This window comes from Salvelinus namaycush, chromosome 10 (genome assembly GCF_016432855.1).
Source record: "Salvelinus namaycush isolate Seneca chromosome 10, SaNama_1.0, whole genome shotgun sequence".
NCBI lineage: Eukaryota > Metazoa > Chordata > Actinopteri > Salmoniformes > Salmonidae > Salvelinus > Salvelinus namaycush.
In genome coordinates this window covers 10,991,791-11,063,879 of record NC_052316.1, presented here as the reverse complement: position 1 = coordinate 11,063,879, position 72,089 = coordinate 10,991,791, and the positions used below count along the sequence as shown (strand labels likewise).

Below are 72,089 nucleotides of genomic sequence, written 5' to 3'. Positions count from 1 at the left end.
ACTATAGCTTCACAGTTGGGGTGTTATGTAGGACTATTGCATTTTCAGATGTGAGCTCAGGTGCATGACAATGACTGTAATGGAGGTGGTTCAGTAAGCTATGCTTGCATGATGAATAACCTTGCCTAGGCTTTAGCTCAGAGGGCTAACACAATCCTGAGGCGACAGATAACCCAGGTTCAATACCCAATCAGTCACATGAGAGCACTTTCAGACATGCAAATAAGAATTGCACTGGTGTGTGTGAGCGAGAGAGAGAGAGAGAGAGATTGTGTGTGTCATCTGCCATCAACACTACAGTCAGATTGCATTAGGGAGTCATTCATCTTGCTGTGGGTATGGAGGTGGTGGAGAAATAAGGTGGAATGAAAGGGGGCTAAGTCTGGGGAGGGCTGACAGATTGCAATTGAGTGGAAAGATGACTGAGTGAGAGACTAAGAGAAAGAACAGTGCGGATCTAGAGTCAAAATGACCAATTCAAGGTTTTGGTTGGGGGACTTGCTCAAACATAGCTGGCAAAATGCTTTTTTGACCATGTCCCTATCTGTCACTTAATCAAGTGATCGGTATCAGTTCTGTGTCGTTAAAAACACTCAAAGAAACACCAACATACAGTGTCTTACTAGGGCGTTGGGCCATCACGAGCTGCCAGAACAGCTTCAATGTGCCTTGGCATAGATTCCACAAGTGTCTGGAGCTCTATTGGAGGTATGCGACACCATTCTTCCACAATAAATTCCATAATTTTGTGTTTTGTTGATGGTTGTGGAATACGCTTTCTCAAGTGCCACTCCAGACTGTCCCATAAGTGCTCAATTGGGTTAAGAGCTGGTGACGGAGGTGGCCATGGCATATGGTTTACATCGTTTTTATGCTCATCAAACCATTCAGTGACCACTAGTGCCCTGTGGATGGGGACATTGTCTTCCTGGAAGAGACCACTCCCATCAGGATAGAAATGCTTCACCATAGGTTGAAGGTTATCGATCAGAATGGCTGTGTATTTATTGGTGTTTACCTTGCCCTCTAGGGGTTGCGTGGACCTAAACCATGCCAGGAAAATGCACCCCACACCATAACTGAGCCACCAGAGTTCTATGCCGTGCTTATCTTGTGAATATTTATCTTCAAAACCTCTACAGGATCGGTGGTCCCCCTCGGGATGGTTGAGCTAACGTAGGCTAATGCGATTAGCATGAGGTTGAACTTGAAAAGTTTTTAATAAACCAATTAGGCACATTTGGGCAGTCTTGATACAAAATTTTGAACAGAAATACAATGGTTCATTGGATCAGTCTAAAACTTTGCACATACACTGCTGCCATCTAGTGGCCAAAATATAAATTGTGCCTGGGCTGGAAGAATACATTATGGCCTTTCTCTTGCATTTCAAAGATGATGATACAAAAAAGATACAAAAAAACACATGTTTTTTTCTTTGTATTATCTTTTACCAGATCTAATGTGTTATATTCTCCTACATTCATTTCACATTTCCACAAACTACAACGTGTTTCCTTTCAAATGGTATCAAGAATATGCATATCCTTGCTTCAGGTCCTGAGCTACAGGCAGTTAGATTTGGGTATGTCATTTTAGGCAAAAATTTAAAAAAAGGGGTGGAAGAGTTAATAAGCCTGGGCAGGTAGAAACAATATTGTGGAACTCATTACTATTTATGTTAAAGGGATAATCCACTCTATCTTGACAAGATTTGAGGTCTGAAAACATCTGAGCAAAATATCACTTGAATGTACTGTACTTCCAGACCCTGCCATGTTGCTCCCACCTATTAAGTGCCTTCAGATCATTGAGCAGCAGGAGACATATTTCCCCCCGTGGGTATCTGAGCCTTGTGTGTTACAGCCAAAGGATTCCCATGGACCAGACAGATGCTAGCTGGAGCTCTGGCATTAATCTCTAGAGTAAGGCTCCTGTGGTACTCCATTCCGAGCATTCTGTTTGAAGTATGTGGGAGCCCTTGGTGTTTCCACAGTAAGAGCAGACACCTCTCTGTGTTCATCTAAAAGAGGTGTTGATTTCTCCATCTCTCCGTCTCTCACGTACACTCACTCTATTTTTATCTTCCTTTCTCTCCCTTCCTCTCTTTCTCTCCTTCTCCCCCCCGCTCTCTCTCTCTCTCTATTGGAAGTTGGGCTTTGATAAGTACACCACACAGCTCTGTGATCACTGTATTGTTCTCTGAGGAGCTGCCAATGCTTCCCACCAACACCTGGTCCTATCCAACATATCAAACAACACTCTGATTCATTCATGTTCGAGTAGAGCGGGAGGCCATCGCGTAGCTACTGAGCTCTCCACTGCTTTACTGGGTCAAATAGACTTGGCTATCATCATAGACGTATGAGTACATTGTTATATCTTTTGGGTTTCATAACCACGTCTTTATAACAATTAAATGATGATGATATGGGAGAGAGGAATTCAGTTCAGCCATTTATACAGAACATGATCGTCTCAACACGTACAACCCAATGATGCTCTGCGGCATAACCCCAAATCACAACGCCATACCTCCTACATAAATTGTTTTATAACAGTCCTGAGAAGGTGACTGAGCCTCCAAGGTCATGGTGTCATCCAGTAATAGTTCTGGACCACTCATGACTGGTGGTTCTGTCAGTGTTGCGTTACTCAACAGTAACTGAGCTGTGTGCCTTTTCCAGACAACGTCCTCTGCAGTGTGGACCGTGTAGGACACAGGACGAGTCTGAGTAATGACTGTGGCAGGAACCCTTTGAGGTAGTTCCTAGCTAAGGCAGTTTCTCCAGGATTGAAAGCTCTGTCCTTTGCTCTCGGTTCACAATGTTTGACTTGACTCCTCTGTTGACGCCTCCTTTGCGTTCATAGGTTTGAGTAGGTCGAAGCTTGTGCATAGCTCTTTCTTCATGAGTAGCGATGCAGGCGAGGCTTTGGTGGTTGCATGAGGAGTGTTCCTGTAGGATAGCAGGAAGATTTTCAAGAGTTGGTGCAGTGTTCCTTGAGCAGCTTTTAAGGCATGTTTCATGATCTGAACAAACATCTCTGCTAGCCTGTTGGTAGATAGATGATACGGTGCGGACCTGATGTGTTGAATGCCATTCATCTGTAGGAACGTAGCCATTTCTTGGGACACTAGCTGCAGTCTGTTGTCGCTAACAAAATGGATTGGTGAACCCGACTAAACACTTCTCCAAGCTCCTCGATCGTCTTCTCTTCAGTAGTAGACCTCTGGCCACTTGCTATGAGCATCCATGACCACGAGAAACCTTCTGTCTTCGAATGGACCTGCGAAGTCGACGTGTATGCGTTGCCACGCTTCCTCCGGCCAATTCCACGGATGAAGAGGTGAAATTTGAGGTACATTGCGAACCTTCTGACATGAGGAACGTGTTTTTGCTTTCTCCTCAAAGCTTCCATTCAGTCCAGGCCACCAGAAGTAGCTTTGTTCGATCTCTTTCATGCGAACCATTCCACAATGACCTGAGTGTAATTGGTGCAACACTGGTTTCCTCAGAGAAGGTGGAATGATAACTCTCCTCCCCCACAGCAGACAACCGGTCTGTACTGACAGCTCAGTTCTCCTGGAAAGGTAGGGTTTTAGTTCCTCAGCATCTCCTGCGGCCCTGCCTTTGATGGCGATGTCCATCACTTCAGGTAACACTGGGTCTTTCTGGTGTTCTCCGCACTTGTGTTGAAGTGACTGGTGCATTTCCATTTGTCTAAAGTAGAAGATGTCAACTTGACGTGACTCCGGCTTAACCACAGGTAGTTGCAACCTGGAAAGTCCATCTGCGTTGCAGCGCAGTTCTGACTTGCGATATTTGATGTCGTAGGTGTGTGTTGACAATAACAAAGTCCACCTTTGCATTCTGCTCGCTGCAAGTGACAGAATCCCAGTATGCTGTCTAAAGATGCTCGTCAGCCGACGATGATCAGTAAGGGTGAACTTCCTCCCATATAGATACTAGTGAATCTTACACACTCCAAAAACTATGTCTAGGGCTTCTCGTTTAATCTGTGCATACTGTAGTTACTTTCTGCTTTGTTCTGTCCTCGATGCAAAAGCGATCAGCTTCCCTTCACTGGAAGGCATGATATGGGACACAACAGCTCCCACACCATTGGGACTAGCATCACAAGCTAGTTGGATGGGCAATGACAGGTCAAAGTGTGTCAATGCCTCAGATTTCATGAGTGTTTCCTTGGTTTTCACGAATATTTTCTCGCATTGTTTTGTTCATTTCCATGTTTTGTCCTGACAAAGCAACTGATACAGCGGCTTCAGCTTCATTGCTATGCTCGGGATAAAACGTCCATAGTAATTCAGTAACCCCAGGAAAGAACGTAGCTGGCTGACGTTCTGAGGAGCTGGGGCGTCCAAGATAGTCTTGACCTTGGACAGAGCCTTGTGGAGGCCCCTAGCGTCAATGACGTGCCTGAGGTATTCAACCGAGGATTGGAAGAATGCACATTTGTCCTTACAAACTCGCAGTCCGTAGTCCTTCAATGACTGTAAGGTTGCATCCAAGTTTCGGAGATGGTCCTCATTGTCCTTCCCAGTAACTAAAATGTCATCCAGGTAGCATTGTACTCCTGGCAATCCACTCAAGATGTGGTCCATCGCCCTCTGAAACAGCGCTGGTGCACTTGTGATTCCGGTAGACGACAGTACCTGAAGAGTCCCTTGCATACCTGAAGAGTCCCTTGTGTGTCACGAGGGTCAGCAGTTCCTTTGACTTTTCATCCATGTGCATCTGCAGGTAGGCTTGGCAGAAGTCGATTTTGCTAAACCTTTGACCCACAGCTAAACCTGCGAGAAGGTTGTCGATGTTTAGTAGCAGATACTGCTCAGCAGACAACACAAGGTTTACCGTGACTTTAAAGTCTCCACATATCCTGATTCCACCATCCTTCCTAAAGGAAAACTCTAATCAAAACTATCTTTTGGTATTTGTTTCATTAGTCCATTGTTGACATCGTCCCAAAATGTTTTGATTGTCAGCAATCACATTTTCAAGATATGTACCTTTCAAAATACAGATATCATCCCTGTATGATGTATTTTGCATCATATGATGCAACACGCAGCATCGTATGATGCACAATGCATCATACAGGAATGATTTCTGTATTTTGAGCCACATATGTTGCAAACTTTCTGACAAGCAAAACATTTTGGGACTATATCAACAATGGATATTTGTTGGGTGGATATAGTTGTTGTGTGGAGTTTTCCTTTAGGGACTGGTAAGATGGGTGTCGCCCATTCACTCACGCTGACCGGCTCCAGTACTTTGTTCATGACTAAAGTGTCCAAGTCAGCCTAAACCTTTGGTCTGATAGCATAAGGTACAGGTCGTGCTTTCAGAAACTTTGGTTTGCTGTCTGGCTTAATGCTAAGCTTCACTATTATGTATTTCATGCTCCCCAGCTCTCCATTAAAGACTCCTCCATGTTTCTTTAAGATGGCGGGTAGGCCTGTGTCTCGATATGTCATTGTATGCGCCGATGGCCAGTCCAGTGTGATTTTCTCCAGCCACGAGCGTCCCAGTAGTGATGGATAGTCTCTTTTTATTACGTAGAGTGGCAACTTCAGTTTGTCCATTCAACTGAACTGTGACCTCAGGGATGCCTCTTCGCCTGTGTAATCCTAAACACGATGTGTACTGGCTGAAGTGGAAGGTGTTTCAGTGTCTTTTCGGAGACTGTGTCTGACACAGAGATACAGCCCCCCCACAGTCACTATTTTCAATGTGACTTCCTCATTTGAGTCACTCACCTCTGTGTTCTCTTGCTCAACAGCATGAACATGTCTCTTTTGCTTTCGTAGGAACATCTCTTTCTTTAATCTCCTTTTGTTTCTGCAGGCTTATGCATAGTGGCCCTTTTTACCACAGGCTCAGCAATCCATGTCCTTCCACCATGTACTGTAGATGTCCCGCTTTGCCACAGTGGAAGCATATGCCTTGATTTCCCTGTCTCTGATTTTCAGTTCCACTCGTGTGCACTCGTCCTGATTTCCCTGTCTGCTGAGCCTCTTTAGCAGCTAGTTCCACACTGACTTCAATAGTCTCTTTTGTGTAGCTTCACTCCATAGCCCACATACTAGTCTGTCTCTAATGGTGTCATTTAAAACATCATTAAACTCACAGTGCTCTGATAGTTTCTTTAGCAAACATTTTCACTGATTCTCCCTCTTCCTGATTTCTTCTGTCAAACCTAAACCTTTCAGCAACAGTGGCGACCCGTCATTCAGGGCAGGTGAGTCAGAGTCCCACCTGTTTTGAGCCCCACACTTTTTAGCTACATTTTGTGGCTTGCCTGTTTTTTGCATGTTATTTTGGCATTAATACGTGTCACATATCAGTTTGCAAACTATGTAAAAAAGTAAATAAATAATTGAGTTAATAAAGCTGCTTACAAACATGGTCTCTTTTTGCTTTATTGAGTAAGGCAGCTCCAAAATACAGGTGTTTCTGCCTAGCTCAGTGCTTTCTGTGGTGGGGCAGCCAGCGGAAAATACCGAGCGTAGGTCATGTTCTCTAGTTGCGCCGTGATTGGCTCAGTGTTCTGTCACTCATGGGGACACTACGTCACCTCTGAGTCTAAGGACAGAGTGCAAAAATTCAAGCCCCTTGGGTGCTGCCATAGAATTACATTAGAAGTGCCCATCCAAGAAGGCTCAAGATCATTGGCCACAGATAAAATGACGTCAAATCACGTTATATCTTCAGTAGCTTTGATTGGACTGATCATGTCAACATCATACTTTCTAAATCTTAGCTAGCTGTCATCATCATGAATCAAGTCGACAATCTACTGGCAAATCCTTTTTAATCCTTGTCATATGAAGAGAAATAATGAATAAAAATTATAGATAAAACGTATCGGTGCTCATCGTTCATTGGACATAAACATTACACAACAAGTTGGAAGTAATCAGTGGCTAACTGCAAGCATTGCAAAGCGATTATTATTCTGCTATTCATTGGAGTGGCTGTGTGGTCCCAAGTCTGGATTAAGGGTCTCTTTTCCAAGCTTAAAATTATAAACATTCAATATTGGCCATGCTGTCAATGAAGCATGATTTGTGCCCCACTCAAAACAACTGTTAACTCGGAACTGCGTTTTGAACGGTCATCCAACTAGGAATTGGAGGTTGGAAACTTGGGCCTCTTTCTAAAGCTACGACTTGAAGATCACAGACGTCATCATGATTCAACCTTGTTTTTTCAGAGTTCCCAGTTGTCTTGAAAGCACCATAAATCCAGAGAATGACAGACTTTGATGACAAAGTTTGATGACAAAATTTGCCCATGAAGGACCGCCGCACCACCTTCCTGTTCAAGTGAGCACAACATACTAATTGTATGTTGTGTAGTAAGCTGTTAGTAGCCCATGTGCCTCACCCTAATAGTTTGGTCTATTTTCCCCTCTTAATTTCGCCTACTGTTCTGACTTGGTGGTGCACATGTAGCCTATAATCTGTTTTAGAGAAATATAATCATTGAATATTGTAAGAGTTTTCATTGTCTGCTTAAATGCCCCCTTTATTTATCCTACAGTTCTGACTTGGTGTATAGGGAGAACACTGTAAGAACAGCACATGTTCTGAATTCTGTCGCTGTACATTTCAAAAGTGCTGAACAAATAGTTTGTGGCAGACGGCAGGGAGAGGTGAGGGGAGTGGTTATTGAGGGGAGATATCTTGCAGCCCCTGGCTCCACCCTGAGTGTGAGGATTACCCCTGGAAAATGGAACGGACAACAAGAACGGCTTGTGGACTGAGGTGATTGGTGAATTCCCCCTTCTTCCCCAGTGTACCAAAATCCCTAATAACTCCCCATTTGCATTCTATATATGCTACTGGTGCATGTTTTGTTATTAAACCTGGTGACGTGGAAACCATTTTACATTTCTCAATAGGCTCCTGATTGTCACTCACTTCAATATTGTCTTCAAGCACAGCAATATTTTCCTCAGTCACGATCTTTATTCACTTCACTCACTGACGTTTCATCCTCAAGTTTGCCCATTTAGCAATTTTTTTATTCTAAAGTTTGTCTTCACAGTTGAATATATGCCCGTTCCATACTGTATTTTCCTGCCTTAATATTTTTTTCCCACTACGACGTCCGGCTCGACTCCTTTTCTGCAGTCCATGATGCTATCTCTCTCTTAGCTAACTCGACTATGCACTTGTCTCTGCTAGCAATACACTGTGCTAACATTAGCCTAGACTGTACCATGAAAAATTACTTTTAATTAAACTTGTAAAACCCGACTTTTTACAGACAGAATAGTCTCCAATCTTTTGTAATGCCTTGAGACAGTAATTCAGTTGAACCATTTGTCCAGAATGTGATCATCTCAACACATACAACCCCCATGATGCTATGCGGCACAACCCCACTACACAACATACATATAACACAAATATTTAGTCTTTACAGTATCTTGTGATCTGCTGCCCAATTACTATCCATACATACAGATGTAGGATCTTAATTTGAACCAGTTTGATAAAGAAGGAAAATAATCCTGCAGCAAGAGGAAATGTGGATTATAATTAATGGATATTTTTGTAGGGATTGATACATTTTTTGGCAAATCAAGTCTGACATTTTAAAGTGGAAATTATAAAGGTTAGAAGCCTTTTTAAACGTTGAATATACTACAAGTTTTCATTTCCTGCTGTGCAGGAAAATTCTCAGCAATAAGAGTGATCAAATTAAGATCCTACATCTAACTGTTCTTATAAAGATAACGGCTAATTTCAGTTTTGGTTGACGCAAAGAAAGGTTGACCTCATGCTTCTGTGGCAAACAGTGAAAAGCGTTGGTTCTTGCTTACAGCACTATGTTAATGTCCTGTATGAACATCAAAAACAACTCCAAATGTTTTGTCAGGTTTGCTATATAATGAAATGGTGCTGGGTCACTCCTAAGGTTTGAGTTATTGCTCTGTCTCTGTCAGTTTCCCCCAGTGCCTGCTGTACAGCTGTGTCCAGACGCTACTGGGTTGGTTATGATGGCCATGTGGAGCAGTAGAGCGATTGGGTCCCTCATCAGAGACATTTCCGTACTTCCACCCCCATCTATCTGCCTGTGATATCATGCATAGTGACAGCCTGGACACTGCTGCATGTCTGGTGGCCATTTCAAGTGGCGGGGTGATTGTCAGATCATATAGCCCAGGAGGCCACTGTTCAACATTTGGACGGGAACTATAATCCGGTTATAATTCAATAGATTTTTTAATTATATGTGTCGTTATTGCTTGAGTTCAGGCTTGATTGAAACTGCTTTCAATGGGGAAAGATTGGAAACCCCTCTTCTGGCGTGTGAATCTATGGCTACATTGTCCTTTGTGACATGATTTATATGAGGAAACTAACCACGTAGCTTGTTGTTCCCAGTTAGACAAAAAATAATAGACATCTAATATTGTTTCCCTGACACGTGTTTCGTGTTTAAAAATAAATCAAATAAATCCCTCTGGTCTTAAAGGGAGAGTGTTTGTGATTCTAGTTATATTGATTTACTGTATGAACAGAGCGTTAAAGCAATTTCACACAAAGTAGCATTTCCAGAAGGAGCTTTTGTTGCTCATGTTTGACATCAGTCCTTTTCCCCCGGTGAGAGACAGATTTAGAAGAGTGACTAATTGAAGGTCTGGTAATCGATCTAGTCCCCGGATTTGGTCCATGTATGCTCTCCCTCGGTGACAACTGCAAACCACTTGACGACAGCAGACGAACTGGGTGGGCAGGTGTTCTTGCTGTGTTGGTGTATCTTGCTATTATGTATAGGTGTGTGCGTGCATGTTCCCTCCCTCTGCAGCTCTGGGATTTCTCCGTTGTGTTTTTTTCCCGACATATCTCTGGGAGTTCTCTGGTTACTGTGGCAACAGGGCCCAGAGGAAAATCTATGACAGGGGAAGACGCACCCACGCGCGCGTGTTGCGCGCGTGGGTGCGCACACATAAGGGAGATAGACAAAGGGAGGGGGTAATGACTTTTGTATTTGGGGACGAGGGCATAAACATGTCATCACCCCTGTCAGCATTCAGTTGCCATGGTTACCTGCCCAGACCCTTCTATGTCATATCCTTTTTCAGAGAGGTCAACAACCCAACGGGAACATTTTAAGGATTTACGCCAAACTCTTCCTCACTAACAGCTTTCTGACATTGACAGTTTGGTAATTCCTATGTTTGGACCACTACCGAGATTTGACAACTTGCTAGCCACATTCAGTCTCATCTCTGATTGAAGGCATCTGTAGGCCTGAATAAAGGAGGACTTTGAATTAGTATGCACTACTGTATGTTGGTTACTCCCACAAGACCATTCAAACATTTGGAGATGGGCCATCTGCACAGACACACACACACAAACACCCACTCAGATCTACAAGAGACATTAAGTGCCGTACATACCAATATTGCCAGAATGGTGTGGGGGAGGTAGTAGACAGACCAAAATGTCTGATAAACAACATTATGTCAAGAGAGGGGGATTTCGAATGTCATGAGAATAGCAAAAATAATTCCAACCTCAAATCTCTTGATTCCTGTGCATTTTAGTAAGGAATAACTGCCAAACCATGGCAACGCACACACACACACACACACAGTGATATAGGGGGTAGTTACTCTTTGATGGAAATGAATATGAACAATATCTCTAGATCTATGAATTACAGTTGAATTTCCCAAAGAATAAAGACAATGCTGACATGACATACTGTACTATATTGTATGCTATTATTACTACAGATCTCGGGTGTAGGTTGAGCCAAATGTTGCCATACAACACTTAGGTGGTGGCCTTGAGAAAAGTGGGCAGAGGACATGAGAGAAGAGAGCTGGACTCCTGGCTAGATGTATCCACTGTCTTTTCTCAGTTTGTGTGTGTGTGTTTCTCCTTTTTCAATTGTTGGACAGATTGCTCCACTGGGACTAAGTTTCAATGCTTTTGAAAGCTCCCATATGATACCCTACTACAGGTTTATAGTGGCAACCACTCCCTGCCCCACAACCCCATGACACGATAGACCCATCTAGAAACATGAACAACCCCTAGTTCCTCCATACCTCTCAATGTTTAGATCTGAAAGGATTGGATATGGTAAAAAAAAAAGTCACACATCAACCAAAAGTTAACAGGGGACAAGTAATTGTAATATGATGGAGGCCGTCATTGTAAATAAGAATTTGTTTTTAACTGACTTGCCTAGTTAAATAAAGTTTCAATTAAAAACATGAAATCAGTAAATGGTTAAAACATTCATAGATTCTTAACAGCTGGTGACGTCTGAGGAAATGTTTATCTAGTAGATATGATTGTATTTTAGATTGATAATAAAATGTGTTATGGCCCTTGAGAGGCATTCCATGCAGGGGTCATTGATGTGAAGCTGGTTCCCTATTGGCTGGTGGTGATAAAAATGGTTGATAATTCCCTGGACGCTAGTGATCAAGCTGTGACGATTGCCCCACTACTTTCCTAACACATGCTAATGCATGCAGTTATAGAGTCAGGCTCTTTATCGTTCACTTCAAGAGGGTCTCACCCCCTACAGTACATAATTTATGCATCTCACATGCTACCATTGCTTCTGGCAATGTGGAAATGTTTGCCTTGAAAATCCCTTTCTGTTTCTCACAATAATTACATTGATTTCCAATGTAAAATGTCCAAGTGTAGTATACAAGTTGAAATGATTGATTGTAGTTCTAGCAGTAAGGCTACATCTTTGGAGTGGTCTATAATGTTGTAGCCTATATCCACTACCTAGAACCATAAAGGGTTATTCGGCTATACATGCAGAACGGGCCTTGTTTCCAGGTAAGAACCTTTTCACTCAACAAAGAACCCTTTGAGAACCCTGTCTTTCTAACGTTCTCAGATGAAAAGGTTCCCCTGCTGAACCCTTGAAGAAATTGAGAACCTTTTCATATTCTAAGAGTGTACTGTGCAAACACTGTATTAACATGTAATTATACCAGTGCTTCAAAGCTATAAGCAAAGAAAATGACCTACCTGTATTTGGCTACTTTCTTTGAGTAAGAATAAGAAATTATACCATTACTTCAAAGAAACAGTTTAATTTGCTAGAATGAGTTCTGTCCCAATGCAATACAGGTGAACATTGCAGAAAAACTGTTAAATTCCTCAGCCTCAGCGTTGTATTCTTTTGCGTTATGTTATCTGCATGGATTTGCTCAGGTAACCTTGAATGCCTTCAGAAAGTATTCACATCACTTGACTTTTTCCACATTTTGTTGTGTTACAAAGTGGGATTAAAATGTATTTATTTGCCATTTTTTGTCAACGACCTACACAAAATACTCTAACGTCAAAGTGGAAGAAAAATTCTAACATTTGTGAAAAATGTATGAACAATAAAACACTAATATCTTGATTAGATAAGTATTAAACCCCTTGAGTCAACTTTGGCAGCGATTACAGATGTGAGCCTTTCTGGGTAAGTCTCTAAGAGCTTTCCACACCTGGATTGAGCAACATTTGCCCATTATTATTTTCAAAATTCTTCAAGCTCTGTCAAATTGGTTGTTGATCATTGCTAATCAACCATGTCCAGGTCTTGCCATATATTTTCAAGCAGATATAAGTCAAAACTGTAACTTGGCCACTCAGGAACATTCACTGGCTTCTACATTCACTGTCTTCTTAGTAAGCAACTTCAGTGTAGATTTGGACTTGTGTTTTAGGTTATTGTACTGCTGAAAGGTGAATTAATCTCCCAGTGTCTGGTGGAAAGCAGACTGAACCATGTTTTCCTCCGGGATTTTGCCGGTGCTTTGCTCCATTCTGTTTCTTTTTATCCTAAAAACTCCCCAGTACTTAATAATGATTACAAGCATACTCATAACATGATGCAGCCACCACTATGCTTGAAAATATGGAGAGTGGTACTGTCACGTTCCTGACCTGTTTTCTGTTATTTTTGTATGTGTTTAGTTGGTCAGGGCGTGAGTTGGGGTGGGCATTCTATGTTTTGTGTTTCTATGTTTAGGTCATTTGTAATTAGCCTTATATGGTTCTCAATCAGGGACAGGTGTTTGACGTTTCCTCTGATTGAGAACCATATAAAGGTAGGCTGTTCACACTGTTTGTTTGTGGGTGATTGTCTTCTGTGTCTGTGTATGTTGCACCACACGGGACTGTTTCGGTTTGTTCGTTCGTTTGTTGTAGTCTGTACCTGTTCGTGCGTTCTTCGTGTTATATGTAAGTTCTCATAGTTCAGGTCTGTCTACGTTCGTTTGTTATTTTGTAGTTTGTTGAAGTGTTTTCGGTTTTCGTCTTTTCTTTAATAAACTTCATTATGTCCACTTTCCACGCTGCGCTTTGGTCCAATCCCTACTCCTCCTCTTCTTCCGAAGAGGAGGAGGACAGCCGTTACAGGTACTCAGTAACGTATTGTATCGGATTTGCCCCAAACATAACACTTTGTATTCAGGACAAAAAGTTATATTGCTTTGCCACATTTTTTTGCAGTATTACTTTAGTGCCTTGTTGCAAACAGGACCCATGTTTTGGAATATTTTTTATTCAGTACAGTCTTCCTTCTTTTCACTCTATCAATTAGCTTAGTCGGTTATTGTGGAGTAACTACAATGTTGTTGATCCATCCTCAGTTTTCTCCTATCCCAGCCAATAAACTTTGTAACTGTTTTAAAGTCAACATCCCTGAGCGGCTTGCTTCCTCTCTGTCAGCTGAGTTAGGAAGTACGCCTGTACCATAGTAGTGACTGGGTGTATTGATACACCATCCAAAGTGTAATTAGTAACTTCACCATGCTCAAAGGGATATTCAATGTCTGAATTTTGTATTTTTACCCATCTACCAATAGCTGCCCTTTGAGAGACATTGGAAAACATTTCTGGTCTTTGTGGTTGAATCTGTGTTTGAAGTAGTCATTCAAAAATCATGTTAAACAGTATTACTGCACACAGAGTGAGTCCATGCAACTTATTATGTGACTTGTTAAGCCCATTTTTTCTCCTGAACTTATTTAGGCTTGCCATAACAAACGGGTTGAATACTTATCGACTCAAAACATTTCAGCTTTTCATTTTTAATTAATTTGTAAATATATAATTCCACTTTGACATTATGGGGTATTGTGTGTAGGCCAGTGACTAAAAAATCGCGATCTAATACATTTTAAATACAGGCTGTAACGCAACAACATTTTTAAAAAGTAAATAGGTGTGAATACTCTCTGAAAGCACTGTAAACCTCATCGAATATATGCAGACATTATAGCCCACAAACATACACGTATTATGTACGTCACAACATTCTTATACAACAAAGACGTGGGTATACTACAGAGTAGCTTACGTCAAAGCAGCATTGCTCAGGCTTGCCCCCTTCTATGCCATGCCCACGCAAATAACGAAGTGTCAGTCTCCCACGGATTTTTAGAAGACTGACATAATTGCTACCGCGCATCTTGGATAATCGCACAGGAATTTGACTTAACGGGCCCGCGATACCGACCTAACGGCATTAAATCAAAGCATCAATCACTCATTCCCTGGCATAATGCTTGGCGGCGACATCCACACTGTTGAATGAATGAACGAAACATTGATAGCCCTTCCTCCCGAGTCCCACACACGCTTTTAGGCTACACAAACACACACTCCACATTGTAGCACATCCCATATGGATGACCATATCATACTATAGCAGCGATATGCCTATATAACAGCACAATGGTAAACTATGGGAAGTCAGAAATGAAATATCATTCCAAACCCTATTGAGAAAATAAGATTATCTGTGCAAAGTGTATTGTGGGGTTAACTTTGAGAAAGAAATGCAGGGTTTCGAGTCCTGTATACCACAAACACACATTTGAAAGCAAAGGTGGTTGTCGGTCAGTACCTAATCAGACGCATCTGAGTACTTTTTTTATTCATAAAGAGGTTATGTTAACCCACACTTGTCTTGAAAGCGTCGCTACAGTGTCTCGTCCTATGGCCAGGTTGGATATTATCACACAGTAAAGGACTGGCCTCACTATTATTGTTGTAAAATGTAACCTAAGGCAAATATACATTTCCACCAGATACTGAACAATGGAGGGAATGTTGAATGAGTCAGTAGGCTGGATGAGTGAGGGAATGAAGAGTGAATGAATGAATGAATGGATGAACGTGTTGAGTTGAAATGAATCGAACTTACCTCAAGTTTACTTTCCCAGATCCGTTGTGATGCTGCGGATTTAAATATGCCCGCATGTAACGCATGCAAGTAAATACATTGACGCTAGAGTTCTTCTATAGCAATAACATTTTACAATATACGTGATGTGTTGATGTAGCCAGGTCCTCCCCTTTTCACTGCAGCTCGCTCGCTCTCTCTGTTTTTCTGATTTAAACCCCTTGATGCCAAAGATAGGAGGTGCTTTCCTTTCTATTCAGTCGCTCATCGAATACTGACGCAAGCGAATGGGCAGTTATAGAAAAATCGTGCGCTTTTGACACTCCTTATCCTGCTTTGCTGAAGATGTGTGAGCTCCCTCCATCATTCAGCTACGCCTCTGAGACACGCCTCTCATTCGGCTCCGTCTTTATCTTGATCATTTTTTTCAATTGTTATTTTCAATACCTAATATGATTGCCGAATTTAATCACGTGGGTTATTTTTGATAGTTTTTTTTCTCTCACTAATCGATTATTAGATTATAGCCTGTTTGTGAAACCAATCCGTTTATTTTGGAGAGAAGCTGGAATAGTATCATGTCAATCAAAAATATATATGATTGCTTTTGATTAGATCGGGTTCTTCCAGTCAGTCAATGTAATATACTGTTACATGCGGTGCTTTAGGCTTACATAATTTGTGTCATTGAGTAGACGCTATTTTCTGATGTTAAATAGCATAGGGGCTCCCCGGCGTGCTAGTCCATATAGCTTCTTGAATCTGTGTAGACCTACTGTAGGCTATATGTGGCATGTCATGTATGCTAGGGCTAGGCTACACCTCACTTTCAGTTTTTACAAGTTTACAAGTTTACAAGTTTTTACAAATGAAATGTCAAAAGAATATTACTTTTTTTTAACTTGTCAATACTTCCAAAACTTTGTTAGCAAGATGCAAGAGCCACCATAAACTGTATTGTGAAGTACGTCGTGGTCTTCACACAAATTTGTCACATTGGTGTCAGGAGAGTAATGGCGCCACTGTCTGGCCATTAAAAATGTTCCCACAAACGCATTGCCACTTCCCAGCCAGCATTTCTTTGGTGCAGCTGACACAATAGATGAGCTTTTGTCTCGCTCCAGTGGTAAACTGAGAAACTCCAAGAGAGAGACAACACCCACCTCCATAACAATGGGGTCATGCGCACTTATTTAATGTTTATCTTCACTGTGTTCGGCCAGGTGAATTAATAATAATAAATAATACCTGGTAGGCAAAGTACACTGGGGATCTGTCCGTTCAGCACCTCGCCACCTAGGCCAGCAACCTCTGAAAAGGCAGCAGCGCCACCCACCTGTTCAGCACCATGGACAACAGCCCATGGCAAGCCTGTAGCAGAACACGTCAAAACGACCAAACCTTGATTCAATAAAAGTGTGCACAGTATTATAATTCACAGATGCACAAATTATAGGTGGGTACAAAATCTGACGTCTGTTTGCTTGTCCCGCACTTCCACGTACACGTTTTAAGTTTAAGTTAAAGTTCAGGCTTTGCTGACCATTCTTTACGCTGAACGTCTGAACTAAATCCTTTTAACCCATATGCCTATGTTTACTGCATTCATCCTTTGGCGCTTTGTAGAGTTTCTAAAGTTTCCATTGAATGCAGCTGATGCAATACTTTAAGAAATATACATTGGCTATACATTTTTTAAACGTATTTCAAAAATAGTTATAATACCTTCTATATTCAACATTTGCCTGCCAAGAGAAATAAGGAGCTTTTTTATGTGGAATTCAGAGAGAGAGAGAGAGAGAGAGAGAGAGAGAGAGAGAGGGGGGCTGTGGTATGTGACATCAGACTATAGCGTCACAGCACGCAGCTAGTGGTGAATTCAGCATCCATCCCACAGAGTCCGCTCTCTCATTCCACGCCCTACTGAAATCAACACGGCTCGGGGAATGAGGTAAGAATCCAACACAATTGTAACGCTTAGAATTGTCTTACATGACAACATTTTAAATCTACGATTATTTTTTATATTATTTCTATCTACGATGCTGCATATTAGATTGGTTGTGTCGCGAGCTGCGCGGAGGGAGAGTGGTCCTGATGTGAATAGAATGTTAAACAGGCAAATGCATGAAAGTGGGTTTGTTCAAGATATACATGACGCTTTTATAATTGAATACATTTTATGTTCAATCTTTTGGAGCCCCAATTGTCCAATGTATTTGGATAGTGTAGGCTATATGTTAGTAGCCTAATACCTGAAAATGTATGAGGTTGTAGTAGGCAAGGTCGATTGAAATAGGTAGGCTTATCCAGGTAACTTAATTTGATGGTTTATCCTAAAGGGTAAGTGGCAGGCTATTTATCAAACAAATAACCAACCCTCCATTTGAAGTCAATAAATCGTGGGCATATTTTGCATTGAAATTGATTCGTGCATGTTGGTGCATTTTGTTCGACGGTGGCCTATTTGGAAGGTGAATCATTGACGTCGTCAATGGAAGAAAACGAGACCATCGCTGTTGTGTGATGTCCTCCTTCATAGATGCAGTTTATTTTCCGTATATCTAGTTGGAGCCTTTTTTATAAAGTTGTCGGGCTAAGCAATAGTGGATTGACATTCATAACCTACGCTGGTTGATGAGAAGGAGGCTTCATTGTCTGTCATTGTTTTTAGCCTATGGATTACAAAATGTATCGCATTTAAATTAGAATGCTTGCACATACATTTTCATGAAGTATCATTTTTGTCATTTGTTTGAATCAATCACCTGAACCTCATCAGGGTAAAATATAATTGATTGTGACATTTCTGGGGGAAATATCCCACCGCATAAGAAAAATAGATATGGTATGTGAAGAAGGAAAGCAATAGACACATAGAGCTAAATACTACAGGCTTCATATAACACATGAAACATGGGGATTAAACCCAGCAGCAGAAAAGAACATAGCATCATTGATCTTATTCACACACACACACCACACACCACACACACACACACACACACACACACACACACACACACACAGAGAGAGAGAGAGAGAGAGAGCAATGGTAACCAGTGCAGATCCTACTCTAATGAGTCTCTTAGGGACTGGCCACTCACTGTGCCCATGGCTTTGATTATACTTTGAGTGGCTTCAATCATACAACTACCGGGTGTGGCTGTGCCCTATTAGGGCTTTTACCATCTGTGTAGGCCTATGTCTCCTATCAGGTCTTCACACCAACATCCAGGAATCCAATATTACTATTTCCCTCACAGTTTTCACTTCCTCACTGCAGTTGTCTAAACTGTCCAGGGGAACTGAACTGGACCACAGAGAGAACTGCCAGGTCTGGAATCTTGGGCCTGGAATCTTCCAAGAGCTTTGGGCCAGTAACCGAAATGTCGCTGATTCAAATCCCAGAGCCGACTAGGTGAAAAATATGCCAATGTGCCCTTGAGCAAGGCACTTAACTCGAATTGCTCCTGTAAGTTGCACTGAATAACATCGTCTGCTAAATGACTAAAATGTAAATGTAATCCCCAGGCCTGAAAATCCCAACAAAATGGAAAGCGCTTATGTAATATTACATAACGTGATGATTTTTTTAGGGAAGGGATGAGCTACTAACTGACACGCCAGATTTTGTGGAGGAAAACAGCTGAGCCCTGATGTCGTTGGCATCACTATTTATTCTGTGTATGGATGTCTATGGACAACGACAAGCCTTGAATTGAGATTCAATAAGGTTGACAAGTCAATTTGCTTTAACCAAGAGAGCGTTAATTGACCTGCCTCCCATAATTTCACATCCCTTCTCTAGTCCTGAGAAGAAGGGAGAAGGGCTTTACTGACAGGTCCAAAACATTTGACATCATATTTGAAGGGAGATTAGGATATAGACCTATCTTGAACCTTTCAGGAGCCTTGAACCTTTCATGAGCGGTCTATGTGAATTGACATGGGCAACCACGCCCAGAGAAGAAGTACGAAGAATTGTCAGCATTTTTCTTTGTATGACTTTGTTATTTAGGGAAGCATTTGCCAGTCTAGTGTAGCTGTGATATATTTGTTTTTCAAATGGTGTGTGTTTATCTTGACGCGCTCAAGGGAATATCCAAGTTTAGCAATGTCGGCAGATTACAAATGTATAACACCTAATCAGAGATATTTCTATTTTCAGACTATTTTGACAGCCGGTTACAGAACCTCAGATCAAATGCATGTCTATGGTTCTCTCTTCAATGTCACTGATAGGGAAGAATCCATGTCATCTACATTGAGGAAACAACCATATAGACATGCGTTTGACATGTGTTTGCCAGTTTCCCTTTAAAATGAATAGCCGATTGCAATAGACATTTCCAATGATTGGGAGGCAGGAACGATCATGTGTTTGTTTTCCTCCTCTGCTTCGTCTCTCCTACAGTTAAGGGCCTTATTTCCATTATCACTGAAAGCCTTCTTTCCTCTAATGGATGCTGAAATGCTCCTCCTGTTGCTGCTTCAGATACAATCTCTGAGGCAGTGCCTTTCAGCTCTGACCCAAAGTTATTGACAGAATTAGCTAAAGTGAACTAAAGCCTGCCCTGCTCACCATTTGAATGCTCGTCACTCAGAATGCAAATGGAAGATCTCTTATCCACAGAGGATATAGTGGGATGATGTTAACCTCTGTCACTAGAACAATGGGAAATGTCCTCCGTTCTACCTATGGAAGCCTACCACCTCTTTACATTGTACGTTGCTCCTCTCTCTCCTCTCTCTTAACCTCCTCTCTTGACTCATCGTTACTGTATTAGTTGCTATGGGAGACCCACTTAGGTTAAAGATCATAGCGTTAGTCCATCATTTGTCTGACATTGGGACCCATGAATGGTTTAGAACCTGTAGACAGCTGTAGCTAGCGAAAGCCTTTCCCTTCATGATGTAAGCTTGTATAAACAAAGGGCCAATGGCAGGTCACTAATTATGCAGTCTTCTTGAGTTGTTTTTACCACACGCATATCACCCTTTACATCGAGCATCCACGTAATTGATGAAAACAAAATGTTGCGGTCACTTTTGAAGGACGTGTCCCCAGAGAGACGGATCATTTTGTGTCTGGGTCATTTGAGAACTTCGGCACAGAGTTGAAAAATGTCGATGAGAGGCTTTTTGGCAAGTGAATTCTAGTCAACTCCAATGCTAACACCGTATTGATTCCTCACTTAATGAACATGTACAGAATAGTCAGTCCCAGCTGTGACAAGCTGATGGAAACACTCTAGCTCTCACAGTCCAGTCCCTAGGCTGGGATGGCCATTCAGTTCCAGGCTAGCAATGATCTGTGCTGTTAGCATTAGCTGTAACGTTAGCAATGAGCTAGCTAGGTAGGTCTACTGACGAAATGTATGTTGTGTTAGCTATGTGTTAGAAACCGAAAACTCGATATACATCTACAAATCTACAAATAACGCTGCTCTGTCTTATTTTCCCATGCAAGGACAATACCTATGTAAGCTTCGGATTTGTCCAATTGCCAAGAAAGACGCTATTTTGAAAGAAGAAAAAATATCTGTGTCTGGAAACCTCACAAAACTTCAAAATTACATTTTGATCAGATTGCAGGACTTCCTCGCCCGTTCGCAATATCTGAATAATTGATGTTCTGGATTTCATTTTGGATGAGCGTCTACAGTAGATGCTCCTCCTACCTGGCTCACTCTAAGAATATTGGTATGACAGTATATTACCTGGCCTTTTGACCCCGTCACTGTCAGTATGGGCTGGTCTGACCTCATGCTCAATCCATGGAAGTGGGTTTCTCCATTAATGAAAAATGGCGGTGAGGTGACGCATTTCTCATGAGATGGGAAATGTCCTTTAATACTGTGTCATACATTTAGGAACTCACTTTCATTCAACACCTCTGTGTTTGACTGTATATTTCTGACCAAAGTGACCATAATAATAGCTAGGATTAAACAACCACAGCACTGCTGCATTGTTGATCCGTAGACTATATTATTTCATTGCACTTTATACTAGAAAAAGACTTAGCAACGGTTTAGGCATTTATCAACACCTTGAACGCACCTGAGCTACTGCCCTACTGTGAGAGCATTGTACGTCTTTCACCGACACCTACTACAGCATAATACGATTGATTCCACCTAATAGTGCACAAAGAACGAGACAGTCTGGTTGAGGAGAGAGAGATCCTCAGGCTCACCATCTTCACTGGTAGGTGCCGTTGCCATGGTAACCAGACTTCTTGGAGGGAAAGGGTGGTGGAGGAAGAAATAATGCAGCAGTGTTGGTTGGGGAGAGAATCCTAGCTGTATGCTACGCGTGTTCTTTGTTCTGGCCTCACACTCTGCGCAGCCATTCATGGCCTACTTTCACTGTACAGAATGAGCTGCGGACCGTTGGACTGTATCGAAATGACTCACCCTGTAAACAATGTAATGACAACATAATGATAGGGTAAAAATAAACATATATGATGATCATGATAATGAAAATCTATTACTTACCTACAGTTTTTTGGACTGAAATACATTTATAAACTCAGTAATGTTAGAAAATTAGGAGCCTATTATTATTTGATATTATAATATGGTTATTGTTAAAGAATATGCATTAGAATTATTATTATTATATTATAATTTTTTATTAGTAGTAGAATTAGTATTATTACTACAGTATCCTTGCTATTAGTGGCTAATTATTTAAACATATGACCATAATTAGGACAAACAAGATGGGAGAGGCAACAAAAAGCTTATTTGGCTCCTGCAAACCCTCATGGACCTCTGAACTTGAGCCCTTGACTGTTTCCACACAACAAGACAACACTCAGAAACCATGATGTCTGCTTGTTTCTTGTCAAACCCGGAACCCCCTTTTCCCTTTTATGCCCACGCAACCTTTGAGTCATCGTCCGTCGTCAGGGGACAGTGCTCTTGATTAGCCTTTTTGTTTCGCCTGACTTAGTTCGCTGACTTCACAAGCGCCAGTTGCAGCCAGTGGATGTGGCTCAGACCTTTGGCTCCTATTGTGTTTGCATGACTGGAGAGCGAGAGAGCCTGCATTACAGAGCTGACTAGCTAATCACAGCACGGCTCGTCCCCAGCCCACTGCTGCTGAAGGGCATTTATGCTCTAGCATGGCTAATGTTCAGCCTGACCTTATAGGCGTGGAACAAGGCTTTGTTTGCGTTTTGTTTGTTTACATTGTCTAAACATGGGTATTACTTAATCCTAAACATAGTTATTATGAAATCCGAAAATGGCCATATATCAGTTCGGGATCATCTTGCCACATTTCTCTATAAAGTGTAGGTGTGTAATGTGTTACTCACAGTAGAGAAGTCGAAGATAGCCTCCCGGGCCAAGGGTTGTGTAAGCTCTGGTTACTGCATATACACTAGATATATAAAAGTATATGGAAAACCCATCAAATTTGTGGATTCGGCTATTTCAGCCACACCCATTGCTGACAGGTGTATAAAATCAAGCACACAGCCATAAAATCTCCATAGACAAACATTGGCAGTAGAATGGCCTTACTGAAGAGCTCAGTGACTTTTAACGTGGCACCGTCATAGGATGCCACCTTTCCAACAAGTCAGTTCGCCAAATTTCTGCGCTGCTAATGCTGCCCCGGTCTACTGTAAATGCTGTGAAGTGGAAACGTTTAGGAGCAACAACGACTCAGCCGCAAAGTGGTAGGCCACACAACCTCACAGAACGGGACTGCCTTGGTTGCAACACTCACTACCGAGTTCCAAACTGCCTCTGAAAGCAACGTCAGCACAATAACTGTTGGTCGGGAGCTTCATGAAATGAGTTTCCATGGCTGAGCTGCCGCACCCAAGCTTAAGATCACCATGCGCAATACCAAGCATCGGCTGGAGTGGTGTAAAGCTCGCTGCCATTGGACTCTGGTGCAGTGGAAACACGTTCTCTGGAGTGATGAATCACACTTCACCATCTGGCAGTCCAATGGATGAATCTGGGTTTGGCAGATGCCAGGAAAACACTACCAGCCCCAATGCATAGTGCCAAATGTAAAGTTTGGTGGAGGAGGAATAATGGTCTGGGGCTGTTTTTCATAGTTTGGGCTTGGCCTCTTAGTTCCAGTGAAGGGAAATCTTAACGCTACAGCATACAATGACATTCTAGACGATTCTGTGCTTCCAACTTTGTGTCAACAGTTCGGGGAAGGCCCTTTGCTGTTTCAGCATGACAATGCCCCCATGCACAAAGCGAGGTCCATACAGAAATGGTTTGTCGAGATGGTTGTGGAAGAATTTGACTGTCCTGCACAGAACCCTGACCTCAACCCCATTGAACGCCTTTGCCGACTGCAAGCCAGGCCTAATCGCCCAACATCAGTACCCGACCTCACTAATGTTCTTGCAGCTAGCTGAATGGAAACATGTCCCTGCAGCAATGTTCCAATATCTAGTGGAAAGCCTTCCCAGAAGAGCGGAGGCTGTTATAGCAGCAAAATGGGGACCAACTCCATATTAATGCCCATGATTTTGGAATCAGATGTTTTGATAATGTAGTGTTTTAGTCACTCACTGATAGAAATAAACAGTAATTCAACATCAGATTGTGGTTCTGAATGGAAACTGCACAAGCCAGTTGTGAAGTACGCAGCACATCATGTCAATGGCATTCCATTTGGCTGGTATCAATAGACTTGCACTATATGAGTTGCTTACTTAACCACACACAACAGGGATGTGCTGTCCAACATAGCTGCAGGATAGAGAATATAATATAGAGTTGTTTGGCTCTGCTACATCGATTACCCCTACCCCCTATTACCCCTTCTGATTGGTTCGCCTTTATTCATCTCATCCTCACTTTTACCACCTTTTCCAGAGCGTGAAAGGGGATTGGCTGTTTCCATAGAAACAGTCTCGAACTGTAGCACTCCGTTGGCAGGCTCGCTAACACTCACACGGCTTCGTCTGAATTATATTCCTCTGGGGGACAATTTCCTCACAGATTACCCAGCATGCATTGCGGCCCCACCAGCAGCAAATAGGACACAACAGAAAGAGAGAGGTTGGGGATAAAAAGAGAGGGAAAAATGCAAGAGAAATAGCCATCACCTGACATAAATATGTCACTGCAATTAATGCTTTTGCCACAGGGGCAATTAAGATGGAAGGACGTTGCGATAACGTTGAACCGTGAGCCAGCTCATGAATATATTCCTTTGGTGGAAGAAACCTAATTGGAAAAATCAACCAGCTGTATTGAATTCCCTTAGGACCACAATCCAACACGCCCCCTCAGTACCTACTCCCTATCCAGCATTGCTCAAGCATCAGTGGCTGGCCTTCAACAACAGACTGCCACACTGCCTTCAATGCTGTCCGGCAGAATAATGAATGTGTTTCATGTCCCCCACTTTGAAATGATAAAGAGCTGTGTGTTCAAGGCATGGGCATTGATGTGTCCCCATATGTCCACAGCCATTAGATAGACACGCTAAGGCTGCTTTGTGTAGGCTGGATGCATATCATCACCCGCCTAATTTCAGTAACATACTGCGTTGCTTATCAGTACATGTGGACACAGATAACAATGTGTGAGAGAATGTGACTCACTGATGGAAACATTTGGAAAAATACCACCACTCTCATTGCTCCAACCCATTGGATTTTCAGTATTGATTTGCGAGGCTGTATTTGAGTTACATTGATTTTTCCAAGCTTGTGGATGTCCTTTGCATAACAAACTCTGGCCTGACATTCCCTTTAAATGAACAGCCATCTGTTCATTACGTAATTGCGCAGTTTGCTTGTTGAGAGAGAAATTATGTGATTTGACTTTAGAGGAATAAGGCAACAGAGTACACAGACAGGACAACAAAAGAATGGACCGAATTCAATCAAACCCACACTTTGGAAAAATAATTGTTGCAATCAAAATGAGCTTTTTTCTGTTTCACCAATAAATATTGTACAATTAATCACATACAAATGTGCATTGACGTTGCGTAATAACAAGTCTGTTTTTCTCAATGCAAATCAGATTGAGCTTGAGTATAAGCTAGTCCTCTATTTTCTACTATAAAACATTTCAACACGTTCAATCCAATACTACATCAGCCCTATCCCCTCCATTTTGTTCCACTGTGAATTCCCTAAGGGGTGAAAGACAGACACAAGGTAATGAAATGCAGCAGTATTCCAGCGGAGGGTTTGCCGCACTGACATTGCCTGTCTGCCCCCAGAGCACTGTGGTCCATAGCCTGACCTTTGTGACGTGCCCGAGTCGCAGACGTCCTCCACCGGTAATATCGAAGTGGGCTGGATTGCACCTCCCCCTTATCCACGCTACTGCTGCGGGAAGGGAATCTCATCACTAGGGCTAACAAAGACTGGCCGAGGTCCTTTAGCAATTCAGATGGCTCCACTGTGCAGGAATGAACGTTTGTTCAAGTGAAACGAAGAGTCATCAAAACCCATTGAAATTCATTGAATAAGACTTATCTTTTCTGTATGTCTCGATTTGTATTCATATGGGGATTTGATGACGAGTAATTCTTCAACAAGTAATATTTCTAACTGTTAATTACCCAAAAAATGTATGCATTTCAATTCTGCGTTATCTTTCATTGCTTTGTTAAAAATAGCAACCATTGTAATTCCATAATAGAGCAAACGATTGCTCTTGCTCTCTCTGAAAAGCAAACATCCTCAAATAGTCAAAATGTAACACCACTTGCCATGCAAGTCTTACACATAAAAATGATGTGTCAAATTACAGACCCAGGAGAATCACTGTTGCAGTTATTGTCATCACCAGTCATGAAGAGCAGGAAGGCTTTAATAATGTACATCTGTCACTGCCGTCGGAGTCTCCATAAAAAGCAGAGCGAATGACTGCTTCAGGCATTATGCACAAATGCTTACTGGCTTCATTTGGTTTCATTGATGTCAAGGTGACTAGGGATGAAATTGTGAATTTGATTTGCTTCTATATAATTGCATCAAAGCCACCAGTAGTGAGATTGGAGTCAAATTCGATTTATTGTACCACATATTTATGAAACACTTCCACTCCTTCAAACCTCAGAAAATGGCTCCCTGCAGCCCATTTATCAAAACCCGCTGCATTGTTTTTCCTCGCTGACAACATTTCTTATCTAGTAAAAAGAGTAACAAATTATCAAATAACATGTGTATGATCTTAATCTGATCACTCTTTTGTTGCAGAACATTTCCTGCACCACAGGAAATGCAGATAAGCTTTATGATTTACATAAATTCACTGAAAACCCACACTAACACACGGTTATATTAACATTATTGCACCTTTCATGTACCCTAATTTTAATAAACTAATAGCTTAACCACTGCTCAAGTAACATTATGGGAGAAACATTCAAATCCCGTTGCTGCAGGATTACTTTACTGTGAAAATACTGGTCAAATTAAGATCCTACATCTGTAGCACAGACAAAACTTATGAGTTACAATGTGATGTATACACAAATGATGCACAAAAGCTTCAAATGATCAGCAACTATAATAAATATTGTATGCTGCAATGTCATTTTGATATGGTTTTATATTCAACTGCTGTAACCAGCGGTATCAAATACCATAATATTATCCAATATCCGTAACAATCATAGACTCTAAAACCAGATTAATGCGTTGCTTAAACAAACCGTAGAGCACATTGCCAATATTGAATGGCCACACAGAGAGTGAATTCAGGCTCGGCCAAGCACAAAGATTGATCAAAACAGAGCTAAACTTGATTTGACAGATGATTAGGTTCTCTGTGTACCATCTGCTGCCAACCTTACACTGCAGAGAGGAGAAAGGATGTAGCCGGAGGAGCCCGTCGCATGTTCTACGTTGTTTATATCGACACTACCGCTCAAAAGTTTGGGATCACTTAGAAATGTCCTTGTTTTTGAAAGAACAGCACATTTTTTGTCCATTAAAATAACATTGAATTGATCAGAAATACAGTGTAGACATTGTTAATGTTGTAAATGACTATTGTAGCTAGAAACAGCAGATTTTTAATGGAATATCTACATAGGCGTACAGAGGCCCATTATCAGCAACCATCACTCCTGTGTTCCAATGGCACGTTGTGTTAGCTAATCCAAGTTTATCATTTTAAAAGGCTAATTGATCATTAGAAAACCATTTTGCAATTATGTTAGCTTAGCTGAAAACTGTTGTTCTGATTAAAGAAGCAATAAAACGGGCCTTCTTTAGACTAGTTGAGTATCTGGAGCATCAGCATTTGTGGGTTCAATTACAGGCTCAAAATGGCTAGAAACAAATAACTTTCTTCTGAAACTCGTCAGTCTATTCTTGTTCTGAGAAATCCGGGATGCTGCAGTGTCCTCTGTCCAGTGTCTGTATTCTTGTGCCCATCTTAATCTTTTCTTTTTATTGGCCAGTCTGAGATATGGCTTTTTCTTTGCAACTCTGCCTAGAAGGCCAGCATCCCGGAGTCGCCTCTTCACTGTTGACGTTGAGACTGGTGTTTTGTGGGTACTATTTAATGAAGCTGCCAAGTTGAGGACTTGTGAGGCGTCTGTTTCTCAAACTAGACACTCTAATGTACTTGTCCTCTTGCTCAGTTGTGCACCGGGCCCTCCTACTCCTCTTTCTATTCTGGTTAGAGCCAGTTTGCGCTGTTCTGTGAAGGGAGTAGTACACAGCGTTGTACGAGATCTTCATTTTCTTGGCAATTTCTCACATGGAATAGCCTTCATTTCTCAGAACAAGAATAGACTGACGAGTTTCAAAAGAAAGGTCTTTATTTCTAGCCTTTTTGAGCCTGGAATCGAACCCACAAATGCTGATGCTCCAGATACTCAACTAAAGAAGGCCAGTTTTATTGCTTCTTTAATCAGAACAACAGTTTTCAGCTAAGCTAACATAATTGCAAAAGGGTTTTCTAATGATCAATTAGCCTTTTAAAATGACAAACTTGGATTAGCTAACACAATGTGCCATTGGAACACAGGAGTGATGGTTGCTGATAATGGGCCTCTGTACGCCTATGTAGATATTCCATTACAAATCAGCCGTTTCCAGCTACAATAGTCATTTACAACATTAACAATGCCTGCACTGTATTTCTGATCAATTCAATGTTATTTTAATGGACAAAAAATGTGCTGTTCTTTCAAAAACAAGGACATTTCTAAGTGACCCAAACTTTTGAGCGGTAGTATGGAGGAGCCCTGAGCATCTCTTTTTTATCTATGTTGTTTTTATCTATGTGCTGTATGAGTATCAATTGGGAAATAAAATGGGCAGTTTTCCTATAAATGATTCTGCAAAGACACAATGGAATAACCTTATAATAAGAAATGCATGATATGCCAGAGTTTGCCAAGAAGCTAACCTCCACACCACACTAACCTTCAATCTCACTTGTTTCTCCTTCCTTGCAGGGACCACAACACTGCCTGAAGATGGCCAACTCCACAGCTTCCTATGACCAGCTGGTCTACCAGGTGGAAGCTCTCCGCCAGGAGAACTCCCATCTGCGTAGAGAGCTGGAGGACAACTCCAACCACCTGTCTAAGCTCGAGAACGAGACCACCGACATGAAGGTGAGAGCGGGCAAAGGGATGACCCCAGGGCTAACGGGGAAATAGTAATAGGATAGGATTCGAGTGTTGATTTGATGTCGCAAAGGTGGAAGGTCAACCATTGCATTGACCTTATAGTTTGTTGTTTCGTTGCATATAGACCAAAGATTTTAAAACGTTTAAGACACAGATGATTAAGTGTTGCTAAGATAAAGTGTTGCTTTAGTTTCTAAAAGACAATGTTTTCATTTTGGATGTAGGATCTTACTTTGATCACCATGTTGCAGGAGCTTACCTGTAGTGTATTTGAGGTTTTAAAAAGGCTTCTGATGTTTGTAATTTCCACATTGAAATTTCAGACGGTTCTCCCTTACCAAAAATGTATCAACCACTACAAGAATGTCCATGAATTATAATCCACATAATTCACATTTCCTGTTGCCGCAGGATTATTCTCCTGCAGTAGCAAACAGGCTCAAATGAAGATGTAGGATCCTTCCCTCTATTTTGTCAAGTCGTGGCTAATAGCATGATTGAGATACAGATAGGACGTATTCCAATTCAAAATCCACTCAGATCTGCCTGAGATGGATAGGGTTCAGCCCCGATCCTGGAGGATGCTGTAGACTTCATGTAACTCCTTCACTAGTGACCCAGTTTCTCTCCTGAGTGACTGGAGACGCTAATGCTTCATGGCTAGCATCCCTAGGCTAGATAGATGAGGCACTGGGCCACACTTGAATCATTCCCCTTTCTGCACGGATCCATCCAGTTGTCTTTGTTACAGTAATGATGCCAGCAGGGATTGAGACAAGCTGCTGGAGAAGAAGGAAATCATTAGACCATTCAGCCCATAAGATGTTTTCTCATTATAGATTTTTTTGCTGTTTGAAATCCCTGCGTGTCTGACAGGATAGTCTTTTTTCCCCCTCTGTGACCAATCCTCTCCCTGGATTCCAGGAAAGAATCCGCTTCAAGTTTCTGTCACACCATGTGTCATTGCAAGGATGGTTTACTGTTTGGTATTCGTCTGTCTATCGACGAAACGGTTGGCCTTTATAGACATTCATCATAATATGATATCTGTGTGGATGAATATGATCGGGATCAGATGAAGATGAAATGGCACACCCCGACTCTCAGTGTGTACCACTTCATCTCCTGCAGAACGTTGCAGAGTCCTTGCGTTACCTCAGGAATACATCAGCTCTATCCTGCATAATCACCCAGCTCTTGTCACTTTTACTTAAAATCAAACTGTGTTATTTGGGAAATGATTTCCTTCTTCAAAAGACAGAGGAAAGCTGATGGAAGACATAGTAAGGACTTCTGCCTTGGCATATTTTATTCACAGGGTGGAATAGACCTATTGGTTCTCTACTGGCTCTGAACAGAGATTTGTATTCCCAACGATGTGCCATCATTTGAAAATGGAGAGAAGAAACCATAGACCCATTTGATTGCTTTGTCGTGCTACTTCTGACCCAATAGACACTCTCAATGTCAGGGGAGTTTGGATTACTGGTAGAATTAGGGACCATCCCAAGAGGGGTGGAATCAGGCTTTCCATTGTGCTTTAGAGTGGCTTTAGCCTAAATTCTGTGTACTGTGGACTACCACTAAAATACTGTGCACCTGATTCTGAGAGGCATGAGCAGAAAGGTCAAAACACGTAACATAATCTGGTTATTAAAAAAGCCCCACTCATCCTTCTTCCATAATGAATTATTTAAAATCAGAACTTACGAAATGAACAACAAAATGTACCGAAATACGATTTCTCCGTTCCATAGCTGCAGCCAGCAACATCAATCATAATCTTGATAGTTCTCAATCTGAAACTGTAATCGTAGGTGCTAACCCCAATGCATGTGGGTTTGTCCTATTACTCCTCTGGCACATGTGCCCAGATGCTGAGCACAGCTGGATAATCCCCAGCTAAAGCCTTTATATTCCTGAGGTCGGCTTTAGCTATCAGCAGAAAACCAAGATTCTCTGTAGAGAGAGCTCACACTGCCGGATACTGGTGGCAAACAGACCAAACCGTCCATCTGAAAAAAAAGAAAATGTATCTTTTCCAGTGAGAGGACATTCATTCGAAGAAAGGCTGTGATTTCAGGCAAGCTACTATGATATGACATCTTACGAGAGGATAAAAAGGAGAGGAATAGGAGGCATATACAGTGTTTTCATTGCTTGGTTTATTTCACCTCTAGGTCATCAGAGACCCAACAGGTTGTGACTCTTTTTTGGTTTTACTGTGGCCACAACAGCAACTTCAAGTTGACACAGTAATTATGAATTGCTTTCTCCACTCTAGGGGGTATTGAAGGGCCTGCAGAATAAACTGGAGCTGGAGGCTGGCACTTTGGCCTCCTCAGGGAGGACTGATGTGCTGGATCAGCTCAAAGGTACATCTGATGTAGTTTTCCATCTATTTTCTCACATTTTAATGTCTGTCTTGCATTAAACTGATATTGTACATAGCTCATTCAATAATAGGCCATTTCAATGGTTCATAAAAAAAAAAGAATTAATCTCTCTCTCTTTCTCAGAGTTGCACATGGACCTGACCAACTACTATGAGCTGAAGTACCAGCCGCACAATCTGCGCGTCCTCCCAGACAGTCTAGCCAGTCTGGCAGCTCAGTCGAGTGACATGGACGATCGTCTGGCCTGCTTGCCTCCCTCCTCCTCCAGAGCCAGGAGCCCCCTACGGCCTTCATCCCGCCAGAGCTCCTCTCTGTCAGGGGAGGGCACGGCCGTGCATCCTGGACACCCCCACCTCATGGATGGAGCCCTGGCCAAAGCCATGCTGGGAGACGGACGTATCACGGCCCAGCATCTGGAAGACCTCTACAAAGAGAGGTAAGCGCTTTGCCATTGTTCAATCAGATGCATGCATTACTTGTAATACTACCTTAAACATCACCATTCACAGTAAATCTGTAGTCCCCCCCCACCCAAAAAAAGTGAGGCACCTTGAATCCCCAGTGATGTTGCAGATGGTAGTCTGTGTGTTAAAGGTTTGTGTGGCTGTGTGTGTTCCAGGGCTATGCTGGTGAGTGAGATAGACAAGGAGGAGAGGGAGCGTCACTGGTACTACAGCCAGCTCCAGGGCCTGTCTCAGCGGCTGAACCAACTGCCACGCATCGACACAGTGAGAGCAAACTCAATATACTTTAAAATGCCTAAAACCAAATTGAAACTGTGTAGAAATTATAATGGACCTACATTCATACAGTTTCTTGACTGTGTCCAGCTCGTTAATAATCAGTGAAATGAAAGCTAAACAGTCAGGGAGCATTTGAATTCCAAAACCGATGGATAGAGGACTACTTTTTGACAATTTTGACAGCGAGGAAATATAACCAATTTTCAGTGCGGTGCTCTGGACCTTGTTGAAGACCGAATGCGGCCCCTGGGGAAGAATGAGTTTGACACCTCTGGTTTACATAGATATACAAAAAAAATTGTTTTGTTGGTGTGCTCATTGTCATGAAATCAACTCATTATTGTTTAAACAGGTGCGCAGATGAGATTCAAACTCTTCAGCAGAGAAACTAGCAACCATTTTGTTTCAAAATTGATTCTTGTGTTGCGTGGGAACTAACCTCCTCTTCCTTATCGTCATAGTTCTCCATACAGATGGACCTCATTCGCCAGCAGCTGGAGTTCGAGGCGCAGCAGTTGCGTTCTGTCATGGAGGAACGCTTCGGAACCAGCGATGAAATGGTCCAGCGGACTCAGGTAAGGAGAAGGACTCTGCCAAGTCTGTCTCTGGAATGGCAACACAGACAGTGACATTTGGCAGCTGTTGTCAAAGCATTCACTTACATTATTGAGTGTGGTACTTCTTCCTGAAACTTGTTTGGGATGCAACAGATGGCCCAGTTTGCCCTGCATATCCACACACAGTTGACATGTAAAAACCGCAGAAATTAAAACTGTGCTGTTATGGAGGGTGTTGCACAATGTTTGTCACCTCACAAAATGTCTGTGGCGACTAAAGACTCTCGCTCTCTCACTTGCTCATCCCTCTCTCTGTCTCCCCTCGCAGATCCGTGTGGCTCGTCTGGAACAGCTAGAGAAAGAGCTACAGGAGGCCCAGGAGTCCAGAGGCTCCCAGGAGAAGAACCTGTGTGAGGTGAAATAAACAACACACCTACACACACACACACACTTGAGATACAGGTAACACAAAGGGGCCTTGTGTTGACTGTCCAACAGAGGCAGCACAGACGAATTGGTTTTCTGAAGTATATACATAAGACTTCAACTGCAAAGGCCATTATGAACAATGAATACACACAAAGATTGAGACGAGGTAGATAATCCTGTGTTCTTGTTTTCACAAAATGATTTTGTACTGTAAAACATGAAAGATGACAAGGATTAGTTTCCCTCCAATGTGATTTATTTCACATTGTCCCTCGCCTCAGCATCTGTCGGTGAATTTAAATCATATTGTTAGTTTTCCTCGTCCTGTGGCTGGTTTAATATTTCCCTCTCTAATTCCTCTCCTGTGTCTTGTCAGTACTGCGCTGAATGTTTTATAGGTGCTTTGAGGCTATGCGATCACTAGGGGGCCTGTACACAAACAGGCGCAGTGCCACACCGCTGCCTTCAACATCGACACATGCTGAGACTGAGTGATGTTTGATGTGTCTTCTAGAAACATCTTTATTGATGATTTGGGAGAGTACACAGGCAGACCACCATATTGGATTTAAAATGTTGAATGCTATGCAGTGGCGCAGGCAGAAATCTGTTGATGGCAGGGCCAGAAAAAAATGTAGGTTGGGCAAGATTTGGGCACTCAAATCATCATTAAATGATCATAAAAGTATAGCTGACCTTATACCCTACTGTAATCGACCACACACAACAAACCATAGAACATGTGATTTCGCATTACAGATCAAATAGTCTCGTAGGCCAACGTAAATCCATGACTTGCATTTAACATGCGACTCACATAGACCTACACGCAGACATATAAATAACCATAGACATATAATTAATAGACAATGAGACTATAATATAATGCCCTTATGTAACAGTAATGATTGCAATAGGCTTGGCAACCTCTCACTGGCTCAGATACTAGGAGATAGTAGGCTAGGCTAGGCTAGGCTAGGCTAGGCTAGGCAGCCACAAATGTAAGCATTTAACACTAGGAGAGCCGAGAGCGTCATATTGACTAAAAACAAATGTACTTTTTTTAATTGCTTTGCCATTTTTAAACGTATGTCCCCCCATGCTTGACTTTTCCTAAATAAGTCTATCTAACACACTATCGTTGTTAAAATCTTAATATCACAAACAGAATTTGTGTTAGCAGTTTATAGAGGGCAAGTCTTTTTTTTCATGCCCATCAAACCTGTGAAGCTGATGATGACCCGTCGAAACTACACCTAACTATATCGAAACTAATTTCACACGTAACAATAGAGTTAGCCTAAAGGCCAGATTAAATTGACAATAGTCTGATGGGTAAGAATATTATCAATTGTTAAAATGTATATGAAGAATTGAATGAACAGTGCAGCTTGGAATTGACACAGAGGCAGGGAAATGAAACGGAGTGCCAGAAAGGGTCTTTTGCAACTTCCCCTACAGTCGCAAGCAGGTAAGATGTTTTGATGTTTATATAGTAACAGAAAGAGAAGACTGTTAGAATGTTGATTTTCAAAAGACACGTCATTGGCCCGAAGAGGGTGTCCAACGAGGCCTGTTTAGTGTTATTCACTGGCACGGAGGCCAATCAAAGTAGATCCGGTTTGCATCAGACATCATCAAAGGAAACTTAAATTATAGCCTAGCAGTATGCTCATACACATAATACTAGGCCATAGCCTATGTAGACTAAAACAGCGATCACCAACCTTTTCTTAACCGAGGTCACTTTATGAGTCAAAATGCAAGCAGAGTGCAATTCTCTGCTGGGTGAAGAAGATGGAGTGTGCCGACAATGTATTGTTTGATATCAATGAAATGATCAATAGCCAATAGGGCCTAACTACAGAGCAGTTTTATCCCCCCCCCATTTTTTTATTTTTATAAATGTTGACTGGAAATAAATATTGTTTCATACATTTGCCTATTTTCATATACAGTATAATAAGAGATGTAGAGTCCCTTATATTTCAAAACTCAATTCTCAAGCTAGACTATATGATAACACTGGTAATAGGTCAGTTGTTGTAGCTAGGCTGTATGATAACACTTGTAATAGGTCAGTTGTTATAGCTAGGCTATATGATAACACTGGTAATAGGTCAGTTGTTGTAGCTAGGCTATATGATAACACTGGTAATAGGTCAGTTGTTATAGCTAGGCTATATGATAACACTGGTTAAAGGTCCGTTGTTATAGCTAGGCTATATGATAACACTGGTAATAGGACAGTTGTTGTAGCTAGGCTATATGATAACACTGGTAAAAGGTCAGTTGTTATAGCTAGGCTATATGATAACACTGGTAATAGGTCAGTTGTTATAGCTAGGCTATATGATAACACTGGTAATAGGTCAGTTGTTATAGCTAGGCTATATGATAACACTGGTAATAGGTCAGTTGTTATAGCTAGGCTATATGATAACACTGGTAATAGGACAGTTGTTGTAGCTAGGCTATATGATAACACTGGTAATAGGTCAGTTGTTATAGCTAGGCTATATGATAACACTGGTAATAGGTCAGTTGTTATAGCTAGGCTATATGATAACACTGGTAATAGGTCAGTTGTTATAGCTAGGCTATATGATAACACTGGTAATAGGACAGTTGTTGTAGCTAGGCTATATGATAACACTGGTAATAGGTCAGTTGTTATAGCTAGACTATATGATAACACTGGTAATAGGTCAGTTGTTGTAGCTAGGCTAAATGATAACACTGGTAATAGGACAGTTGTTGTAGCTAGGCTATATGATAACACTGGTAATAGGTCAGTTGTTGTAGCTAGGCTATATGATAACACTGGTAATAGGACAGTTGTTGTAGCTAGGCTATATGATAACACTGGTAATAGGTCAGTTGTTATAGCTAGGCTATATGATAACACTGGTAATAGGACAGTTGTTGTAGCTAGGCTATATGATAACACTGGTAAAAGGTCCGTTGTTATAGCTAGGCTATATGATAACACTGGTAATAGGTCAGTTGTTATAGCTAGGCTATATGATAACACTGGTAATAGGTCAGTTGTTATAGCTAGGCTATATGATAACACTGGTAATAGGACAGTTGTTGTAGCTAGGCTGTATGATAACACTGGTAATAGGTCAGTTGTTATAGCTAGGCTGTATGATAACACTGGTAATAGGTCAGTTGTTATAGCTAGGCTATATGATAACACTGGTAATAGGTCAGTTGTTGTAGCTAGGCTGTATGATAACACTGGTAATAGGTCAGTTGTTATAGCTAGGCTGTATGATAACACTGGTAAAAGGTCAGTTGTTATAGCTAGGCTATATGATAACACTGGTAATAGGTCAGTTGTTATAGCCTATTACTTGTGAGGCACATCGGAGCATAAGTTGAAATAACTTGTTGATTTTTTCTATATGTTTTTTTATTTCACTGGACTGATGGTCATGTTTCAGCAGAGGGAGCTTTCATGATTTCTGATATGTGTTGAATAAAAACAGTGTTGTAGTGCTGATCATTGTCTCTGAATGTACCGGAACTGTCTTTAAGGCCCTCCATTAGATCAATGCAATCAGTGATTGATCTAGAGGGTGGAGGCCCTTCATGGCGAAATCACTGATATCAAATAACTTGGCAAATGCTCCAACATTCTCGTCTATACACGGCCTCTTGAAAAAAATCTCATAGTGAGCGTCGTTTGGCCATTTTACTTGTTTACTTTACAAGTTGGCTATAAGTCTGAGCTAGCTAACGGTGAGTAGCCTACAAAGTGTAGCATAGCCTACACAGCGATTGCTACTATTTACTGCACTTGGTATCTATCTGTGCAAAGTGGCACGTGCCAGAACCCGCCCATTATTTTGAAATTGATACGCTTTACATATTCAAATTCATTACCTAAGCCTAAATCAAATGAATTGTATGTACAGCACTCTTCTATCTGACGGTGAATGCATGTTTAGGCCAGTGCTTGAGTTGGGTACCGGTACCGTTTATATTTAGGTGCAGGAACTCCTCAGTTCTTTTGAGATAATATTCTATAGGAGGTGCCGGTACTCAGTTCCGGTGAGCTCCTGCCCAAGTCAAGTAAAGACACATCATGTCCCGTTTAGAACACTGACAGGTAAAGAATAAAAATTAAATAAAAATGATTTATGTATATTACCCAATCTTATTGGGTGGGCCTGGATCCCCGTGTCTACGCCTGGAGAACCACAAGCTGCTCCAGTTCATTTAATATTGATGAGAAACACCGATGAGATCATTCTGTTTTTGGTTGAAAAGCAACACTTGATAGTTGTGAATTTGAAAACGGTAATTAACTGGTTACACCAAGTTTGGACATTTTCAGGTTTTAAATGAGTTATCTTCATATATTGATTCACATAATCAGTTATTTGTAATTTTACTTGAGGGGGTTCCACTTTGGGTTAATGAATTATGAACTAGTTTAAATAAATCATTGTAGACAATTCGATTGAGGCAATTTCATAATTTATCAGATTCAACCTGGGCGAACCTTTGCCCTAGAAAAACAAGGATAAACAAAAAAAGATCAGTTGGTTAAACCCAAACAATATATTGTACATTTTATGAAGTGACAGTTTGATTGGGCCTTAGTACTATTCTGTTATCAGTTCAAACTAAAATTCTAATACAGAATCACCTGTTTTACATAAGTATAATATTTTATTAGTATTTACTGTATATGCCAATGATGTTTATTCCATCCTATAATGGTTTTTATGAGGGGTTGATGCTTGAACATATGATTCTAATAAGGACAGCTCACTGTGACTGTATACAGAATACCTATTATACAGTAGGATCTAATCTAATCCTGTAGAGTGTGGAATGCTGTATCCTGTAATATACTGTAAATCCACTTTTATATTAACCTTGAGCTGACTGAGCTTAGCTGCTGCACTGCGCAGCAGACCCAGCCACATCTCTCTCTCTCTCTATCTATCCCCCTCACCTTGTGTCGCTCCCTGGCTGTGCTCTCCAGTGCTGCCGTGCTGCTATGCAGAACGCAGGCTTTACCCCTCTTTAGCTCGGTTCCAATTGGTCGTTCCTCCCAAAAAGTATAGAGTTGCTTAGGGACTGCAAACTTGGCAAAGAAGGGAGGTGTGTTTCGGTTGCCTAAAACAACTTTACATGGGTCCCAGACTGGCCTGTCTATGTGTCTGTGTTTCTGTCTGTGGGTGCTCTATAGGAGAATAGCAACGAGCTCTATAGTACCAGGATGCAGGGAGAATGAGAAATAAAAGGGGCTACAACAAAGATTTCTTAATGTCCAACAAGCTTTCTCTGCCCTTAACCTTGTTCTGAATACCTCCAAAACAAAGGTCATGTGGTTTGGTAAGAAGAATGCCCCTCTCCCCACCGGTGTGATTACTACCTCTGAGGGTTTAGAGTACTTAGGAGTATGGCTAGACAGTATACTGTTCTTCTCTCAGCACATATCAAAGCTGCAGGCTAAGGTAAAATCTAGAGTTGGTTTCCTCTATCGTAATTGCTCCTCTTTCAAATTTACCCTGATTCAGATGACCATCCTACCCATGCTAGATTACGGCGATGTAATTCATAGATCGGCAGGTAATGGTGCTCTCGAGCGGCCATCAGATGTGCCACCAATGCTCCTTATAGGACACATCACTGCACTCTATACTCCTCTGTAAACGGTCATTTCTGTATACCCATCGGAAGACCCACTGGTTGATGCTTATTTATAAAACTCTCTTCGGCCTCACTCCCTCCATCTGAGATACCTACTGCAGCCCTCATCCTCCACATACAACACTCATTCTGATAGTCACATTCCGTTAAAGGTCCCCAAAGCACACACATCCCTGAGTCACTCCTCTTTTCAGTTCGCTGCAGCTAGCGACTGGAACGAGCTGAAAAAAAACACTCAAACTGGACAGTTTTTTCTTAATCTCTTCATTCAAAGACTCAATCATGGACACTCTTACTGACAGTTATGGCTGCTTCTTGTGATGTATTGTCTCCACCTTGCCCTTTGTGCTGTTGTCTGTGCCCAATAATGTTGGTACCAAGTTTTGTGCTGCTACCATGTTGTGCTGCTGCCATGTTGTGTTGCTACCATGTTGTTGTCATGTTGTGTTGTCGCCATGCTATGTTGTCGTCTTAGGTCTCTCTTTATGTAGTGTTGTGTTGTCTCTCTTGTCGTGATGTGTGTTTTGTCCTATATTTTTATTTTAATCCCAGCCCTCGTCCTCGCAAGAGGCCTTTTGCCTTTTGTTAGGCCTTCATTGTAACTGACTTGCCTAGTTTTTTTTTATACAATAGACACATTGTTCCATGTTTTTCAGGGCTATTGTCATCCATCTTGTAGCACACAGTAGGTTCCTGGTCAATACATTGTAAGCTATTGATTATGTATTTGAACTGCGACAATTAATGGGGTAAAAGCTACTGCAGATTCAATCCATCAAAACAGACACATTTAGCATGGTTGTCTTGTTATTGGCGAGAAAACACTTTATTGCTTCCAACATGGAGCTATTCAGACAAGCATATGTCTATAGCCCTCCCCCTTTGTATGAGAGTGAGTCTTTGGTGTGATCAGGCTCACACACACACACACACCCTGCAGCACCATGGGTTACCATGGTGATGGGTTGGGAGGATAAAAGAGTGGATAGATATTCTCTGATGATTTGTGATGTAGCCAATTGGTATGTCGAATGTAAATGGAGTGTGTCTGTATGCTTGGAGTGTGCAGCTGGTACCTGATGAAGAGTATGTCTGTCTGCAGGGCCCAGATATTATAGAGTTGAAATTAAATTAGCTGAAATTAAATGTATTTATACAGTGCCGTCAGAAAGTATTCACACCCCTTTGTCCACATTTTGTTGTTTTACAGCCTGAATATAAAATTGATTACATTGATATTTTTTGTCACTGGCCTACACACAATTTTTGGACATTTTTACAAATTAAAAATTAAAAGCTGAAATTGAGTCAATAAGTATTTAACCCCTTAATTATGGCAAGCCTTAAGTTCAGGAGTAAAAATATGCTTAACAAGTCCCAATAAGTTGCATGGACTGTGTGCAATAAGTGTTTGACATGATTTTTTAAATCATTACTTCATCTTTGTCACCCCACGCATACAATTCTCTGTAAGGTTCATTAGTCGAGCAGTGAATTTTAAACACAGATTCAACCACAAAGGCCAGGTTTTCCAATGGTCGCAAAGAAGGGCACCTAGAAAAAGCAGACATTGAATATCCATTTGAGCAAGGTAAAGTTATTAACTACACTTTGGATGGTGTATCAATACTTCCCGTCACTACAAAGATACAGGCGTCCTTCCTAACTCAGTTACCGGAGAGGAAGGACACAGATCGGGGATTTTAAAACAGTTATAGAGTTTAATATTGTAGTTTTATTTTTTTTGCCTTTACCTCCCTTATCTCACCTCATTTGCTCACATTGTATATAGACTTATTTTTCTACTGTATTATTGACTGTATGTTTGTTTTACTCCATGTGTAACTCTGTGTTGTTGTATGTGTCGAACTGCTTTGCTTTATCTTGGCCAGGTCGCAATTGTAAATGAGAACTTGTTCTCAACTTGCCTACCTGGTTAAATAAAGGTGAAGAAAAAAAATTACTCCACAATAAAAACCTAATTGACAAGAATGACGCCTGTACAGAATAAAAAATATTCCACAACATACATTCTGTTTGTAACAAGGCATTAAAGCAGCATTTCACAGACTTTAAAAAGAAAACCTGGTGCAGTCTGCTTTCCACCAGACACTGGGAGATTAATTCACCTTTCAGTAGGACAATAACCAAAAACACAAGGCCAAATCTACACTGGAGTGTCTTACCCAGAAGACAGTGACTGTTCCTGAGTGGCCGAGTTACAGTTTTGACCTAAATCTACTTGAAAATCTATGGCAAGACCTGAAAATGGTTGTCTAGCAATGATCAACAACCAATTTGACAGAGTTTGAAGAAATTTAGCGACTTACCCAGAATTAATTACAGCTGTAATCCCTGCCAAATGTACTTCTACAAAGTATTAACTCAGTGTGTGAATTGTGATGTAAATAAGACATTTTTATTTTTACATTTTAAATAAATGTTTCATTATGGGGTAGATGGGTGAGAATTTAATCCATTTTAAATTCAGGTTGTAACACAACAAAATGTGGAATAAGTCAAGGGGTGTGAATACTTTCTGAAGGCACTGTAGCTGTTAGTGGTCTATTGACAATAACATCTCATTCTGGTGTTCACTTTAGGGGGTTTTGATGCCGACTACTAAATACTTAGGATTGAACAGAAAATGTTGAACATTTGTTTTTTAACTTGTATGAAATTCCAATGATCTACCAATGCCAGCAGCTGCATACATTTCTTATTTATTTAGGCCTACCTATCAGGTATAATTATATTTGTACAATAATTCATGAGATACTAGCTAACATACTGTGAATAAATAATGTATCAATCTTTCCATTCAAATGGCATTATTTCAAAATGAAGTCTCTTAGACCAAAGAAACATATACAAATGGAAATTATAGAATAATATATATACAAAGATTTTGTTCTAATTTCCATAACCTTTAGGATTGATCCATACATCTCTTCGTAATTTAGAGATTTAGTCTGCAATTAATAACCGAATACATTTTCTCGAGGGCACTTGGGGACCGTCTTGATCGTGACAACTGTTTTGAAAGTTCAAAGCAAACAGCCTTCTATTGACTTTCATGCTGCAAAACAAGAAATAATCCACGTTACTTGACCCTCATTGACATGAAGCATCTTAAAACCATGCCATTTCCTATCCCTTTCTGTATTTGCAGATCTCAAGCTGTGAAACAGAAAATGCATTGTCTTCTTCTGCGATTGATGCACAAGGAGATGGAAGCAAAGTAAGGGCATCGTTACATATTTAGTATGATGAATGTCGGTTCAGATGTACAATGCAGTTTGCATTACTGGCTTTGCATTATCTAGATTAATATTTGTTTAGGTGGACAATAATGGTCCCATTGCCCTGTCATGTGTAGCAAAAGTAGAGCTTACATGCATATGATACTATCCAACCACCATTTTCCGATTCGTTGGTCATGCATGTCAGTGTTATAATATCAAACATTCTTCTCAAGTCGTTGTTGTAAAATATTGTAGTAAAATACAAGTATTTCAAATATAAAAGTCAAAATAAAGGTGAATTAAATACGTACTCACCGCGGCCATTTTGTATTTTATCTGGATTAGGTGGAGATGGTGTTCTGGCTGCTCTCCATGTTGGCCAACCGGGACAGGGAGGAGATGTCCCGCACTCTGCTGACCATGTCCAGCTCCCAAGACAGCTGCATCGCCATGCGCAAGTCAGGCTGTGTCCCCCTGCTGGTTCAGATCCTTCACGACGGCCCAGGGGGCGCCGGAGAGGCTGACGGAAGTACAGGGTGCAGCCGGGAGGCCCGATCCAGAGCCAGCGCTGCCCTGCACAACATAGTGTACTCCCAGCCAGACGAGGGCCAAGCCCGGCGGGAGATGAGGGTGCTGCACGTGCTGGAGCAGATCCGCTCGCACTGTGACAGCGGCTGGGACTGGATCGAGAGCCACGTGGGGAGGCCCTCCCCCGGAGGTACTACAACCACAGGTTAGTAGTGGAGGGAAGCAGGATTATTTTAGGCGATTAATGCCATCTCTATAGCACACTGTGGATTATACTGTGAATATGGAAGTAATTTCAGCTGTACTTGTCTGTGTTGTATTCAGACATCCCTGAGACATTGGAGCCCCAGACCTGCCAGGCCATGTGTGCTGTCATGAAGCTCTCCTTTGAGGAGGAGTACCGACAAGCCATGAATGAACTAGGTTAGTGAACAACATGTCAATGGGAAATATACTTCCAGCTAAGATGATAAAGCATAACCTTACTGACAAATATTATATGTGAATGAACTGATTGTTCAGTTTGTGATGTGCATGGCTGGTGTGTCTCTGTTTAGGGGGGTTGCAGGTAGTTGCAGAGCTAATGCACTTGGACCAGGAGCTGTACGGAATGAAGAACGATCCCATCAATATGGCGCTTCGACGCTACGCAGGGATGGCGCTGACAAACCTCACTTTCGGAGATGTAGTCAACAAGGTAATGTATCATGAGAAAAGCATTGAAAAAACAGAGGGATACATATTTATCCCAATTGTAAGAATATTTTTTTATTCAAGATAAATGACCCCTGTCTGACCTCTCTTTTACACAGGCCACTCTCTGCACAAAGAAAAGCTGCCTGCAGGCCATTGTTGCCCAACTTGCATCTGATAGTGAGGAACTACATCAGGTACAACATGGTTACTACTATCCTAACTACTTGAGAGTGTTGTATTTTTTGTCAACCTTTCAGAACCACGAGACATTACTCTTTTCAGTTTCAGTGGTTTAAGTCAATGTTTCCAGTACCACATGGCTAAAGAGATATCTATTTTTCCCATCACAGGTAGTGTCTAGTATTCTGAGAAATCTGTCATGGCGTGCAGACATCAACAGCAAGAGGGTCCTTAGAGACATAGGGAGTGTAACAGGATTGATAACCTGTGCTCTTCAAGCCACAAAAGTAAGATCACACCGAGATGATGTAATCGATGCATGGTGGCAATTGTAACTAAAGCAATAACCAAAGGAAACAATGGCAAAATATCTGCACAATTCTAATCTCTAATGCAATGTAAATGTAAAATCCCATTTTAGGAATCCACGTTGAAGAGCCTCCTCAGCGCTCTGTGGAACCTGTCAGCACACAGTCCTGAGAACAAGGTGGCCATTTGCTCAGTAGATGGGGCTCTGGGCTTCTTGGTCAGCACCCTCACCTACAGATGTCAGACCAACTCACTGGCAATCATCGAGAGTGGAGGTGGCATCCTGCGCAATGTTTCCAGTCTTGTGGCCACACGGGATGATTACAGGTATTTACTTGAATTGAATCCTACTGTATATCAGTGCAACAGTTCAATAATTATTGCCATACAGTTGAAGTCGGAAGTTTACATACACCTTAGCCAAATAAATTTCAACTCAGTTTTTCACAATTCCTGACATTTAATCCTAGTAAAAATTCCATGTCTTAGGTCAGTTAGGATCACCACTTTATTTTAAGAATGTGAAATGTCAGAATAATAGTAGAGAGAATTATTTATTTTAGCTTTTATATCTTTCATCACATTCCCAGTGGGTCAGAAGTTCACATATACTCAATTAGTATTTGGTAGCATTGCCTTTAAAAAAATGTAATCTTGGGTCAAACGTTTCGGGTAGCCTTCCAAGAGCTTCCCACAATAAGTTGGGTGAATTTTGGCCCATTCCTCCTGACAGAGCTGGTGTAACTGAGTCAGGTTTGTAGGCCTCCCTTGCTTGCACACGCTTTTTCAGTTCTGCCCACAACTTTTCTATGGGATTGAGGTCAGGGCTTTGTGATGGCCACTCCAATACCTTGACTTTGTTGTCCTTAAGCCATAACTTTGGAAGTATGCTTGGGGTCATTGTCCATTTGGAAGACCCATTTGCGACCAAGCTTTAACTTCTTGACTGATGTCTTGAGATGTTGCTTCAATATACCCACATAACTTTCCTGCTTCATGATGCCATCTATTTTGTGAAGTGCATCAGTTCCTCCTGCAGCAAAGCACCCCCACAACATGATGCTGCCACCCCCGTGCTTCACGGTTGGGATGGTGTTCTTCGGCTTGCAAGCTTCCCCCTTTTTCCTCCAAACATAACGATGGTCATTATGGCCAAACAGTTCTATTTTTGTTTCATCAGACCAGAGGGCATTTCTCCAAAAGGTACGATCTTTGTCCCCACGTGCAGTTGCAAACCGTAGTCTGGCTTTTTTATGGCGGTTTTGGATCAGAGGCTTCTGCCTTGCTGAGCGGCTTTTCAGGTTACGTCGATATAGGACTCGTTTTACTGTGGATGTAGATACTTTTGTACCCGTTTCCTCCAGCATCTTCACAAGGTCCTTTGCTGTTTTTCTGGGATTGATTTGCACTTTTCGCACCAAAGTACGTTCATCTCTAGGACACAGAACACGTCTCCTTCCTGAGCGGTATGACGGCTGCATGGTCCCATGGTGTTTATACTTGCGTACTGTTGTTTGTACAGATGAACGTGGTACCTTCAGGCGTTTGGAAATTTCTCCCAAGGATGAACCAGACTTGTGGAGGTCTCCAATTTTTTTTCTGAGGTCTTGGCTGATTTCTTTTGATTTTCCCATGATGTCAAGCAAAGAGGCACTGAGTTTGAAGGTAGGCCTTGAAATACATCCACAAGTACACCTCCAATTGACTCAAATGATGTCAATTAACCTATCAGAAGCTTCTAAAGCCATGACATCTTTTTCGGGAATTTTCCAAGCTGTTTAAAGGCACATTCTACTTAGTGTATGTAAACTTCTGACCCACTGGAATTGTGATACAGTGAATTATAAGTGAAATAATCTGTCTGTAAACAATTGTTGGAAAAATTACTTGTGTCATGCACAAAGTAGATGTCCTAACCGACTTGCCAAAACTATAGTTTGTTAACAAGAAATTTGTGGAGTGGTTGAAAAACGAGTTTTAATGACTCCAACCTGAGTGTATGTAAACTTCCGACTTCAACTGTAAATATCCACAAAATTCATTCTAACATGTTTGAATAAGTATTTTTTCTCTTTCAATTCAGGCAAATCCTCAGGGACCACAACTGTCTCCAAACACTGCTTCAGCACCTGCGCTCTCACAGCCTGACGATTGTGAGCAACGCTTGTGGGACCCTCTGGAACCTCTCTGCCCGCAGTCCCAAGGACCAGGAGCTGCTGTGGGACCTGGGAGCAGTCAGCATGCTGCGCAACCTCATCCACTCCAAGCACAAAATGATAGCCATGGGAAGTGCCGCAGCTTTACGGAACCTGCTCACGAATCGGCCCCTCAAGTATAAGGATGCTGCGGTCATATCCCCTGGTTCCTGCATGCCCTCGCTCTACATGAGGAAGCAGAAAGCACTGGAGGCTGAGCTAGATGCAAAGCACCTTGCTGAAACATTTGATTCCATTGAAAAACAAAGCAGCCCCAAGCATCCAAGCATTAACAAGCCGCTGCGGCATATCGAGAGCCTGGCAAAGGATTATGCATCTGACTCAGGCTGCTTTGACGATGATGAGGCCCCTAATGTCTCCAGTAGTCTGGATACAGGGAGTTTCTCCATGCTCTCCATGTTCCTGACGAATTCCAACTTTCTTCAAAACCAGCCTCGCAAGAAGGACAGTGAACCGGAGAGAGACGTGGAGCCACCACAGACAGTGGATAAGAGGCCAGCGCCTCCAGAAGACGAGGTGTCTGTTGCAGCAGGAAAATTAGCAAAAAAGATCACCAACACTGTGGCCAAGATTGATAAGCTTGTGGAGGACATTACCATGCATACATCTTCGGAGGACAGCTTCAGCCTTAGCTCAGAGGACCATTTTGCAGACTGGCCTTATGGATCAGATGAACTCCATGAGGCCCGGGCCAAGTCATGCTCCCCCTGCCGCCTCTCTGATACCAGCAACTTTGCACACAGAGAACGTCTAAACAGAGCCTATGCTCTCTTACGTCTCAAAACCACCCATGCAAGTTTGTCCACTGACAGTCTCAACAGTGGCAGTACCAGTGATGGCTATTGTGGTAGCAAGGACCAGATTAGGCCCTCAGCGAGATCAGCAATAGCGCAAAGACGACCTAACAAGCTTGATCTTAAGGTGGCGCATCAAGAATATCTTAACATCAGAGCTCATGTTCTCAATGCGACAAGTCCGATCGATGTGCCAGAGAGAGATTCTGTGGACAACAAAGAGGTCCAATTGCTTGAACTAAATAGCACAGAAACAGAGAAGAGCCAAGAGCTGCCCCCGCAAACACCAGCTAGTGCATCAACTAAAATGTCTTCTGATGTCAGCATGACTTCCATAAAGCTGTCCCCTTCCTACCAACATGTCCCTCTAATTCAAAGTGTCTCCAAGTTTGGTGTTGCAAAAAGTGCCATCAATGTGCAGGCAGCTCAAGCAATGAGGAGACAAGCCTGGGTCCCAACTGTGATGACTGGAGGGAGTTTAGGCAAGTTTTCTCCAATGAGCTCTGCTAGAAGTCCAACCATTGGCCCAATGGAGACACTGCAGAAGTATTCGGTGGAGAACACCCCAATCTGTTTCTCCCGTTGCAGTTCCCTGTCCTCCCTCTCCTCTGGTGATGGAGCTCTTGACGGACAGAGTCAAAGTGAAAATGAGTTGGAGAGTGACTCATCACTTGAGATCATTGAAATGGAAGATGGGGATCTGGTCAATAGGGAGGAGGAGAATGAGACCCTGGAGGATTTAAGTGATAGCCAACTGCTAGTCACTGATTCAAAAACCTGTCTGAGCATTGGGTCTGATCCTATTGAAATTCCCTGCCCCACCAAACGTGAAAAGGTGTTCCTCAGGGGTGTATCACCAGGCATACTTGAGGACAGATCACCTTCAAGTTCATCAGAGAACTACATCCATGAGACCCCACTTGTGATGAGCCGTTGTAGCTCGGTCAGCTCACTGGGTAGCTTTGAGTCTCATTCAATTGCCAGCTCCATACTTAGTGATCCATGCAGCGGAATGATCAGTGGAACCATAAGTCCAAGTGATCTTCCTGACAGTCCAGGGCAAACCATGCCCCCCAGTCGAAGCAAAACCCCATGCTTTGCTGAATCAAATGGACCAGAAACCCAAAATGCCGGGACAGCAGGGCAGTGGGAAAGCAGCTTGCGCAAGTTCATGGAAATTGCAGACTTTAAGGAAAGGATCAACTTACCTCCAGATTTGGACACCATGATCTACTTTACAGTAGAAAAACCCACAGAGAACTTTTCATGTGCCTCCAGCTTGAGTGCTCTACCTCTTCATGAGCACTACATTCAGAAGGATGTGGAACTGAAATTGACTCCCTTACTCCAGCAAAAGGACAACAATCCATCATTCCCAAGGGCTCATGGAGATAGAGGTGACAATGAGCATCCTTCTTTTATGGACCAAGGGGAGAGATATAGTGAGGGCAATTCAGATGATGATATAGAAATTCTCAAAGAATGCATCAATTCAGCAATGCCCTCCAAGTTCAGGAAAGTAATGCCCTCCTTGATCTCCACCTTACCCACCCATGTTCTAAACTCCCAAACCAGAAAACCTATACCTGTTTATATGATGGTTCCTAACAATGCCAATCAAATGTGCTCAGGGAGAAGGATTGTGATGCAACAAAAGGACTTATATCTTGATGATTCATCATACACTGATTCTGCTGAGGGCACCCCTGTCAACTTTTCCAGCACGACATCGTTAAGTGACGAAACACTTCAGTACCCAGTGAGGGACAAGGGGGCAAAAGATTGGAGGGTTAGAAGTATGAACAAACAGGAATTGTTGGATCAAGAGGCAAAGAGAATTGAAGACCTTCGGGTTTTCTCGCACTTCCACAAGTCCACTAAAATGACCAGTCAGCCTGACATACTTGTCAATCAAATGAGCAGGTCAATCAAACATGTCATTCCCACTCAAAGAGTACTGATGCAGAGCAAAGAAGTTGCTGATAGAGTGGCTAATCAGAGAAACCGTGATCAATCACCCAATCAACAAAGACAAAAGCAGGGACAGGTCCTGACAAGGAAACTGGATCTACCTATCATAAAGCCAAACACAGAAGGGAACCAAAATCAGAGAGCAATAGAGAGAAATAAGGCTTTTCAGTCCATGCCCCATCCAACATCTACAGGGGAAGCCATTTACTGCTTGAATGATGACCAGACAGACAAAGAGGAGGGAGTGATGAAAAGGACAGGGAGAAAACAGATGAGAGAGTCCAGCAGAAACACTCTCTCCCGAAGTATGACTAATATTGGTCGGATTGACAATTCCCAGACAAGACCCAAAGGCTTTAATAGGATCAAACACAAACTAATCATGGAGGAAACACCCACATGTTACTCTCTTAGTTCATCTCTTAGCTCTTTGAGTGATGCAGAATTTGAGGAACACCAATCAAAATCTCAGCAAGTATGGGTGAAAAACAAACACAACAAGATATCTAACCAGGTCCAACAAACAAGACCAATGCACATCCACAATCAGTATGAGGAACAAAGCTCACCAAGCTCAGTCAGTATGGATTCAGAGGATGATCTTCTGCAAAAATGCATAACATCTGCAATGCCCAAGCAGAGGAAGAAGCTCTCTGCAAGAAAGAAAGCAGAGAAGAAGCAGAAACAAAGAAACGACATGCAGAAAGTGTCCGGTGGATGGAACAATGAACAAGACTTTGACAGTGACGATATAGCATCTGATAAAGACTCAGACCTCAACAGTGTTGAATGGAGAGTAATACAAGAAGGAGCTAATTCTGTTGTCACAAGGTTACAAGCATCAAAGTCTCAAGAACATTCCTCTGAAGAGACTGAATCTGTCCTCTCATTTATGTCTGGATCTAGCTTTACGCCTAAAGAAAAGAAGATCTTTAAAGACAAAAAAGCAAACAAACCACTGGACTTTAACCAACGTAAACCAGTTCCAAATCTGCCAGTGGTCTTCAGAGGTAGAACAGTGACATACACGCCTAAAAAAGAGACAAATCTTTCGCAAAGGCCGCCTCCTAATAAAGAATCCTCCAAAACAGATGCTCCAAAGAATCCAAACCTTGCTCAACAGAGGTCAAAGAGTCTCCACCGTTTGGGACAACCCCTGGACTCCACACAGTGGTGTTTGCCGAAAAGAAGCTCAACCCCACCTCCGAGGATACCAAAGAGCTCATCCTCTGGATCATCTCAAAGCTCTACTCCATCGAGACAGTCACAGAAGAAAATAATCTCCCCCTCACAAACAAGTAAATCTGTTCCCCAAAAAGATAACACACCAGCAAGTAGTCCACCTGAAAGAAAGGGACGTTCCACTGTTCCTTCAAATCAGAGCCCAATATCTCCAGGACACAAAACACAGAAGTCACCCGTCCGAATACCCTTCATGCAGAATGCAGCAAGACAGTCCAGAACTCTATCGCCATTGGTAACCAACCAAGCCACAAGTATCAACAGACAAAACAGTCAGGTGGCTGGAAAAATAATCCCTCCAGCCAATCGTTTTGACTTAGTCAGCATGACATCTACCCATTCAAGCAGCAGCGAGTCTGACCGCAATGGGTTCCTGAGGCAATTGACCTTTATCAAGGAATCGAAGACAAGGATGAGACGTGACATTTCGTCCTCACGCTCTGTGCCTACCTCGCAGCACGCATCGCCCAGAAAAGCAATTCCAGGTGCTCCTGCAGTCTTCCTATGCTCATCTCGATGCCAAGAGCTAAAGGTAGTTGCTCAGGGGCCAAGAAGAATGCAAGGAAAGGGCCCCGGGCAAAGGCAAGAGCCAAGGCAGGAGCAGGGGCTTCAAAGGCAGACTGTGACTCTGTCCAGAGCCTGCTCTAGTGACCGAGACCTCTCAACGAGGCGTCCAGCCAGGAGAACCAGCTCAGAGAGTCCCTGCAGGGTGCCTCCGAGAAACATCTCTGCAACCAAGCAGCAGGCAAGAGACAACATCAAGCGCCATTCCTCATCGCCCAGCATAAACATACTAAGCAGAGTAACCAGCCGCTCCTCCCTCCGCTCCTCGTCCTCCGACTCAAGTGGGCGAGCCAAGAGTGAGGACGATACAAAGAAGAAGCAGCAGAGAACTGGATCACACCTCAATGACAGAGTCACCTGGAGGAGGATTCGGGATGAGGATGTGCCTCAAATCTTGAAGAGCACTCTGCCATCTACTGCATTGCCTCTGTTGCCTGTTCCTGAAGGGCCAAAACCAAAACCACCAGCACTGCCAAGGAAACTGCCGACCATTTTACTTAAGTCAAGAAAGACGAGCGACGCTACAGTCCAAACAGAGGATTTCTCGTCCAACAAGACCAACTCAAGCACCTCTCCAACTGTTGAGACAGCTCCAATCATCTCAGAGGAGGCAGCGAGACTAGCCCTCCTTAGAAAGATCAGCATTGGCTCCGGCCAAGATGGAGACTCTGATGGATCCCTAAAGAGTTACAGCACAGCATCCTCTGGAAACGCTCACTCTGTGGAAACTCACACAGGCGGTGTCGGCCATTTCCGTCAGAGCTCCCCCAGCAAGGCAGTTCGGGTCACCCCATTCAACTACATACCCAGCCCCATGGCCTGCTGCCTGCAAGACGCACAGAGCCAAGCAACAACAATCAATGAGAAGTCATGTGAAAAATCTGAAGCCTAGTACCTACTACGTAGTACCGTATGTAATTCTGTACAATTGAGATGAGAAAAATCCTACTGTGTTCCTGATTGAAACTAACACAAATACTTGTGTATATCAATCCTTTTACCTCGGGTATTGAACCTTCTTTTTCCTCACTGCATCAGAAACATGTCTTCAAAAAAGAACACTTGTCATTTCAAATCATCTGATCCCACATGTCATTCATACAAGTTGGATGTATGCATTAAGACAGGACTTCATTGGATAGAATAACACTATCCTATATTTAGAGAGGAGTTACGGGGAGTAGCCTAATCTCATACAAAATGCACATTTTTGTACTTTTTGTATTTGTATATAAACCATTGCTTGTTAGAAGATTAGTGTAGACATGACAACATAGAAAAAATACAATTGTCTGTGGATTTCAAGACATACAGCACCATCATCAAAATGAAGGAACAACCATTATTGAAAAACAATATGCAAATCATTGAGTGAAAACCCAGCTGGAAGACTTGTGTGTTTTTGAAAAGGTACTACTGTGGCTCCAAACTAATTTGAAAAAGACTGTGAAATACATCAAAATATGGACATAATATTATGTAAAGTATTTACTATGTACCCACATGTTACTGCTTCGCCTTCGCCACACTATTTACTACTGAGGATACCACACTGTTAGCCTTCACTTTAGAACCACTGCAGGAATTGTTATTGCCAATAGTTAAAGTTAAATAATCAGCACTGCTGGAACACTATGTTATCTGTATTCTGTTTCAAAAGCGGTATTGTAAATGCATGCAGACCAATGTTCCCTCTAAACTGAGCGCATGCGCAGCCGTGCACCTCCTCCAGGACTGCCACGCAGAAAAAAAGCCAGGTGGCTCAGAGATTCAAGAGTTCACTTCACTGAGTTCACATTATATAGAGCAACATTTTCTGTGCTCGAATCAACATTATATCAAACCCTTTTTAATGCAACAAACCAAAACAAATCCAACTTTGCAAGATTTAGTCTGTTATTTGGTTGTAGGCAGAGCCAGAGCGCAACGGAGTAGAATTCTATTGGCGGGTGTAGCCCACGAGCGGTCTTTCAATCACCCGCGAGTGAATGGCTTTTCAGATCAGAGCCGCGCGTGTGGACATTTGTTGATATTCTTTGCTAGATAGCGAGTTATTAGCCCAGTTATAGATAAGTATAGGTCACCAATGGAGAGTTACTGCTTCATACAAGAGCACAAAACGTGTAGGCTACATTTCAAGCTTTCTTTGAAAAGCTAGTCAGGTAAAAAGCTTATGTCTTAATTAAAGGGGCAGTGTTGTATTTTGAGACAGGCGTGAATATGCACATAAGCCAATAGGAAGAGGGGTAGCCTACATTATCTAATTCGCTGTATGGTAATAATAATTAATTGAATTTTGTAAAGTGGTTTCTTGCATCATATAACACTATACAATGCAATTTACAGTCACCTATTTTACCCATGGTGTTAGAGAATAAGTAAAAAATAATGAATTAATGTCAAGCCCTTCATAATGTAAAAACGTTTTAAAAAGTATCATGCAATGTAGGCCTGCATTGAACACCACATATAGGCTACTGTAGGCTATTTCATAGAAATCAAAATCTATTTCCATGTGAATGTTATGGGATTTGCTCCATTCGTTTTGTTGGTAGGCCTACATTATGCTCAAATAGCCACAATAGCCTATTGGTTACTGTCTAAAACTGTAAACACACGCCGGAAGTTGGACAAAATTCTCACAACATTCAAGTTTCCGCTCACAAGATCTAAAATTTGATTTGCGCAGCGCACCAAAAAAATTTAGGGAACATTGGTGCAGACATGCAGTAGAACTCTATAAGCTTCCCAGTGAGCAAAAACAACTCTTGTTCCTTACAGCATGCTAAATACACCTGTATTACACCTGTTAATATTGTAGATGTTGGACTAAAATTAACTTCTCCTCGGTGGCATTCTTCCTTATTTAAAAAGACCTACAAAAAATAACCAGCCGTGGGAACAAACATGCATTTCTTGTCCATCTCCATTCTGGATCAAGTGGCAGTGAGAATATGCCATGCTCATTGAGTCTAATTGTAGATGAACCGTTTGAATGACTGTATTTCAACTTAATAGCTGTAAATGCCTTTGTCTATTGAATGCTATGACATATGTGTTTGCCTCTAGAATCACGTAAAGTAATCAGAGAGCAGGTACTGTACAATATGGTGTGAAGGTGGATGATGGTCGTTAAGAAACCACGTTTGGGTTCTACACAAGAGTACACATACAGAAATTATTCTGTAGAAATATTTACAGAAAGGTGTTAATACCCGCTTAAACGTCTTGCTGTCAGTAGTGATAGGTCAAAGAACTCAAGCATAAAGACCTTAGAAATAAAAATGCATATTCTCTGTAGTTGTAACATCATCTGTTCATATGTTCTCGTAAGAGATGTAACCAAGACAACTCGATTGAGAGAAGTGCTTGACAGAAATTAAACTAATCTGGCGTGATTTCCATGGAATTTAAGAGCTGTTTATTCTCATTTAATGTACAATGTTAAATTGAGTCAGGTAACATTTCCAAAGCATTTGAGTAATGCAATTAACCAAGCCCCTTTGTCACAATGGCCATTGATAATGTATAAACAGCCCTTAAAGACTAGTAGTGACAATGGAGTACATAGGAAAGTTGTCAAAGATCAAGACAGTATTCTTGAACTCTTTTGTAAAGGTTCTTACAACGGAAATGTTGTATAATGTATGTTACAAATCAGATTAAAAGATCCAAGGTTGTACACCATGAATGTCATAGACCTTGTTTATACCTGGCATTAAATTATGTAAAGTTAGATTCAATGCTTGAAAGCACCGGAAAGATTTGTGAACGAGTCTAGTGAAATCCCCTCCCAAGGTGGAATAGAAAGCCGATTTGGATCGGCCATGACTCGGAACTGGAATACTGTATTAGCAATTAGGTATCCTGTGAGACCAGTGTCATTTTGATATTACTCACTTTGCTACAACTAGGATAGGCGAAATTAAGTTGGACCATGGGGTGAAAGGAAAAAAGGATTATAGCAGATCAGATATGGGGTAGAAGAAATCTCATGCCATGTATAAACAGGGCCATAGACAAATGGTACCATGTGATATAGGCCAAGGAATGAAAGTCATCATAATACATTTTCTCATCAAATAAATTGTGGACGTGTATCATTTACCTGGCTGACTTAAAGCTTCATTTGACTTTTTCTTGAATATATCAAAGCAATATAATATGAGCTTTCAATTATATCGACTAAACATGCATTCATGCCAATGAAATGTGGACATAGACTGACAGTTTTCTGAGCTAATTAAGATAAACAAATATATACTCTACACTGACATGTACTTAATCATTGCATTAACTACATAATGACCTTTAAGTTAAAATATAACATTCATATGAGCGGTAGCCTGACTCCTGCACATGTCAGTGTGATTGAACATCAAAAACCAAGTTATATTTGTTCACAAATAATTATTTTATTAATTGTCATTATAGAACATGTAGACAATACACATAACTAATTTGCTTTAACATTTCGTGAAAAGTCACACCAATTTATGGAGACAATTTTAAACTCCAACAATGATTCGGAACAACAATCTGTTGTGTCCAATTTCTATTTTCTGCTATGAGACACTCCTCTGCGAGATTGAGGTGGCATGACTCAAGGAAGCCAAGTTAATTCCTGATTAATCTGTTTAAGCTGAGGTAATGTGCTCCCCCAGCCCTGCGTTGTGAGGGAAGACTGGTCAGAGGGCTCTCCCTTTGACCTCAGCCACACTGATCTCCAACTGCTCTTTGGCCACCCACAGTTCCTCCCTCTGCTGTATAAGTTCACCTCTAACCTCCTGAAGCCGCTCGTTCATCTCCAAGTACCTGCGGCTCTGAAGGTACTTTGTCTCTGCTTCATTGTCTGAGGACCCCCTCTTGGCATCTGTGGAAGGGGACAACATCCAGTTTAGTTCTATAGGTTTGTTAAAACATATAGGCTGTCTAATCAAGAAGACCATTTGCTGAAAGGTCAACATTACATTAGGTGAAATAAAGTGAAAGTGTCTGTTTAAATTCACAGTAATAAGGCAGGCTACCATGGCAATGAACAGGCTACTTAAACGTAGACTCAGCGATATGATGTAGATGCAGAAAGTAAACAGTCGGTAAATTTCCGAAACAACTGTGAAGCGCGAGGTTCAACCTTTCCTCGCTGGTTTGGTGCTACTCGTGGCAACGTCATTTCGCTGAGCCTACCTTTAATGACTTGCCATCTGTTTGACTGATGAACTGGGGTGTTTTCATTAGTATGATTCTTTGCCGTTTACTCTAGGAACTAAACGGAAGCAAACAGAGCAAACGGAATGAAACGGGAAGTGACCTAAACGAATTTGTCCTATAGAAACTCGTTTTCGTTGCAAAACGATTTACGTTTGGAGTAAACTGTTTCCATTGTAAAATATTTTGCAACGGAATCAGACGAATGAATACAACCCTGATTCAAAGGCGCATAGTGCGTACCTTGGTTGCCATCTTCCAGGACGTTGAAGACTGGATCATTCGAAAAGGCTCTGTTGATGTCCTCAAGAATTTGCTCTACAGTGGGCGGATCTGGTCGACTTGGAAGTACCACTCGCTTCTTATTTTTGGCACCCATGCTGATATTCATTCTGCAGAGCGTACTATATTGAATAATGATACCGTTTAATATTATGTCTATACATGTAGCTAGCTACGAAACAGTTTGCATCAGAGTCCTGTTGTCAGATTTCCTAAGCAAGCCAATGGTGTTGCGGGGTCTTCTAAACGTACCACTTCTCTGTTGGTAGCTAACTGAATACTTTCTACGGTGCAATTTCACCAAGCTGTCGGGCAAACGTCGCTAACTCTACATACAACACAACTTGAAACAATATTCATAGCTAGCTGGCTACAAGGTAGAGGCAAAACAACGGATTGTGCGTGAGCTGAAGTTGACACGTCATTCGTGTGAGACGGACACGTCATTGCTCATATATATATATATATATATATATATATATATATATATATATTTACCTTCGCTGTATTTTTAATCCTATGTTTTTATCAATATTTTTTTTTATTCATAATAATAATACATTCAATTGTATTTATTGCCCTCATGCAATTTGGAAGCCGTTTTTGATTGGAGTTGAACCAATAATGACGATGACGACTAGAGAGCACTCTTTCCTCTAAAATGCTTTTGCCGAGTTCAGGCGCTAGCCGGAACTAGGAAATGTTGGACATTTCCGATTTTCTAGTCCTGACAAGCAGATGCCGCGTTCAAAACTATCGTACTGCCGACTTCATTGCGGTCAAAACAACTGGGAACTCAGAAAGAAACAAGCTCCGACTGGAAAACATCGATTTGAACGGTCTTTCAACTCGGGAACTCGGGCTCTTTCTAGAGCTCTTTTTGAAATTTATTTTTATAATGTAGAATAGTCTGTATACATACAATAAGTACACAAATAGACAATGATAACATGCTAGGGGGTACAACAAATGACAGATTATACAAAGACCTTAAAAGAAGCACACATATTGATTGTTTTAACAACTTTCTTATTAGAAGAATGTTGAATGGTCTTATTGTACTGCTCGAATTCCTTATAGAAAACACGGAACAGTGTTTTTTTATTAGTGAATTTACATTTATGAATATGACATTTTTCCATTAGCACAGTTATGAGGTAAAATTGTTTTTCTTTATCTTTATTATGGTTAAGGAAACCGAGCAGCACATTCTCCCATAAAACTAAAGTCATCAAGAATATTAACAATTATAAAACTGTGAATATCTTTCCATAATTGTTTTACATGTTGACAATGCCAAAGTAAATGTGAAACTGTTTCTGGATGCTCAACACAAAAGTACAATCAATGTTAATGTCTTTTTTTGAGAGTTTCTTCAGACCTCTTTGACCTTGTTAACGAGCAAGTATTTGTGTGGTAATAACCAGACTTTTTTCCAACAGATATTAGTGACCAATGTATTCCAGTAACTTGTGACATAAGGAATGGAGACAATATCCCTTTGAAATAAAGCACGTATAGATCTGTTGTTCTGAGGGAGGAAGGAGAAACATATTTTCCCTATTGGAGAGTCAACTGGATTAAGCGAGGGTAGGTCAAGAAGGTGAGGTCTGGCTACACCTCTAAATAACATGAGCGTTCCACATGGAATAGCATCAAAGACTATGGCGAACTCTCTAGGTGTTACAGGGATATTGTAACGAGATAAAAATTCCTCATAATTGAGTGACAATCCTTCTGCATTAAAAAGTTGACTCACCAGCAGGATATGATTATTGAACCAGTTCTTAAAAAATAAAGACTTGTTTCTATACAAAATGTCCTTATTGTTCCAAATGAAATACCAATGCGGGGAAAATTTGTTTATATATTAACGACCACGCTAAGAATACTTCTCTATGAAAAGCAGATCATTTTGCAGGAGTCTTATCAATGTTACAGTTACAAAGTAACATACAATTGAGGCCACCAAAACGGGAGAAGATATAATGAAGAATGAAATTCCAAATTGAAGTTGGATTCTTTAAAAAATGTTTTGCCCAATTTATCTTAAAAATATTAATCAAAGTAGGAAAATCAAAAAAATTGAGACCACCATATTCATATGAGTTCATAACGACAGATTTCCTAATATAATGTGTACGATTTTTCCAGATGAAGTTGAAAAGCACCTGGTCAACCGCTTTACCTATTTCGTTGTCAAGATATAGGTACTGGGCTGCATAAGTAAGTGTGGAGATACCTTCAACTTTAGAAAGCAATACTCGACCTTTCAAGGATAAATCCCTCTGCAACCAATGGTTCAACTTCTTTTTGTTTTTTTCAATAATAGGTATACAATTTAATGAGCATCTTTCCACATGGATCACTCGATATGGTAATCCCAAGGTATGTTACTTTTTCCTTGACTGGAATATTGCATATAGAGGGTATCACACAGTCTTTTACAGCAAACAATTCACACAATTCTTTTTCGAGCTCTGACTCATCGACCGGAAGATCACTGACGTCATGATTTGTCTCGTATTTTTCCGAGTTCCCAGTTGCTTTGAACGCGGCATTAGTTCCTTTGATCCATGCCAAACAATCAGTGATCATCATAATGACAAGCAATACACTGCATAAGATGAGGACACTTTTATTGATACACAAGGTACAACTTACTTTACGTCCTTTTGAGAGTACAACATATGTACATGTATAATAAAAGGAATAAAGGAATGTTTTTGAAATAAATAATTGCATAACTCATGACGTACCATTTATTACGCTTTCTCCTTCAACTTAAATGATTGGTTAAATACACAGTACTAGTATTTACCATTGGACAATATCACTAGGATTCCAAGACCCAATGCATTTCTAACTTACAGTAGAGGTATGTGTCAATTTCATTTTCATATGGCCTAGATCCGACTATACAAAACTGTTACAAGACACAAAGAGAGAAAAACATGTCCAAAAAGAAACAAAGAACAACGGTGAAAACTAAAGCAATGAAGTCCAAGACCAGAACACTGTGGGCTATTGTTGAAGCATTGAGCCCACACACTCCTGCGGACAAGGACACTGCATTGATTGTAAACCAAAGACCAGTTAAATTCAGTTACTCTAATCAGGTGATGAGAAGGTCAAAATATCAGACATTGCATACCATTCAACTAACCACCCACAACCTTGCGGATGTTAAGTGTTTTTCAGTTGCAATGGTTTTGGTTGATATAAAGCAGAATTTTACCTTGGTTATGTTTTTTTCCTGTCCCGTTATCTGTCTGTGTAATGGTATCCCAATCTCTGTCAGACTTGTGTCATTGTTTTCCAATCATAAGTATTAGTGGTTCAGCAGTTTGCAAGTCAACATGGAAACCCGAAGACTTTCCTGTGAATCTGGCATGGTTTGGTGTCATCAGTACCATCACTGAGACTTGTCTTGGTTGAATGCCTCTACTTGTTGGTCTGTAAAGATAATGAAATACACTTGCTCAAAGTTCACTCATAGTTGCTCATATTTCACTCGTAGTTGCTCATAGTTCACAAAATAAAATGTAAGACACTCAAAGTAGTTATGTCAAAATGACATGAGAAATATAGGCAAATGAAAGAGAAATATGGGCACAGTATACACTCCCCTTCATATGTTTTTGGACAGTGAAGATAACATTTCAAATCTGGTTCTATACTCCACCATTTTTGATTTGAGATCAAATGTTTCACATGAGTCCACAGTACAGAATGTCACCTTTTATTTGAGAATACATATCTGTTTTACCGTTTAGAAATTAAAGCACTTCATGCATCTAGTCTCCCCAGTTGAGGAAGTCATAAGTATTTGGACAAATTCACACAAAGAGGCAATCTGCAGTTGCTACATACATTTTTGGACTTATAAATGAATGATATGTTCCCATTGATTCTTGAAGAAATGTACAACGTTTACTTCCCTGTCCAAATACATATGAAGGGGAGTGTACAGAAAGTAGACGGTGCCCATATCTTTCTCATTCATTTGGGAAAACGGCATAGCTGGATCTACACAACAAATGGCATGGGACATGGACTCATACGACGTGAGACGAATTTGGAAGTCTAAAACCATCTGACAAACTTTAGTAATTAACTATTCCTTTAGGAGGATAGAGCACTTGGTTAATGCAAATAGCAATCTATGCCACCAGATTCAGCCACTGCCCACAAAACCTTGTGGTTGACCAGGTGAATACAGTGAGTGATACTGTATACACACACAGTGTGACTGTGTGACACTTACCATTAGTCTACAGTGGGTTCAGTGTAGATCAACTCATTGATAATCTTCTGAATATACATGGAATAGGAACAGACAAGACAGTGAGGAAGAATTACTTTCAAAAGAGCTTCACAACCATATTACGAAAGGGAAGCACAAAGCAGTGGGAAGCATACATTTAGAATCATTGAAATATTGGCTAATTGGCTGATGGTCGACTACCTCTTTTCACAGTTCAGGTAATGCCTGCTGTAGTGGGCCTAGTATTTTTTTTTAAACCTGAGGAGAGAAGCCTAGCAGAATCTTTAATCCAGCCATGTGTTCTTCTCACAAGTCGGATTTGCTGACTTACATCCTCGTTTTCATTCTTGAGAAAACAGTTGGTGAGGAGAGCCCTCAACTACAGACTTTGCCATCTGTTGCTGTGCTAAAATTTCTGCCAAAACATTTTGAAAGCTTATTTTGTGCCGAGGCTGTGCTTTCTACTGCATTTCCTCCAACAAGACACTCACAAAATTAAACAATAGACCCAGATTCCAAGCTTGCAGAAAGTGACTACGTGAAAAATAACTAATGGCAGCTTTATCCGTATCCATTGTCTACAGATTGCAGTGGAGTGGGATTAGTTAGTTAGCACCATTAACTTCCACATGACTGTACAGAGTATCAGCTTAGGAATGATCCCACCAACAACATTTACCAGCCAGAGGAGAGAAAATAGTGGTCCACAGTGTGAGTGAGAGGCTTGACACATGCTCCATAAAATACATATTGTATTCTATTTTGATGACATGCATTTCAATAGTGTTGGCACTTTCAATCACACTGTGTTGTCATCTTCTGCTGTTCAATTAAACCATTGAATTATTTCTGACAAATAATAGCAATCAAATAAGATATTAAAACTAAGAGTTGATACTAGCTCCTAGAATGAAGGAGTGGTTTCTTAGAGGCTACAACAGGGGTTACAGTGTCTTCCGAAATGATTCACACCTTTTGACTTGTTCCACATTATGTTGTGTTACAGCCTGAATTTAAAATTGATTAAATTTAGATTTTTTTTTGTCACAGGCCTACACACAATACCCCATAATGTCAAAGTGGAATTATGTTTTTCAAAATGTTTACAAATTAAGGAAAAATGAAAAGCTGAAATGTCTTGAGTCAATAAGTATTCAACCCCTTTGTTTAGGGGTTGAATAGGCAAGCCTAAATAGGTTCAGGGTTAAAATGTGCTTAACATGTCACATAATAAGTGCAAATAGAGTTTAGCATGATTTTTGAATGAATCTCTAAACCCCAAACATACAATTATCTGTAAGGTCCCTCAGTCGAGCAGTGAATTTCAAACACAGATTCAACCAGTGCCATCCGTTTTGTCACCAAATCCCCATATACTACCCACCACTGGGACCTGTACGGTCTCGTTGGCTGGCCCTCGCTTCATACTTGTCGCCAAACCCACTGGCTCCAGGTCATCTACAAGTCTCTGTTAGGTAAAGCCCCGCCTTATCTCAGCTCACTGGTCACCATAGCAGCACCCACCCGTAGCACGCGCTCCAGCAGGTATATCTCACTGGTCACCCCCAAAGCCAATTCCTCCTTTGGCTGCCTTTCCTTCCAATTCTCTGCTGCCAATGACTGGAACGAACTGCAAAAATCACTGAAGCTGGAGACTCATATCTCCCTCACTAGCTTTAAGCACCAGCTGTCAGAGCAGCTCACAGATCACTGCACCTGTACATAGCCCATCTGTAAACAGCCCATCCAACTACCTCATCCCCATTCTGTATTTATTTATTTATCTTGCTCCTTTGCACCCCAGTATCTCTACTTGTACATTCATCTTCTGCACATCTACCATTCCAGTGTTTAATTTCTATATTGTAATTACTTCGCCACCATGGCCTATTTATTACCTTACCTCCCTTATCTTACCTCATTTGCACTCACTGTATATATACTTTTTTAAATGTTATTTTTTCTACTGAATTATTGACTGTATGTTTGTTTAATCCATGTGTAACTCTGTGTTGTTGTATGTGTCGAACTGCAGTTCTTTATCTTGGCCAGGTCACAGTTGTAAATGAGAACTTGTTCTCAACTAGCCTACCTGGTTAAATAAAGGTGAAATAAAAAAAATAAAAAAACATAAACCCCATGGAGGTTTTCCAAGGCCTCGCAAAGAAGGACAACTATTGGTAGATGAGTAAAAAAAAGCAGACATTGAATATCCCTTTGAGCATGGTGAAGTTATTAATTACACTTTGGATGGTGTATCAATACACCCAGTCACTACAAAGATACAGGCATCCTTCCTAACTCAGTTGCCAGAGTTGAAGGAAACAGCTCAGGGATTTCACCATGAGGGCAAGGGGGACTGTGAAACAGTTACAGAGTTTAATGGATGTCATAGGAGAAAACTGAGGATGATCAACAACATTGTAGTTATTCCACAATACTAACCTAATTGACAGAGTGAAAAGAAGGAAGCCTGTACAGAATAAAAATATTCCAAAGCATATATCCTGTTTGCAACAAGACACTAAAGTAATGCTGCAAAAAATGTGGCAAAGCAATTCACTTTTTGTCCTGAATATAAAGTATTATGTTTGGGGCACTCTCCATATTTTTAAGCATAGTTGTGGCAAAATCCTAGAGGACAACCTGGTTCAGTCTGCTTTCCAACAGACACTGGGAAAGGAAAGGACAATAACCTAAAACACAAGGCCAAATCTACACTGGCGTTTCTTACCAATAAGACAGGGAATCAAATCATATGAAATCAATGAATGTTTCTGAGTGGCCGAGTTACAGTTTTGACTTAAATCTACTTGAAAATCTACGGCAAGACCTGAAAATGGTTGTTTAGCAATGGTCAACAACCAATTTGACAGAGCTTGAATTATTTTTTAAAGAATAATGGGCAAATGTTGCAAAATCCAGGTATAGAAAGCTCTTAGAGACATACAGTACCAGTCAAAAGTTTGGACACACCTACTCATTCAAAAAGAAATTGCAGCATCCCCTGAAAAATAATTTTAAAAAAGGAATAAAAAGAATACAAATATATATATTAGTAGTGCTCTGGGCCTTTACTAGTCCTGTGTTAGCAGACCGATATAGGTGTCTGTAGCACGGGTAAAAAAAAGTGCAGCACTCCCAAACATCTTCCCGCTGCTATGGAGACATACCCAGAAAGACTCACAGCTGTAATCACTGCCAAAGGTGCTTCTATAAAGAATTGGGGCGGCAGGTAGCCTAGAGGTTAAGAGCTTTGGGCCAGTAAACGAAAGGTCACTGATTCAAATTCCTGAGCCGACTAGGTGAAACATCTGTCGAAGTGCCCTTGATCAAGGCACTTAACCCTAATTGCTTTTGTAAGTCGCTCTGTTAAATGTCTAAAATGTTAAATTAATTGGCTAATGTAAATGAGATATCGCTGTATTTCATTTTCTATACATTTGCAAAAATTTCTAAAAACATGTCTTCACTTTGTCATTATGGGGTGTGTGTAGATGGGTTAGAAAGAAAATCTATTTAATCCATTTTTAATTCAGGCAGTTACACAACAAAAAGTGGAATAATTCAAGGGGTATGAATCATTTCTGAAGGCACTATATAGACAACACATACTCTAGGGAAACAACACACAGCTGACATGCAAACAAGCTAATAGTGAGACTATATTAGCTTAGCTGGGGCAGTGTTAGGCACTAACTAATGGCAAAGGAAATCAAGTAATAAAGAGTTTGTTACAGAAATAAAAGAGTTTGTTTTACATACAGCTGATTCTGATGTGCTGAGTAAGCCTTTGGCCCCTGATGCATCTGATGTGCTGGGTAAGCCTTTGGCCCCTGATGCGCTGGGTAAGCCTTTGGCCCCTGATGCGTGTGGTACTAAAGTCTTGTTTTTCACCAGTGATTGAAGGACTGAGGGCAGACAGGAAAGAGAGAAAGATACAGTCCCCATGCAAACAAAGTTACATGAAGGTTGCTTCAGAAACAAGTAAGTGATCTGTGCACATGAAATTGCAAAAGCAGTTGGAAAGGATGTATACAAACAATCAAGGCTGAAACACACATGCATGTACACACGCACACACACAAACACACACACACACACACACACACACAAAAGCATATCTCCGTTTTTACTGAAACTTAAATGGATAGCAATATTTAGGCTAATTTGTTTATTCTGTATACTTTGCATTATTTTCACAGTAAGTATGCATTCTTTCACAGGTTGAAAATAGCTACCTCTATTTATATCAGCTGACCTGGTTCCTGCCATCCTTCCGTCTACCTTTTGTAAGCTGTCTATGACCTCAGTTGACATCATTAATCCCTGCTGGACCATTTGCCAGCTTATGAAATCCATCACTGGTGTGACCTCACAGCCAACAGCACTTTAAATATATCCTCAATGTTTTCTCAATAGATGCAGTAAAGAGTTCAAAGGAACTCAACCAAAACAATGGAAATGACATGGAAACGTGTGGGAGAAAGATCCTGAATATCCTCATTGCCCCCAGCTAAATTAGCCTACATTTAGGCTATTGATTATATGTACATTTCACACTACGTTGAGGTAAAAATCGGAGTATAATGTTCGTATGGATGTCAACCCCAATACATATCCATGTCATCGTCACCAATCAGTTAAAAACGACTGACTACCACCAACCATATCTGTATGCTAGCTATGCTACCAGCTTATACGAACAGGCGTTAGCATTTAGCAGTCACTTCTTCTAAACCTGAAAAGGGACAACTTCTAAATGTAATGCAGCGAAAAACAGAGAAATATATCCTAACCGAACTTTAGTAATCACATTGTGGGCCTGTTACAATACATCAATCATGACAGATTTGACCAATATCCACTTTGTTAGATCAGATTGGTTGAATCTGCACCAACACGGCGTCCTTCTTCTATCCCCCACGGCCTGCACTCCATTGACCTCTTTACCGCATCTATATGGGTGCAGTGTTACACACAGCTCTCTAATAGGATTTATACTGTGAAATACCAAGCCATTTAGGGACTTCAGAGGGAAATGAGCTATGTAGCCAAATCAGGTACAATAGTTGTTGGGCATGCTTTTGAATGTACTGACCGCAAAATGATATAACCCATTTCCACTAGCATTGATTGCTACAGTGCATTCGGAAAGTATTCAGACCACTTGAATTCTTCCACATTTGTTACGTTACAGTCTTATTCAAAAATTGATACAATTGTTTTTTTCCCCCTCATCAATCTACACACAATAAATACACCATAATGACAAAGCAAAAGGTTTTTAGAAATGTTTGCAAATGTATTAAAAATAAGAAACTGAAATATCACATTTACATAAGTATTCAGACCCTTTACTCAGTACTTTGTTGAAGCACCTTTTGCAGCGATTACAGCCTCGAGTCTTCTTGGGTATGACGCTAAGCATTAAGCATCTCTCTGTACTTTGCTCCATTAATCTTTCCCTCGATCCTGACTAATCTCCCACTCCCTGCCGCTGAAAAACATCCCCACAGAATGATGCTGCCACCAGCATGCTTCGCCGTAGGGATGGTGTCAGGAGTTCAGTCTTGGTTTCATCAGACCAGAGAATCTTGTTTCTCATGGTCTGAAAGTTCTTTAGGTGCCTTTTGGCAAACTCCAAGTGGGCTGTCATGTGCCTTTTACTGAGGAGTGGCTTCTGTCTGGCCACTCTACCATAAAGGCCTGATTAGTGGAGTGCTGCAGAGATGGTTGGTTCTCCCATCTCCACAGAGGAACTGGAGTTCTGTCAGAATAAACATTGGGATCTTGGTCACCTCCCTGACCAAGGCCGTTCTCGCCCGAGTGCTCAGTTTGGCCGGGTGGCCAGCTCTAGGAAGAGTCTTGATGGTTCCAAACTTCTTCCATTTAAGAATGATGGAGGCCACTGTGTTCTTAGGGACCCTTCAATGCTGCAGACCTTTTTTGGTACCCTTCCCCAAAGCTGTGCATCGACACAATCCTGTCTCTGAGCTTTACGGACAATTCTTTCGACCTCATGGCTTGGTTTTTGATCTGACATGCACTGTCAGCTGTGAGACCTTATATAGACAGGTGTGTGGCTTTCCAAATCATGTCCAATCAATTGAATTTACCACAGATGGACTCCAAACAAGTTGTAGAAACATCTCAACGATGATCAATGAAAACAGGATGCACCTGAGTTTAATTTCGAGTCTCATAGCAAACGGTCTGAATACTTATGTAAATAAGGCATTTATGTTATTTATTTTTTATAATTTGCAAAAACCTGTTTTCAATTTGTCATTATGGGGTATTATTTATTTAATCAATTTTAGAATAAGGCTGGAATGTAACAAAATGTGGAAAAAGGGAAGGGGTCTGAATACTTTCCGAATGCACTGTACATTCTCCAAACATACTTGCAAGGAGATTTTGGACATTGGTAAATAACCTACTAACGTATTTTAAAACAGTTTGTAGGAAACGACAACACCCTAGGGAAGTCGAAAATAAGATAATACTTCACTTTAAGGTGTCCATGAAATGCACTGGGGCTAGGAGCTAGCTGTTTCTGGACTGGGCCATCAGGGGCCTCTGTACCTTCTCTGGTGACAGACTCGGCTGCGTTTATGGCCTTCCCGCTGAGGTCATTGACCATGCTGTCCACGGTGGCCTCGTGCTTGAGGAAGAAGGGCCGCACCACCCGGTTGTACAGAATCTGAGAGCCGTTCCATGTGACGGGGGCCATGCACCACAACAAGAACAGGCACTGGCAAAGAGGGTGGGAAAAAAACAAGAACATGATTGACACATGTTGAAGGGCACCACATACTGCCGTAACCACATAAGCAAAGCACGACACCTCCAGGAGCCCAATAAAGCATAAATACAGGTCACAAGTATTTCACAGCATACCGAGAATTTATTGACATGTACTTATGAATGTTTATGTATAGCAAGCTTATAATAGCTTGTTAATTGCTTATTAAGTGTTATATGCTGCTAAATTCCGTAGCCTATAGTGATTTTGAATTATATTGTAACTGTAAGGTCAGTGGTTGGTCACAATGAGTGAGTTGAAGCAGTTTTCAGTTTGCTTAGAATGTAAGGCACACAGTCTGTCTGTGTGATACACATCTGATTATCACCTTACCTTGAAAGCATAGTAGAAAGGAAACCAGTAGAGGAAGATGTCAGAGAAGAATTCTGCCAAACTGAAGATTCCGTAGACCACCCAATAGGTCAGCCATTTTGTGTCATCTTCTTTGTTTGTGCTCTCGATGGCTTTGATTCTACATGGAAGAGTGGAAACAGTACCCAACATTACATAGCCCTAATTGAGGTAAGGTACTACATAACATAAAATGGCAACACATAAACGGTCTAGCTTAAACATATAACTTTAAAGCTAGTTTGCTACTGTTCTTACGAGTAATATGCAGGATACACAAATCCAATCATGTTACAGAGGAGGGAGGCGCCATAGCCGTATACCAAATACAGTCCCGTCAGAGACACTGCACCTGTTGATAACACAAGACACGTGACGAGAGGTCAAGCATTACACTGCACAAAGATCCTAATCAAGCAGTGCACTGCTACTTCATGAGAATGTAAGTAGTCTTAGGGAAATTGTGAGAGGAGTCTCAAATGCTGCTATTGACTGATAGTGAAGGATTTACAGAACTTTAGAATGTCATGCAAAATGCATAATTGTCTTGATAGCAACACATAACTGATTTCATAATTCTGGGGAAATAAAGAGAGAGAGAGAGAGAGAGAGAGAGAGAGAGAGAGAGAGAGAGAGAGAAAGAAAGAGAGAGAATGCCTTGTAACAGCTGCAGAAGAAACATTTAAGAAATTAGAACTTGGGAATAGTCCAATCTACAAAAGGATGTGTTTGCCAGTGATGATACACTTACATCGGCCTACTCTCATATTTAGGTCTACAGGCGACTACAGTTGTTCTATGGCATTGTTGATTCCTTGTTCATCTCTACACCCAGAGACAACTCTCTAGTCTCATGCATGCTTGTGGCTTATCATTCCTTGTTGAATAAAACAGTACTGAGAATGTGCTGGAAGCAATTGTGGGTTCGTGGAAGTATGTGGGTATCATTGTGCACCAGGCACGGGTAATTACATCATCCCAACTGAGCCCATGGCACAAGGGCACAAGGCTCTCTATGGTGGTGCTGTCTAGGGCTAATACCAACATGTGACATGGAACAGTATACAGTAAGTGCAAGCCACTGGCATGGACACACTCCTGGCCCATGCCTTGCCAAAGTCCTCTGGAGGGTGACAATGAATCATTCAACATAACGGACAGTCGGAAACTACCAAGACATGGCACTGTGGTTGGATTTGTGACAGTGAAGTATCTGAAGGAAGTTTGGTTGTTTTTGTTTACATACAGTAATAGCAGTAGTATTTTCAATTATAATACTGCACCATTCAAATATGTATGTTCCTAAAAATCGAATGAAAATAATCTTTCATTACAATATTATTAGGTAGATCTCATATTTATAATTTATACAATGTAGGTAGAGGTAGAGGTTCATCTGAAGAGTGTGTGTCTAAAGAAACACACCTGTTGGTCAATACCAAACTGTGCGCCATAGCATAACCTACTTATAGGCCTTCCAATTGGCTGCAGTTCGTGTTCACAGCAAGGACTACAAATGTGCTGCGCATTCGACGAATGTACGCTTCCAATGAATTAATAGCCTACAGGTTTCCATCTTTGACATAATGGTATTTAAACATCTACATCAAATTAACATGACAACACATGTGTCCTCCGAATAGGCTACAGAAAAATTACATACCTAGGGCAATCATTTTTTTCTTGATTCCCGTTTTCTCCTCCAGTTTTCCAAGGAAATCTGTCACCATGTTTTTCTCATTTAGAAATTTATCTGCGCGATCTCGAAGTTTGTTAAGTACTTCTGAGATACCCATGGTGACGGGTTACAGAGTTCGGAGTTTCTTAAGGCCAAATTCTAATAATAAACATATAAATAAACTATATTTTCCCTGTGGAAATCTGAGTCCTCGTGCAGTTCAAATCCGCTGACGGGACAGGTTTCGTCTCCTTAATCCGCTTTGCTGGAGAGTCCCTCCGTGCGTCATTTGGCGGTGGAGAGGGAATGGTCAAGGATCATGACTGGCTAGAAGGAAACCAATAGGAATACAGATTATAATTATCTGAAATTGTACAGTGCCAAATTCCAACAGGTGTTTATCTGCTACACTGTATTCATTTCAACAGGTAAAACAGCCTATATGGAGGTAAAACAGCCTATATGATGGGTGTGTGTCTATAATTTGTCTATATTTCTAACGGGAATAATATGTGTCGCTGTGTGGAATTTTAGGATACCCAGCAGTTGTCAGTGTACGCACATTCATAGTGATCCCTCCAGGAGTGTAATGAAGTTGCCCTTAGACAATGATCTAAGGGCAGTTTTGCGTTCACACAAATTGTTACGTTTAGGGGACGGTACACTTACGCCTCCCGAGTAGCGCAGCGGTCTACCAGAGGCGTCACTACAGACCCGGGTTCGATCCTGGGCTGTGTTACAACCGGCCGTGATCGGGAGTCCCATTGTGCGGCACACAATTGGCCAAGCGTAGTTAGGAAACCAATAGGAGGAATACAGGTTATACGACGTCAGTTAGGTGAGGGTTTGGCCGGGGGGCTTTACAAGTAGGCCATCATTGACTTGAAATATAACATATAATTATAAACATATAAAATATAATTTAAAATATAACAACAAGCCTGATGTGTTTATTGATTATTCTGTGAATGACAGCCCACCTACACAGAATTCAAAATGATTGGCTATTCTAAATGATTACTTTCATCAGTCACATGCACCTAGTGGGGCTATAATGGACATACTGTAATACAAGTTTGTAAACATAACTGCATGCTGTACATATGACAATGATTTTAACATTCCTTTTCCCAGGCATCCAGTGCTGTTCTTATAGCAGTAGGAATCTATGCCAAGGTTGCCAAAGAGAAAAGTCAGGCATCAATCTAAATATTAGGTAGTGAAATGTACATTTTCAATGGCAAAATAAACTCAATGATGGGCGACTAATAATTAGGTGTGTGTGTTTTGCCACAGATGTGGACACTGACGACTGACCCAGCAATCTTGCTGATCATCGTTGCCTCAATGTTTAGATTCACCTTCTTTGGATGTTTTGGATCATTGCACAATCGAAGCTGCCTACTGAAGACAGTGAGTCGCTCCTTGCTTGAGACCATTGTTTACAATATCACTGTGACCTAGCCATATATACAATATTGCTTTATGTATATTAGAAAGCCATAGAAAGATGATGGTAAATAGTAGTACCTGTAATTATCTCAACACTGTAGTTGTCTTTATGGTGATTGCAGAAAGTAAATAATGCCATCATGTCTTGCAACTGTCCTAGCCTACTACAAGGTTGAAATATAATTTCTGTTGTCAGTTTTTAGGGATATTGGTGGCAATCCTCCTGCAGATTGCAGCTGCAGGGCTTGGATTCCTATTCACTGACAAGGTAATGTTAGGACCCTGAAAGACGGTATTTTGCTGAGAATTGCATCCCCTGCAAAGCCAAACGCAGAATTGAATTCTCTGCATGGCACCATTTTAGAATAAAAGTTTCACCAAAATGAAATGAATTTGCTTGTAGGTATCAGAGATCACTGAGATGTTTTCTGATGTTCTTTCAGGTTTTGGAGAGGACTGATGATTTGGACTTGAAACATGTTATTGACTTTGTTCTAAAACAGGTTAATCACACTGGTTCAGTTGGTTGGAGCATGGTGCTGGCCATACAAATAGAATTACTAGAATTGTGGATTTGATTTCGTTATGGGCGTCATATACAGAGTATTTGTGTATTGGTGTGTTCGGATAAAAGAGTCTGCTAATTGAAAATATTACTATATTATAACATGATCATTAATGGGGAGAGGGGCATCACATTAATCATGAATAATGTACTAATTACTAAATAATTACAGTATATAAATGACCTTTGGGAACAACCTTTGCTATGATAATGAAATTGGAAGAAATAGACCACAACACTACGCACTGCATACTGACAGAACAATGGACAGCGGACTGCTGAAATACTTCCTGTATTAGCAGAATCCAAGAGCAATTTAGCACAACCTACTATCATAGAACAGAATGACGGAACTGCAGTGAAGCAACTCAATCTAAACCTGGAAATGTTTAAATCAAGTTTATTCACTATAATTCATGAGTTGGCTTTGTATCCGAATCAGGGGTTTTAGAGCAAGGCCGGAACAAAATCCTGCACACCCAACAGTCATGCTTACGAATGTTATATCCACTGTATTTTCACAGTGTTCAACACCATGTGTGGCTATGAGGCCCAGAGTATGGAGGGGAGTTCGGCAGGGGCGAGCGTGTACACCGCTGGCTGCCTGGATAAGGTTGTGTGGTGGGGGAGACAGAACCTCTTCCTAATGGAGGGATTACCGTGGGTCTGCTCTGCTTAGAGGTAAGACATGGCTCAGTAGTTCACATTTGAATTTGATTGGGACATGTTTAGTTTGCTTGGCTGGATATTCCAAACATAGTCGATCCCGGAGAAGTGCAGATCAGACAAGTGAAAATCCCTTTCGAGTGAAATACAATTTAGCAGTCCCAATTTAAATATATTTGTTTTTACTTGCTCTGGATGTCTTTATGCCCCAGTGAAGGCAACAAATGTCAATTTCAAGTCATTAGGAATCAACTGTATGCAGGACCAGTAAGAAGATGGCATGTACAAATATACAATGTATACAATTATATCATGTACATTTTTTGTGAATTGTCAGCTGCAGAGGGGCCATAAAAAACACAATTAGATTAGCTCTCCAATAATATATTTAATCACATTTCAAGATATACAGTATAAGTTCAGTTGAGAACAAGCAGAAACACATAGGAAGCTAC

General features: G+C 41.2%; 3 protein-coding genes across 4 annotated transcripts; 1 reads left to right on the top strand and 2 right to left on the bottom strand.

The window, feature by feature from the left end:
• Positions 1–28,658: 28,658 nt before the first annotated feature.
• Positions 28,659–49,853, top strand: apc2 (APC regulator of WNT signaling pathway 2). Its single transcript, XM_039003086.1, has 15 exons — positions 28,659–28,799; positions 31,099–31,189; positions 31,334–31,646; positions 31,830–31,938; positions 32,415–32,528; positions 32,839–32,925; positions 42,203–42,590; positions 42,710–42,808; positions 42,943–43,082; positions 43,198–43,275; positions 43,432–43,548; positions 43,683–43,897; positions 45,654–48,369; positions 49,192–49,333; positions 49,675–49,853. The coding sequence occupies exons 1-15, from the start codon at positions 28,659–28,661 to the stop codon at positions 49,851–49,853; spliced, it is 4,929 nt and encodes a 1,642-aa protein (XP_038859014.1).
• Positions 49,854–54,754: 4,901 nt separating this feature from the next.
• Positions 54,755–56,284, bottom strand: c10h19orf25 (chromosome 10 C19orf25 homolog). Of its 2 annotated transcripts, XM_039001834.1 has the most exons (3): positions 56,100–56,284; positions 55,809–55,969; positions 54,755–55,230 (listed from the first exon to the last, which is right to left on the bottom strand). In XM_039001834.1, exons 2-3 carry the CDS (start codon positions 55,954–55,956, stop codon positions 55,046–55,048), a joined length of 333 nt encoding a protein of 110 aa, XP_038857762.1. In that variant the 5' UTR covers positions 55,957–55,969; positions 56,100–56,284; the 3' UTR covers positions 54,755–55,045. The 2 variants fall into 2 exon arrangements, with proteins under 2 accessions (XP_038857762.1, XP_038857761.1); XM_039001833.1 differs by having other exon boundaries at positions 55,809–56,284.
• A 7,411-nt stretch (positions 56,285–63,695) lies between these two features.
• On the bottom strand, positions 63,696–69,069 carry LOC120055162 (receptor expression-enhancing protein 6-like). The gene is made up of 6 exons (XM_039003084.1): positions 68,937–69,069; positions 67,532–67,625; positions 67,256–67,394; positions 66,703–66,871; positions 63,880–64,025; positions 63,696–63,710 (listed from the first exon to the last, which is right to left on the bottom strand). The coding sequence occupies exons 1-6, from the start codon at positions 69,067–69,069 to the stop codon at positions 63,696–63,698; spliced, it is 696 nt and encodes a 231-aa protein (XP_038859012.1).
• Positions 69,070–72,089: the final 3,020 nt, after the last annotated feature.

Excerpts from the sequence above, each read along its gene's own strand:
- apc2 (XM_039003086.1), top strand. The coding sequence starts at position 28,659 with ATGGCCAACTCCACAGCTTCCTATGACCAGCTGGTCTACCAGGTGGAA. Across the intron at positions 42,591-42,709 it reads CGGAGGTACTACAACCACAG|ACATCCCTGAGACATTGGAG; the intron begins GTTAGTAGTGGA and ends TGTTGTATTCAG. Across the intron at positions 43,898-45,653 it reads GCCACACGGGATGATTACAG|GCAAATCCTCAGGGACCACA; the intron begins GTATTTACTTGA and ends CTTTCAATTCAG.
- c10h19orf25 (XM_039001833.1), bottom strand. The coding sequence starts at position 55,956 with ATGAATATCAGCATGGGTGCCAAAAATAAGAAGCGAGTGGTACTTCCA. Across the intron at positions 55,231-55,808 it reads CCTGGAAGATGGCAACCAAG|ATGCCAAGAGGGGGTCCTCA; the intron begins GTACGCACTATG and ends CCCCTTCCACAG.
- LOC120055162 (XM_039003084.1), bottom strand. The coding sequence starts at position 69,069 with ATGGGTATCTCAGAAGTACTTAACAAACTTCGAGATCGCGCAGATAAA. Across the intron at positions 67,626-68,936 it reads GAAAAAAATGATTGCCCTAG|GTGCAGTGTCTCTGACGGGA; the intron begins GTATGTAATTTT and ends TGTTATCAACAG. Across the intron at positions 67,395-67,531 it reads GTGTATCCTGCATATTACTC|AATCAAAGCCATCGAGAGCA; the intron begins GTAAGAACAGTA and ends TCTTCCATGTAG.